General features: G+C 46.0%; 4 protein-coding genes and 1 pseudogene across 4 annotated transcripts in view; 1 reads left to right on the top strand and 4 right to left on the bottom strand.

Moving 5' to 3' along the window:
- The window catches only part of LOC125535411 (OVARIAN TUMOR DOMAIN-containing deubiquitinating enzyme 1), a 4284-nt gene extending 3678 nt beyond the window's left edge, over positions 1–606 (bottom strand). Inside the window, exon 1 of the mRNA XM_048698466.2 lies at positions 366–606. Coding sequence (XP_048554423.2) covers positions 366–572 — 207 coding nt within the window. The 5' untranslated portion in view covers positions 573–606. The remainder of the gene's footprint in view (positions 1–365) is intronic.
- An 18392-nt stretch (positions 607–18998) lies between these two features.
- On the bottom strand, positions 18999–20580 carry LOC147983516 (uncharacterized; annotated as a pseudogene).
- Positions 20581–28121: 7541 nt separating this feature from the next.
- On the top strand, positions 28122–29701 carry LOC147983515 (uncharacterized). Its single transcript, XM_087539526.1, has 3 exons — positions 28122–28208; positions 28343–28492; positions 28778–29701. The coding sequence occupies exons 1-3, from the start codon at positions 28122–28124 to the stop codon at positions 29327–29329; spliced, it is 789 nt and encodes a 262-aa protein (XP_087395652.1). The 3' UTR covers positions 29330–29701.
- A 3825-nt stretch (positions 29702–33526) lies between these two features.
- LOC147983514 (uncharacterized) lies at positions 33527–34559 on the bottom strand. Its single transcript, XM_087539525.1, has 2 exons — positions 34163–34559; positions 33527–34088 (listed from the first exon to the last, which is right to left on the bottom strand). Exons 1-2 carry the CDS (start codon positions 34557–34559, stop codon positions 33865–33867), a joined length of 621 nt encoding a protein of 206 aa, XP_087395651.1. The 3' UTR covers positions 33527–33864.
- Positions 34560–51814: 17255 nt separating this feature from the next.
- LOC125540844 (uncharacterized) lies at positions 51815–53747 on the bottom strand. The gene is made up of 2 exons (XM_087542999.1): positions 52819–53747; positions 51815–52737 (listed from the first exon to the last, which is right to left on the bottom strand). The coding sequence occupies exons 1-2, from the start codon at positions 53580–53582 to the stop codon at positions 52065–52067; spliced, it is 1437 nt and encodes a 478-aa protein (XP_087399125.1). The 5' UTR covers positions 53583–53747; the 3' UTR covers positions 51815–52064.
- Positions 53748–71851: the final 18104 nt, after the last annotated feature.

Raw genomic sequence — 71851 nt, 5'->3', positions numbered from 1 at the left:
ATCAGAAGTTCAGAACACAATTTTGGGTCAAATTAGAAAATCCCACCCGTCTCCCCACGAACTGCAAGAACTTGCAGAAGGGTCCGCGATAATCAAACCAATCCATTGGAGGAACCTATGACCGCGGCCGATGCTACAACCAAGAACTCATCCCCCCATGAACTGGCCGCCGCGCCCGATGCCCCGATCCGACAGCCAGCCAAGAACTAATATCCCCCACAAACACAAACTGGGGGCAAGAAACAGGCCAAGAACGACAAAAAGAACACCCAGACGCACCAAATTTCACCGACCGGAAGATGATTCTTGCGAAAATATCTCCGAGCAATCGCCATCGAAGATGCTACAGGACGCTGAGAACTCACCGGATCCTTGTCGGCGGGAGGCGGCGGGGGCGCTGAAGTGGGAAGCGCCGTCTGGTCGCGAGAGTGCGACTGCGCGGGCGGTGGGGGCAAGCGTGGGGCCTTCGTCGGTCTAGCATCGCCATCGCCGCCGCCGCCGCCGCCGCGGTCTCCGCTGCTTCCCGCGCTGGATGGCTGGGCCAGGTCATCGTATTCTCTCTTCGGGCCCATTTCTTTCCCCTCCGAGATTTTCTCGCTTTTCCCCTCGTCTCGTATGGAAATTTTGTATCGCTCCTCTCAGGGACCCAACTGCTGCGCCATATTTAGGGCATCTCCAGCCGCGCCCCCAGTAAGGCCTCCCCAGGCGATTTTTTCGCGCCGGCGCCAAAAAAACAGCCCATCGCGTCCCCAGGAGCCCGATTTCCACCGGCCTGGGCCGAAAACAGTGCCAGCGGACCCAGGCCGAACCTGGCGCGCTGGGGAGCGCCCGGGGGCGCCGGGGCGAACTGTTTTGGCGCGAAACAGCCGCGGGCCCGCCGCGTCAGCGACACGGCGCCTCGTCTTCCCCCAACGGCCTCGGTTCCCGCGGGGAATCAATGCTAAGGCTGCCGCCAGTCAGCCTTGCCATTGATTCCTCAGGGGCGGCGCGTCACGGGACGGCGCGCCGACGCCTCCCCTCCCTCGCACGCGTACACACGGGTGCGGCGCGGCTATATAGCCGGTGGCCTGCACTCGCCTGTGCCCACACCAGCCCCGCCCCTCGCCGCCACCCAGCTCCTCCCTCTCCCTACCTCTCCCGAGCGCCGCCGCCCAGCCCCTACCTCTATCTCTCTACCTCTCCCGAGCCCGTCGCCATGGCGGAACGCTACCCCGGAGACGAAGCGGCGGCCAACGGCTTCGGCCGCCGTTCGCTCCGCGAACAGGAGTCCTGGCTCCTGTTCCAGGTGAACATCCCGGCGCCGCCGAACATGCGTGTCGGGCCGACGGGGTAGAGGCTCAGCGCCGGGGGAGTGCCCATTCCCCCGTTGCCCGACGCCGTGGCGAAGCCACAGTACTTCGCCGAGGAAGTCGAGGTCGTGCATGCCTCCCTCACCGACGCCCAACTCTCCCTTCCCCAGTACACCGCCGACAACCACGCGGCTTGGGCGGCGTATTTCGAGCGCCGCCAGCAGCAGCGCTTGGCGTCCATCAACGGCGCGCCGGTGGTTGGCGGCCGGCAGAACAGTGAGGGGCGCCATCTGTGGTGGGGCGTTCCCGGCCGCACACTCGAGGGCGTGCTGACGTACCTCGAGGGCGGCAACGACCCGCCGTTGGCATACCCGGCGAGGTCGGCCGCCCCGGCGCAACACCGACGCGCCGGGCCATGGGCGCCAAGGAGGTTCGGGTCCTCCTCCTCTTCTTCCTCCTCCCGGTCTTCATTGCACTCCTCCGGCACTCCGGCCCTGCTCGGCGTCAAGGCCGAGCCCGCGGCGGAGACGCCGCTCGGCCGGCGCACTCGCAGCGCCGGCATCGTCATCAACGAGGGCGGCCGGCGCGCCTGCTCGTCGGCTCCTCCTCCGTGCTTCGTCGAGCCAAAGAGGGAGCCGGGGCTCGCGCCGGTGAAGACGGAGCCGGGGCTCGCGCCGGTGAAGAAGGAGCCGGCCGCGCCGGTGACGACGGAGCTCGACGACGACGACGTGGCCCTGGAATGTGCGCGCAGGGACTCCATAGCGATGGAGAAGGAGCGCCTGAAGAAGGCGAAGGAGCGCCAGCGCGTCGCCCTGCTTCGCTTCGCCGAGCGTCGACGCGGCCGCGGCGAAGGCGGAGTCGTCGTCATCTGCGACAGCGACGACGACGACGACGATGCGCCGCCACCAGTCCGCCATGGCGACGCCGGGCAGGGGTCCAGCAGGGGCGCCCGCATCAAGGAGGAGAAGGCCGACAACGACGATGGTGGCAACGGCGGCGACTTCAGCCAGCTTTTCCTTTAGATTAGTTTATGTATATGAGCTATGTAATGAAAATTCGCAAACTTCGCCGAAATGTGCCGAAATTTATCGTGTTTGGCCCAAATTTATCGTGTTTGGCCGAATTTTATCGTGCTTAAGCCGAACTTCGCCGAACTTCTTCTATTTTAAAACGTGCCTGGGGCGGCCCTGGGGCCGGCGGCTGGGGACCAACTCGCCCCAGGCCTAATTTTTGCGTCGGCTCACCCCCAGGCGGTGATTTTAGGCGCCCTCTGAAGGGCCAACGGCTGGAGATGCCTTTATACCCGGGCGTATAATGCATCCCAAAGGGTTCCGTTGCAAGTCATACAAAGGCTGAAACATTATTTACTTTGAAAACCAGAACGTTTGCTTGCAGATATGCAACATAGAGAATCGCCTACTGCAGCTTTTGCATTAATTAATGTACAGAGGCGCATGGACATGTTCATGACTTTTTTCCATGAGATCTTTTCTGACCTAAAGAGAAAATCAGAGTGCAAACCCGCAAAACGGTAAGATTGCCATGTTACAAAATCACCACAAACATAACATGTGTTATGTTTTGGATCGAGACCAACCAATGGCATTGCACAAACTCAAACAATGGCCACGTAAAAGAAATCACCGCCGCCGCCACCGTGCACATGGCCACACCATCACCACCACCACCGTGCACATGGCCACCACCACCATCCTCTCGCCCATCACCACCGCCGCCGCCGCCACCACCACCACCACCATTCCAAAGAAAGACTTCCGTTTGGGTCGAGATCTTCACACGAGTGAGCTCTCGATACTTTCTTGCGGTCTCATCCATTGTGGTTGGATTCATGAACATGATTGTCGGGGATGTGTAGCGACATATGCCAAGGGGTGTTTAATCATGGAGAGGGACAAGAGTACGTCGCCGGGCTCTAGAAGCGGGAGTGAGCGAGACCGCATGCGACTGCGAATCTTACCCAGGTTCGGGGCTCTTCGTTGAGATAACAGCACTAGTAGAAAACAAGCCTTTGGTCCAGGCAGGGCAAGCCCATTAATGCTAGTTCATACACGGACCGTGACCAATGGAGGCATAGGTCCCGATTCATGAGGCCAAGGCGCGGGCCGGGCCTCGGGGGCCATTGGTCCCGGTTCGTCTGAGACCATTGGTCCCGGTTCCACAAACAAACCGGGACCAATGGACCTTGCTCCTGGCCCACCACCATTAGTCCCGGTTCGTGTCTGGAACCGGGACCAAAGGTGTTTTTTCCAAACAAAACTATAATATACTACAATAGTAAAAAGAATCAACTAAAAAGCTTTAATAAAACTCTAATAGGAAAAGGAATCAACTAAAAAGAATCAATAAAAAAATTTATGCAACTTAAATTAGATAAAATTTATGCAACTAAAATGAAAACCTTTGTAATAGATGAGTTTTCGTCCGAAGCCCTGATACTTCGAAAGAGATTGTCCGTTTTGTACACGAAGTGCATCCAGTTTTCGCCGTAACCCTCTCAACTTTTTAGCACATGCTACGTTGCTCCTCTCTAGGGACCCAACTGCTGAAAATATACTTATACCCGTATCATGCATCCGACCCAAAGGCAGGGTGCCATTGCAAACAGGCTGAAACATTCTTTACTTCAAAAACTATAAAAAAAAATTTGCGGGTGAAAAAAAACTATAAACATTTTGCTTGAACGTATGCAACATACTTAGAAAATTACCTACTGCAGCTTTTGTATTAACTAATGTACAAAGGAGCATGGTTTTCCCATGATTTTCATAATTTACTGAGCAGTGACCGTATGGGTGGCCGGAGATGATGAATGATGCGCCGGACGTGGATGGGGACACTAGTAGAAAACAGGGCTTTGGTCCAGGCCGGGTCAGCCCATTAGTCCCGGTTCAGTCCAGAACCGGGACCAATGTGGGCATTGGTCCCGATTCGTGAGCCCAGGTGGCCGGCCGGGCCACGTGGGCCATTGGTCCCGGTTCATCTGGACCTTTTGGTCCCGGTTGGTGGGATGAACCGGGACCAATGGGCCTCGCTCCTGGCCCACCACCATTGGTCCCGGTTCGTGGCTTAAACCGGGACCAAAGGCTCTCCTTTAGTCCCGGCTCATGTCACCAACCGGGACCAATGAGGTGCCTATATATACCCCTCGCTCGCGAGCAGAGCACCCCAGTGCTCTGTTTTTCTCTGGCCGAGGGGAAGAGGGCTTGGTGGTGCTCTAGCTCACCTCCTATGCACACAAGGTGTTCGATGGAATGCCCGAGCCACACTACTTAAGCTTTCTCCTCTCCAAGGTCGACCTCCAAACTCCATTTTCCATAATATTTGTCTAGGTTTAGCGGTCCATCACGCCCCGTCCCCGTCTTCACCGCCGTCGATCACCCGCGCCGAGCTCATCGCCGGCACCACCGTGGTGAGCCTCTTGTTCTTATCTTCTTTCTGAAAGGAAAAATATTCTTACTTGTATGTTTTCATAGACACTTGTATTATTTTCTTACTTTTATTATTGCATCTTATATAGTGCGATGGTTTTGGTATCCGCCCCCGTCGGGCCTCGTCCTGTCTATGATTCGGATGTGGTATATATATTATCTTTATAACTATTGGTTCATTTATTGTTTATGAAAATTATGCCGACCAACGTGACATAGATTTTATTTATGTAGGATGTATGTGAATCGGAAATGCCAACCGACCCTATTGTCGAGAGGTTAAATTTAGTTGAAGAAGAAAACAATCTGTTGAAGGAAAAAATAAAAAAATTGAGGACGAGAAGATGATATTGGAGTTGCATGTTGCGGATGTCGTCGATGATCACAAGATCAAGATGGATGCAATGCGCTTGAAGATTAGAAAGATTAGAAAATATGCCATTCATACCGAGGCTTGGTATCATTATGTCGTTGGATCAATTGTTACCTTGGTTGCGATTATGACCGCATTTGTTTTCGCATTGAAATGTTTTACATAGTTTCAATGTATGGTCTAATTAATTAGATGCTCTGGAGAGCTATATGTTGTTAGATGAGAACTATGTATGCACTTTGGTTTTAATGTGATGATGAACTTCTATTAATTTGGACACTTAATTATATATAATGCACGCAGATGAACCGGCAATGGATGTACGGTGGCAGACACACCCGCGAGTACATTAAGGGCGTGCATGAGTTTCTCGATGCGGCTGAGGCAAACAAGCAGAATGGTTTTATGTGTTGTCCATGCACTGAATGTGGGAATACGAGGTCTTACTCTAACTGGAAAATCCTTCACTCCCACCTGCTTTACAAGGGTTTCATGCCACACTATAATGTTTGGACGAGGCACGGAGAAATAGGGGTTATGATGGAAGACGGCAAGAAGAAGAGTACGATGACAACTATGTGCCCCCTGAATACGGTGATGCTGCAACGGGGGGAGCTGGTGAAGATCAAGAGGAACCAGACGATGTGCCCAATGATGCTGCAACGGGTGAAGCTGATGAAGATCAAGAAGAACCAGACGATATGCCCGATGATGATGATCTCCGCCGGGTCATTGTCGATGCAAGGACGCAATGCGGAAGTCAAAAGGAGAAGCTGAAGTTCGATCGCATGTTAGAGGATCACAAAAAAAGGGTTATACCCCAATTGCGAAGATGGCAACACAAAGCTCGGTACCGTACTGGAATTGCTGCAGTGGAAGGCAGAGAATGCTATGGCTGACAAAGGATTTGAGAAGCTACTGAAAATATTGAAGAAGAAGCTTCCAAAGGATAACGAATTGCCCGACAGTACATACGCAACAAAGAAGGTCATATGCCCTCTAGGATTGGAGGTGGAGAAGATACATGCATGCCCTAATGACTGCATCCTCTACCGCGGTGCATACAAGGATCTGAACGCATGCCCGGTATGCGGTGCATTGCGGTATAAGATCAGACGAGATGACCCTGGTGATGTTGACGGCGAGCCCCCCAGGAAGAGGGTTCCTGCGAAGGTGATGTGGTATGCTCCTATAATGCCACGGTTGAAACGTCTGTTCAGAAACGAAGAGCATGCCAAGTTGATGCGATGGCACAGTGAGAACCGAAAGAAAGATGGGAAGTTGAGAGCACCCGCTGACGGGTCGCAGTGGAGAAAAATCGAGAGAAAGTACTGGGATGAGTTTGCAAAGGACCCAAGGAATGTATGGTTTTCTTTAAGCGCGGATGGCATTAATCCTTTCGGGGAGCAGAGCAGCAATCACAGCACCTGGCCCGTGACTCTATGTATGTATAACCTTCCTCCTTGGATGTGCATTAAGCGGAAGTTCATTATGATGCCAGTTCTCATCCAAGGCCCTAAGCAACCCGGCAACGAAATTGATGTGTACCTAAGGCCATTAGTTGAAGAACTTTTACAACTGTGGAATGGAAACGGTGTACGTACGTGGGATGAGCACAGGCAGGAGGAATTTAACCTTAAGGCATTGCTGTTCGTGACCATCAACGATTGGCCCGCTCTCAGTAACCTTTCAGGACAGACAAACAAAGGATACCACGCATGCACGCACTGTTTAGATGACACTGAAAGTATATACCTGGACAAATGTAGGAAGAATGTGTACCTGGGCCATCGTCGATTTCTTCCGACCAACCATCAATGTTGAAAGAAAGGCAAGCATTTCAAAGGCAAGGTAGATCACCGGAAGAAACCCGCCATGCGTACCGGTGATCACGTACTTGCTATGGTCAATGATTTACACTACGTAATCTTTGGAAAGGGTCCCGGTGGACTAGCTGTTCCGAATGACGCTGAGGGACACGCACCCATGTGGAAGAAGAAATCTATATTTTGGGACCTACCCTACTGGAAAGACCTAGAGGTCCGCTCCTCAATCGACGTGATGCACGTGACGAAGAACCTTTGCGTGAACCTGCTAAGCTTCTTGGGCGTGTATGGGAAGACAAAAGATACACCTGAGGCACGGGAGAACCTGCAACGTTTGCATGAAAAAGACGGCAAGCCTCAGAAGCAGTATAAAGGTCCTGCCAGCTACGCTCTTACGAAAGAAGAGAAAGAAATCTTCTTTGAATGCCTGCTCAGTATGAAGGTCATGACTGGATTCTCGTCGAATATAAAGGGAATAATAAATATGCCAGAGAAAAAGTTTCAGAACCTAAAGTCTCATGACTGCCATGTGATTATGACGCAACTGCTTGCGGTTGCATTGAGGGGGCTTCTACCGGAAAACGTCCGATTAGCCATTGTGAAGCTATGTGCATTCCTCAATGCAATCTCTCAGAAGGTGATCGATCCAGAAATCGTACCAAGGCTAAGGAGTGATGTGGCGCAATGTCTTGTCAGTTTCGAGCTGGTGTTCGCACCATCCTTCTTCAATATCATGACACACGTCCTAGTTCATCTAGTCGACGAGATTGTCATCCTGGGGCCCATATTTCTACACAATATGTTCCCCTTTGAGAGGTTCATGGGAGTCCTAAAGAAATATGTCCGTAACCGCGCTAGGCCAGAAGGAAGCATCTCCATGGGCCATCAAACAGAGGATGTTATCGGGTTTTGTGTTGACTTCATTCCTGGCCTTAAGAAGATAGGTCTTCCTAAATCGCGGTATGAGGGGAGACTGACTGGAAAAGGCACTCTTGGAAGAGACTCAATAATATGCAGGGACGGATATCCTTGGTCTCAAGCACACTACACAGTTCTACAGAACTCTACCTTGGTGACCCCGTATGTCGATGAACACAAGAACAGTCTGCGCTCCAAACACCCGGAGCAGTGCGACGACTGGATTACATGTGAACACATCAGGACTTTCAGCAGTTGGTTGGAAACACGTCTCAAAGGTGAAAACACTGTCTGTGATGAGTTGTACTTGTTGTCCAGGGGACCATCTTTGACTGTATTGACTTACAAAGGATACGAGATAAATGGGAATACATTTTACACGATCGCCCAAGATTAAAAGAGCACCAACCAAAACAGCGGTGTCCGCTTTGATGCAGCAATCGAGAGTGGAAAGGACACATATTATGGTTACATAGTGTACATATGGGAACTTGACTACGGACCTGATTTTAAGGTCCCTTTGTTTAAGTGCAAATGAGTCAATCTGTTAGGCGGCGGGGTACAGGTAGACCCACAGTACGGAATGACAACAGTGGATCTGAAAAATCTTGGGTACACTGACGAACCGTTCGTCCTAGCCAATGATGTGGCACAGGTTATCTATGTGAAGGACATGTCTACCAAACCGAGAAAAAGAAAAGATAAGGAAGCGAATACATCATACGATGAGCCAAAGCGCCACATAGTTCTTTCAGGAAAAAGGGACATCTTGGGAGTGGACGGCAAGACAGACATGTCTGAAGATTATGAAAAGATTCATGAAATTCCTCCCTTCAATGTCAAGGCTGACCCAAGCATCCTGATAAATAATGAAGATTATCCATGGTTACGACGCAATAAGCAAATGACACAAGCGAAGAAAAAGTGAAGACTTTCTCCCGCAACTATTATGATGATACCATGCCAACTTTGTAACACACGAACATGCTACCATTGTCCGTTTTGTACATACACATGCTATGTGGGTGAAATTATGATACCATGCCAACTTTCAACTTTTTCAGAGTTCATTTGAAATGCTTTCATGTCTTATGGTTCGGCCCTCGTAATACCATGACCATTAGTCCCTGGCCCATGCCAACTTTCAACTTTTAACTTTCTAAAACTAATGGCACTAATAGAAAGTTTATAATTTTGCTCCTCGCCCCTGGCCCATGACCATTAGTCCCGATTTGTGCCACAAACCGGGACTAAAGGGTTGGTCCTCGTTGCGTGTAGAGTTTAGTCCCACCTCGCCAAACGAAGGGGGCTCACACCGGTTTATAAGCCCTTCCTTCTCTGCCTTGTTGAGCTCCTCTCAAAGTGAAAATAGATGCCCTAATAGAGAAAAGTTTAACCTAAATTCATAGTTAATTTCTCTGAAATTCATACAAATTTACTAGGAATTTAGGTTGAATTTTCTCTATAAGCACATCTATTCTCATTTTTTAGTAAGTTAATCACAAACTTGTGATTCAAACAATTTTCAAAGAATTCAAATTTTAACTATTCAAATTTAAAAACTAATGGCACTAACAGAAAGTTTATAAGTTTTCTAAAACCAATGGCACTAACAGAAAGTTTATAATTTTGCTAACCTAAAAGCAAACAGAATTAAAAATTAAAGCAAAAAACTAAAAAAGTGTTTTCAAATTTGAAAACTAATGGCACTAACAGAAAGTTTATAATTTTTCTAAAACTAAAAGCAAAAAGAATAAAAAAATAAAGCAAAAAACAAAAGAAAATAAATAATGCAGAAAACAAAACAAAAAAACTGGAAAAAATAGCAACAATAAGTATTTGGTTGTAAGTAGAAACAAAATAAAATAAATAAAGCAACAAAAAGTTTATAATTTTGCTGACCTAAAAGCAAAAAGAATTAAAAAATAAAGCAAAAAACAAAAAAAATACAGAAAACAAAACAAAAAAACTGGGAAAAAATAAAAATAGCAACAATAAGTATTTTGTTGTAAGTAGAAACAAAATAAAATAAATAAAGCAACAAAGAAAACAAAAAAAAACAAAAAAAGTGTTTTAAAATTTGAAAACTAATGGCACTAACAGAAAGTTTATAATTTTTCTAAAACTAAAAGCAAAAAGAATGAAAAAAATAAAGCAAAAAACAAAAGAAAATAAATAATGCAGAAAACAAAACAAAAAAACTAGAAAAAAAATTAAATATAGCAACAATAAGTATTTTGTTGTAAGTAGAAACAAAAAAAACAAAAAAAGTGCTACCTACTGGGCACCCACGGCCTGAATACGACTAGAAACCCTACCATGGGCCAGTATTCAGGCCCACGGGAGGCCCAATAGGCCCACAGGCACATATTGCACGGTTAGGCCCGAAAGCCTGCTTTAGAGAGGAGCTCGAGAGGGAAGGCGCACCGCACCTTATAAACAGGTGCGGCTCCCTCTCAACTAGCGAGGTGGGACTAAACATTTGGGCGCGGGGCAGCACAAGGCCTTTGGTCCCAGTTGGTGGCACCAACCGGGACTAAAGGGGGCATTGGTCACGGTTGGTGCCACGAACCGTGACTAATGCCCCTCTGTAGTCCCGGTTGGTGCCACCAACCGGGACCAAAGGCCGCCGCTTCCCGCCCTTTGGGCTGCTGAAAATTGGCCTTTGGTCCCGGTTGGTGGCACGAACCGGGACCATAGGTAGGCATTCGTCCCGGTTCGTGCCACGAACCGGGACCAATGCTCTGGCTATATATACAACACTTGGGAAATTTCCGCCAACTGCTCCCATTCCTCATCATCGATGCCGCCAGGCTGCCCCTCTCGCATCATCGCCGCTGCCGAGCCCTGCCCCTCGTCGTCGCCTCCGCCACTGCCGAGCCCTGCCCCGACGCCGTCAGGCTGCTCCACTTCGCCGTCCTCGCCGCTGCCGCCGAGCCCTACCCCGACGCCTTCCCGGCCCGCTCCCACTGTGAGCCGCCGTGTCGTTCCCCTCCTCTCCTCCTCTCTCCTCGCCGTGCCCTGCCGCCGCCGCCAGCCGTGCTCTCTTGACGTGCCCCGACGCCGCCGCCCGCTGTGCTCTGCCCCGACGACGCCGCCTGACCGTGCTCCGCTTGCCGCGCCGCCACCGGTTCGCCACCGCCGCCCGCCGTGCTCTGCCTCGACGCCGCCGCCTGGCCGCGCTCCGCTTGCCGCGCCGCCGCCGGTTTGCCGCCGCACCCCGCCTCTGCCGCCCACCTCTGTTAGTTTTTTTTGAGATATGTATGCATGCGTGTAGTGTATATGTGTATGTATGTGTATGTGTGTGCAGTGTATATGTGTGTGCATGCAGATATGTATTAGTTTTTTTATTTAGGTTGTTAATTAGTAGATATTAATTTTGTTCATATATGTATGGATGCATGTGGCTATGTATGTATGTATCGGGTATGTCGTTGTCGATATACCCCCTACCAGATAACTTCGACATGAGGGGGGTCGATATACCCCTTCCCCGATAACTTCGACATGATCGGGGGAGGGGGTCTCCGAGGGTTCGAGGGTCACCGAGTGTTCGAGGGTTCATGGGGGCGAGGGTCGGGAACTAACTAGGGTAGAGGGTCGAGGGTTGCCGAGTGTTCGAGGGATCGAGGGGGCGAGGGTCGGGAACTAGCTAGGGTAGAGGGTCGAGGGTCGCCAAGTGTTCGAGGGGGCGAGGGTCGGGAACTAGCTAGGGTAGAGGGTCGAGGGTCGCCAAGTGTTCGAGGGGGCGAGGGTCGGGAAGAAGAGGAGAAAAAAAGAGGAGAAGAAGAAGGAATAGAGGAGAAGAAAACTTCTTCTCCTCTATTCCTTCTTCTTCTCCTCTTTTTTTTCTTCTTCTCTTCTCAAGGGGTCAAGGGTCGAGGGTTTCAGGGTCGAGGGTTCGAGGGTTCTATAGGGTCGAGGGATCGAGGGTCGAGGGTTCCAGGGTCGTCTAGGGGTCGAGGGTTCCAGGGTCGTCGAGGGTTCGAGGGGTCGAGATCGCCGAGGGGTCGAGAGAGGTTTCCTAGTGTCAAAGTATTGAAGAAATCCATGGCTTCATCATTAGCCGGAAGTAACCAGGGCATGACGAAGTCCTCCAAAGTTATTTTGCAATGGTGTCCCGGATAGGATAATTTGCCTTTTTGTATGAATTTCAGCAAAGGCCTTCCAAATAACGATATTTGGAAGGTTCTTGCTGAACTTTATACCAAAAAGCGAATTATCCTATCTGGGACTCCGTTCCAAAATAACTTTGGAGAGCTTCGTACCATCATGCACCTGTTACTTTCGCCTAATGATGAAGACATGGTTTTGTTGAATCCTTTGACACTAGGCAACCTCCCGACCCCTCGGCGATCCTCTCGAACATGAGAGGAAGAAGAGGATAAAAAAAGAAGAGGAAGAAGAAAAAAAAAGAGGAGAAGAAGAAGGAATAGAGGAGAAGAAAACTTCTTCTCCTCTATTCTTTCTTCTCCTCTTTTTTTTCTTCTTCTCCTCTATTCTTTCTTCTCCTCTTTTTTTTTTCTTCTTCTTCCTCTTTATTTTATCGGGAACGAGGGTCGTCGAGGGTCGCCGAGCAGTAGAGGAGAAACCCTAAATAGAAAGTATCGTCGGTGTGAGATACATGTACCGTCGGTGTCGGAGACTACATCCACGTCCCACAAGTGGCGCGGGCTTCGACGCCCACGTCACTTGTGGGACGTGGATGTAGTGTCCGACACCGATGGCCACATGTATCTCACACCCACGATACTTGCTATTTAGGGTTTCCTCTACCGTTCGGCGACCCTGACCCTCGACGACCCTCGTTTCTGATAAAATAAAGAGGAGGAAGAAGAAAGATTTCTTCTTCTCTTTTTTTATTCTTCTTCCTCTTCTTCTCTTTTTTTTTCTTCTTCCTCTTTATTTTATCGGGAACGAGGGTTGTCGAGGGTCGCCGAGCGGTAGAGGAGAAACCCTAAATAGAAAGTATCGTCGGTATGAGATACATGTACCGTCGGTGTCGGACACTACATCCATGTCCCACAAGTGGCGCGGGCTTCGACGCCCACGTCACTTGTGGGACGTGGATGTAGTGTCCGACACCGACGGCCACATGTATCTCACACCCACGATACTTGCTATTTAGGGTTTCCTCTACCGCTCGGTGACCCTCGACGACCCTCGTTCCCGATAAAAAAAAAGAGGAAGAAGAAGAAAAAAAGAGGAGAAGAAAGAATAGAGGAGTAGAACGGAGTTGTTCTACTCCTCTATTCTTTCTTCTCCTCTTTTTTTCTTCTTCTTCCTCTTTTTTTTTATCCTTGAAGCGTTGTCGAGGCCACCCCAAACCCTAGAGAAGAAGCGTCGAGGCCACCCCAAACCCTAGAGAAGCAGCGTCGAGGCCACTAATTAATATTAGTTCTACGTTTGCCACTAATATATCCATCTGTCATGTTTGAATAATAATTGCCATGTTGTCAATATTTGTATAAACCATGGACACCGCTCGAGACGAAGTACAAGAAGAGTTGTTGGGGGACATAATCGCACGAGGAAGTGATGCCATCTGCTTGTTGTTTCTCAACGACACCGATGGTCTAGAAGCAGCTGGCTATGATTATGATGGCTCCGGTGACCTAATGCCGGTGCAAGAAGGAGACCGTGAGGACGGCTCCGGTGACCCAATGCCGGTGCAAGAAGGAGACCGTGATGACGACTCCGGTGACCGAACCGAGTCCGGCCAGGTATATATATTAGTTAAGCTTCTGCTGACTAGCTAATTGATGCATTCATTGTTTTGGTATGTACACATATTAATTAAGTCTTTGTTCTTTTTTCTAGCCCTCCGGATCGAGCACAACTTCGGTAAATAGACGAGGCCCGAAGAAAAAGTTGAGCTCGGATGAAAAGTTTGAGATCATAGCAATCGCGCCCGACGGCCAACCGATTGAACCCCTCCGGACAAAGAGCGCATTTGTTGCTCAGTGCGGGGTTTTAGTTAGGGACAAGATCCCGATCAGCATCCAGCAATGGTTTAAGCCGGCTACAGAAGACCCTGAGGTGTCTTATGTCAATGATATGCAGAAAAATGATCTTTGGACTGAGCTGAAGTAAAATTTCACCCTACCGCCAGAGGATAATCCAGAGAAGCCAGTTAAAGAGCAATTAATCAAGTCTTTTGCTCTTAAGAGGATGGCAGAACTATTCAGGAGGTGGAAGAAAGAGCTGAATAAGTTTGTCGAAAATAATGAGACACCAGAATTCAAGGGCAGATATGAGAAGATCAGAGATCACTGGCCCGCATTTGTGGCCCACAAAACATCGGAAAAGAGTAAGAAGATGTCGGTGACAAACAAGCAAAATGCTGCGAAGAAGAAGCATCACCATCGCACGGGGTCAGGTGGCTACCTCGTAGCCCGGCCTAAGTGGGCCAAGACTGAGAATGATCTCGTTGATAAAGGGATCGAACCAGAGACAATTAACTGGCCATACCGTTGCCGGACTTGGTTCTTCGGGGCTGGCGGAACCTTGGACCCTGTAACAGGGAAGTGCATTTGGACGAACGATCAAATGGACATACCAGTCAGGAAGCTTCAACACTATATCGAAGCAGCGCAGCAAGGGACGTTCTTTCCAGACAGAGAGAACGACGAGCTCACAATGGCCCTCGGGAATCCTGAGCACCCTGGACGGACACGAGGCACGCCAGGCTCCATTCCGTGGAAGGTTGGGTTTCCGGACGCAGGCGGTTACAGATCCCATGAGAGGAGGAAAAAAGTGCAGCAGACCCAAATGCAGGCGCTGCAAACAAGGGTACAAGCGATAGAGGAACGAGAAGCAAATCGCAGCAAACGTACCGCCGAAGCTTCCCCTGAAGCTACCCCGCCATCTCAGCGGAGAAGCAGCGTGGCTTCCACCGAGCTGCTTCAGCCGGAGCATGCCTTGACGGCTCCTGCCAGCTATCCCGTGGATGATATCACGGAGTCTCAAAATTGCCACCTTATGACGCAATGGATGAATTTGAAGGTCAAGGCGGCTATTGGCTCTGTTTATCCTACTGAACCCGGCGCAACTTTTCACTGTCGGCCGATTCCAGAAGGATATGCTAGGGTGATGGTGGATGAAATAACGGAGGGATTTGAGGACCTCCAGCTTGACCACCCTACCGGTGAAGGGGATACTAGGCCGGGGTCTGCTCTGAAGACTCCATGCCTATGGCGAAAGGAGCTCATCAACCTTCCGAACTGGACGCCTCCGCCTCCTCCTCCTCCTCCGGCAAGTCAGGGCACTCCGCCTCCTCCACCGCCTCCTCCTCCGGCGAGTCAGGGCACTCCGCCTCCTCCACCGCCTCCTCCTCCGGCGAGTGACGATCAGGGCACTCGACCGGCTCCTTCTCCAGCGCGTGGCGGCACTCCGCCTCCTTCTCCGCCTGCGCCGACGCGCCCGAGCAGCCAGCCTCCTCCTTCTCCGCCTCGTCAGCAAGGGCGGAAGAGACCTGCCGCCGCTCCGGCTGCTCCGGCGTGTCGTAGTCCTTCTCCTCCGCCTCGTAAGCAAGTAAAGAAGACAACCGCTCCGTCTGCTCGGCCGGCGTCTAGCAGTACAGCCAGAGGCGGGAGGACATACAGATTCGGTCCTTCTCTGAAGACTCTAGAGAAGTTACCATACGAGAGGACCCCGGAGGAGAACGCCGAGATCGCACGAATCGAAGTGGATGACTGGTTTCAAGGGTTGAAAGCAAAGAGACATCCACTTCCGGAGGAGAAGGTAGATCCGGTGGAAGCGAAGCGCACTCTGGCTGCCCAGACAAAACCACCCAAGTCTCCGCCGAAAGGAAACTATGAGCGCATTATTGGAAAGGAATTTGCCGAAGCGGAGCGGTCGGGAAGTACTGTTAGTGATCAAAGGCTGAAAGAACGACGAGCTGGGAAACACATTGCCCAGCTCGGCGAACAAGCGAAGCAATCGTGCCCCCCGCTCAAGGTGCCTAGTGACAATGTCGCTAATGATCCGAGGATGGTGCCCGGTTATAGCAATCTTGCCGATTACCTGCCCGACGATGTACATTATGAACCCATGGAGGTGCAGATAGAAAGATACGAGTACGGGAAGCCTCTCGTCAAAGATGATAGATCTCTATCAACGATGATGTGAAGATTGCATGATTGGTACTTGAAAATCTGCAGAGACTCTGGGGGGAGGAGTACTTTGTATGTGAAAGTTAAAAAGGAGCATGACCTCGTTGGAATTGAACTGTTGCCTGTTCCATTTGAGGAGTTCTTTCAGTTTTTCAATCAATTGGCCCTCGATAAAACAACGGTCGCCTGCTACTGTCTGTAAGTAGTACTACTTCTATCATTAAGTCTCTCTATATAGCTCAGCTCTTTCATTGCATGTATTTATAATCATCCTCACTATATTATGCAGATTGAAGATCGCCGAATTGAAGAAAAGACAAGTCGGTGATATTGGGTTCATTAACACATATCTCATAGATGCAACTCAGGTTAAATTTCATGCCGCAGCTACCGAGGCCAACTTGCTACGATCGTTGGTAATAAATGAAAACAAAGATATAATACTCTTTCCTTACAACTTCAAGTGAGTGTTACTGTCTTGTGCGTATTCGGTTTCCCTTATATATTAGTCAAGATTATAGTAATGTAATTGATGAGTTATGCATGCGTGTGCAGTTTCCACTATATTCTCCTAGAGATTAAGCTTGAGCAGGGACTAGTAACCGTCTTAGACTCAAGACGAAAAGATCCCCAGGACTATGCATACATGACTCAAATACTCGAGAAGTAAATTAAATCGATCATTATCCACCATATCAGCAACTTTGTTCATTTCCTGATATATCAAGTAATTGTTTTCTTTGTCCGGCAGGGTTTGGAGAAAATTCACCAGAAAAGCTCCGGGACTGCCGAAGGAGCTGCAATTTAGACACCCGAAAGTAAGTACTATAGTAGCATGTTCCGCGCATCTACTAGTGATTCAAGCGCTAGTTTCATCAATACCATTTGGCATTCTTGCTTATAAGTTTGATTGACCTCTATTTCTTGTAAAGTGGTTATGGCAGGAACAAAGGAATGATTTCTGTGGATACTACATTTGCGAGTCCATCCGCCACACGACCTGTGAGCGGGGCTACACTGACGAACAATATGAAGTACGTAAATAACAACATTCACAATTTTATTTTATTACCATCATTTGTGTTGAGTTTCATTCATTCACATATATATGTATTGACCCCCTTGTTTAAATTAGATGTTTCGGAAGCGGGATGAACTCCTAGCACCAGCTCGCATGCGAGCAATTCAAGAGGAATTGGCGGCATTCTTTCTTGACCACGTGATCGCTGAAGACGGAGAATACTATGTGGACCCTGAGTCTGTATGATTATATTTGTAAGAGATAATTATTGTATATATGTAGCCGGTAGTGTTGGATAGATATACGAGAACTTGTTGTTCGACCAATCTCTCGAAGGAGAGGTGGTCGATATCACTTCTCTCTGTATGCATATATGTTCATGACGATCTTCTGTTTCCTTCGTTTGCTTACTAGCTAGCTAGCGTGTCTAGTCCTTTCTATACGTATGTATAGTACGTAGCGTCGACCAAGCACGGACATAAGAGAGGATACTTCTCTCTATTAATTATAGCTAGCTAACACAATATATGAAACACCTAAATTAACCCCCCAAAACCTCTGAACCCCCCCCCTTTCAAAAAAAAACAAAAACCCCAGCCACAGAAATGCTGGTGCGTGGATGCCTATTGGTCCCGGTTGGTGCCACCAACCGGGACCGAAGGGTCTCCTGCCTGGGCTCCGCGCACAGGCCACGTGGAGGCCCATCTGTCCCGGTTCTGGATTGAACCGGGACTAAAGGGACTTGGCATTAGTACCGACCCTTTAGTCCCGGTTCCAGAACCGGGACAAAAGGCCCTTACGAACCGGGACAACAGGCTCTTTTTCTACCAGTGGGAACAGAGTGGCCTTGCTTTTCTTCATCTTCGCGGCCACCTTGGCAATGGCGGCGCCGCGGCCGGTGGTTTCCTATCTCTCTTGCCGTCGCCGGAAGTTGCGGGAGGGCGGCCGACCGTTGCCGAAGAGGCAGTGGCCACCCCGACGGACTTGCCCGGGGTTGGAGCCAGTGCTTTCGGTCGGTGAACATTTTTCATCCCCAACCTATTCTTCCGTGCGGGCGGCGGTGCGGGGGTGGTTTTCGATGGGGACAAGCCAGCAGCGGTGGACGAGTTGTGGCGGAAGGCTCTTAGCATCCCATTCTGGCAACAGAGGCGGCCATCGGTGGCAACGGCGGCGCATGGAGCGGCATTGGCGGGAAGGAGGCAGCCGCGAGGGTAGGAAAAATAGGCAGGCAAGATTTTGATCGGCCACATGGGCGCCGAGTATATTTAGGCATCATGGGGGTTCTTTTCGGCGGAGGAGTAAAAATTTTACTTTATAGATTATAGGAGTTTGGCTAGGTGCTGGTTAGAGGAGTATACTGAAAATTTTACTCCATTGTAGACTTTTAGGGGATCGGCTAGAATTGCTATTAGGAATTATTCTGCTATGTCAATCTAAATGATCCTGGGTCCTTCAGGAATCACTGTTAGAGTTGTCAAACAAACCAATGATGGACATATCATGATGTAAATGGTTCTATAAGATATATTTTTTCGTTTTCTAACGACGCAATCTTAGATCTCATGTTCTTAAAACGACAACGGAAAACATAGAAATTTTATTCAAATGGATAAATTCAGTGCTAATTAAAAAAGAACAAAGCCTTTGACATGAGCATGGCATTTATGATGATATTCAATTGGTCCAACCAACATACGAGTCTTTGAGATGACTTTCTACATTCTTGTTGCTTCCGGGTGCCCTGTCCAACAAGGTGTGTATGTAAATGACTCAGTTATGGACTGCTCGAACACTGAAAATACATGATAAATTGTTGGGTACAAGTAGCCTAGATTCTGAACCTTTGAATCCTCCAAATGTTAGGCCAATCCTCTGTATGGGGCCACTCCTCTGTATGATGATACATTCAGAAAGACAACTTCTTTATATGGATGAAATCCAAGGATAGTCCGTCGTGACAACCACCAACCATATATTCATTGTCAAGAATATCATCATTTTCAGAGTCTCATTCAACCTTTGCTTCCACTAGCGTTTCCTTGACGGAGTTTATCAACTTCAATTTCTTTTCTAATAGTTGTTCCACGTCATCGTCAGGTGTTATATTGCACTTCTTGTACTCTTTGAGATACTCATTGCAGCTACTATCCTGTAAGACCCATGAACCAAGAACCGGACCATCATAGGGCATTATAGGTCTAAGGCAATTGTTATGCTTCAAGACCCAATTCATCTGGCCACTCGATTCCTCAAGGACCCAAACCTGAAGACGATATGTAATACTCTCTCCGTTCTTAAATATAGGGTGTATAGTTTTTGGCACGGAAATTAAAGAACGCATGTGAAGAGAAAATTTCACAAGTTTTGGGCTAGATTACACCTGACTAATTGACATGAGAAAATAGAGGAGCTTGCATAATATAAGGAAATGTAATCAAATCCCTAAAAGAATTCCAGACGAGTGGTGCAACGTAATATACCTTATATTTTGATTTTTTTCTCAAAAATCTATGCACCTAATATCAAGGAACCGAGGGAGTAGAAGTATATGGAAACCACGCAAAACGACAAATAGATGCAAGGTACACCCCTTTTTCTGATCGTCCAAGACGAAACTTTCGGCATTCAATTAGTTCACCATCCATAGGTGGTTTAATTACTTCATATGTATCATTTGCCAAATATATCCTGCAAAATATACTGTTAATAAACATGTGAATAAACCATGTAAGTAGAAAATACTATACGTTACTCATGAAGAAATTGGTAGGAAAAAAAAATGAGTTTAAAGAGTTTTAGGTACCTCATTATGAAATCAGTTTTGCAGTGCACGTAAAGTGTGCCCCCGTGATAGACGGCATAACGTCTCTCGTACAAGTCAGAAGATCGCATATCAGCGATGGTGCCAGCAGCCTTTCCCTGTCGAACAAAAGACCTTTCCTCCCAACAGCCTGACCTTGAGGAGAAACACATGCAAAACACACATAGACGGTGGTCATTCAGATTCCTCCATAGCAGGGTCTACTTCATCCTCTGAGTCTGATATGTTGTAATTATATTCTACGGTATTTCTTTTGTAGCGAGGATGTGGGATCAGAAACACCTCGTAGTGGGGCGACAACGTGGTATCAAACACAAGGTATTGTTGGTATGCGAAGTCTGGATCTGCCTCCTTAAACATAGACGGGCGCGTCGGTAAAGGACCCCAATGCTGCGTGGCCGGGTCAACCACGTAGTAATGGTCCTTGTGAACATCGAGCAAGAGGAGGCCGTTGCAGTGGTCCACAATGCTGCAGCAATCTAGGCTCTCAGGGTACTCATCAGGACGGGGCAAGTAGCTAGTCGAACCTGCCGGAGATCGCAGGGCTGGCCGAGGGGCGGGCAAAGAACTCCGACGGAAGCGTGGCCCGGAAGTTGATGAATATGCCGCCGACCGCCAGCGGGAGGAGGTCCGGGCGCAGCTGGCCACTGGCATTGATGGTGGCACGCAGGGCCTTGCAAGTGCAGCGGCATACGACAAGGGCGCGCGGCGCAACACGGCGGAGGATGTCAGCGAGCACGTCCTCGGGCAGCAGCTGCAGAAGATCCATGGTTCTCTCTACCGTCCTCTGTTTGCTTCTTCCCTGTACGTGGTGCATGGTTTTGGCGAGGGACAAAATTCGGGAGTCACGCTATGGACGGAGGGTAGTGTTGAGTATATTATGTACGTATATATTGTGTATTGAGCCCATCTTCTGTTTCTTTTCTATAATCGAGGTTGTGGTCTTTCTCTATACTCATATATATGTGTCTGGTGCAGCGATCAATGCATTGTGTTTACACAACCTATACTTCATATTCTATATGGTATCTATCGCAGGTCGGTCGACCTAACCCTAACCGTCGCAACCCGCCGCCGCCGCCGTCGCGCGCCTTTCGCGCCGCCGCCACCGCCGCCGGTCGCCGCTGCACTCTGCTCCTCGCTTCCGCAACCTCCTCCTTCCAACCCTAACCCTTGCCGCCGTGGCAGCTCTTCGTAGCCGCCCTTCCCCACCCCCGCTCCTGCCCTCTCTCCATCTAGCCGCCGCAGCCCCTTATCCGCGCCGCCGCAGCTCCTCTTACCGTCGCCACCCTGGCCGCCGCGGCGCCCCCTCCAGCCGCAGCCACCACGCCTCCTTCCCCAGCCACCGTCGTCGCCGCTGCAATGTCTTCTGCTGCGTCGTCTTCCTTCAGCCCCATGTACGCGGGCGCGCCGTCTCCCTTCACCAACATGCGGCCGGCGCCGCCAATGGCCGGCGGCCACGCTCCGCCTGCCCTGGTTCAGCCCCTCGGCGGCTACACCACGCCGCGGGCTTTCCTGGCGGGCCATCTGGTCAACTTCGACGTGCTGCAGCAGCCGACCGATGCCGGCTCCGCGGCTCTGGCCACCCCGCCGATGGCCGGCGGCCATGCTCCGCCCGCCCCGGTTCAGCCCTACGCCGGCTTCGCCTCGCTGCCGGTCTCCCCGCCATGGGGCCCTACTCCTTTGGCTGCCCTGCCCTCGACCTCATCACCGAGCCCCTTCGGCACCAGCGGCGCTTGGTACATGGACTCGGGCGCCACCGCCAAATGACATCTCATCCCGGTACCTTAAACTCATTCACTCCAGTTCGTACTCCTACTCGCATCACTGTTGGTAACGGTTCCTCTCTACCTATCACACATGTTGGTCGTATTTCGTTTCCTTCCACATCTACGCCTGTTACCATGTCTAATGTTCTTGTTTCTCCTGATTTAGTTACGAACCTTGTCTCTGTTCGTCGTCTTGCTCGTGAGAATCCGATTATCGTTAAATTTGATGATGTCGGTTTTTCTGTGAAGGACGCCCGTACTCGAATGGTCCTTCACCGTTGTGATAGTCCCGACGAGCTCTATCCGGTGCACTCCTCCGCCACCGCCTCCACCACCCCAGTCGCCCTCGCTGCAGGTGTCGACCTTTGGCATGCTCGTTTGGGACACACAAACCCCACCACTTTGCGTCAAATTCTTCAGAGTTTTTCATTCTCATGCAATAAGATCGACGACCATACTTGTGAGGCGTGTCCTCTTGGCAAGCACGTTCGTCTTCCCTATAGCGCTTCTACCACTATTTCCACTTTTCCGTTTCAGTTATTGCATAGTGATGTTTGGACATCCCCGGTTGCGAGCAACACGGGCTACCTATATTATTTGGTGATCTTAGATGATTTCTCTCATTATGTGTGGACATTTCCTCTTCGTCGCAAGTCCGACGCCCTTGCCACACTCACCGCCTTTTATTCCTATGTCACCACACAGTTCGGTCATCCTATCCTTGCATTACAAACTGACAACGGAAAAGAGTTTGACAACATCGCTGTTTGTAACCTTCTAGTCTCTCACAGCACTATCTTCCGCCTCACTTGTCCCTACACGTCCCAACAAAATGGTCGTGCCGAGCATATCCTTCGCACTCTTAACGACTGCGTTCGCATGTTGCTCTTTCACTCTAACGTGCATCCCTGATTTTGGCCGGACGCTCTCGCCACCGCCACCCTCCTCATCAACATCCGTCCGTGTTGCCCACGCTGGAACTATGCCCCTCACCATCTCCTTTTTGGTGCGCCCCCATCTTATGATGGCTTTCGCATCTTTGGTTGTCTCTGATATCCTAGCATCGCCGCCACTGCGCCTCATAAGCTTGCACCTCGCTCCGTCGCTTGCATCTTCCTCGGCTACCCACCTAACACCAAATGATACCGCTGCTACGATCCCGTCTCACATCGTGTATTCACCTCCCGGCATGTTCACTTTGATGAGAAGGTGTTTCCATTTCAGCAGATACCTCCCGCCGCCCCATCGCCGCCGGCCACCGGCGGCCCTCTAGCGATCCCGTCAGGTGGACGGCCCCGCTCGGTTCTTGGACCGCCTCCGGGCTTCGGCGGTCCTCGCGTCGTGGGACAAGCTGCGCCTCGCGCCCCCACGTCGCCCTTGCCGACTCCGTCAGGGGCCTCGGCATCGCCCGTCTTGCCGGCCGCCGCTTTGCCGGCATCTTCGCCGGCCTCTTCGCCGGCCGCCGCATCGCTGGTATCTTCATCGGCCTCTTCGCCGGCATCTTCGTCGGCCGCCGCGTCGCCGGTATCTTCACCGGCCACCTCGGGAGCCGCCCCTTCACCGGCCCCATCGTCAACTGCCATGATGGGTGCCTCGCCGGCGGCTTCGCCGGCCGTCTTGCCGCCCGCCTCGCCGGACGTTCCGGCGCTGCCGTCTCGCCCCGTCACACGGGCCCGAGCTGGCGTTCACCGTCCGAGTCTGTGATACTCGAGCGACGAGTACCTCCTCGCTGCCTCCACCGCAGAGCCGTCCCCTATTCCTGCGTCCGCTCGCGCAGCCCTTCGTGATCCTCACTGGCTTGGCGCGATGCAGGAAGAGTTTGACGCTCTCCAGCGGAACCGCACCTGGACACCGGTTCCCCGGCCTCCTCGCGCCAATGTCATCAGCGGCAAGTGGGTCTTTCGCCACAAGACCCGCTCGGATGGTACACTTGAGCGCTGCAAGGCTCGCTGGGGGATTCGTGGTTTTCGTCAACGCGCTAGAGTTGACTTCACTAAGACGTTTGCACCGGTTGTCAAACCGGGCACGATCCGCACCGTCCTCCAGCTTGCGGTGTCCCGAGGCTGGCTAGTTCATCAGATGGATGTCTCCAACGCCTTTCTCCACGGCCATCTTGAGGAGCAGGTTTATTGTGAGCAGCCCATCGGTTTCGTCGACGCATCTCTTCCTGGCCATGTGTGTTTGCTGTCCCGGTCTCTATATGGGCTCAAGCAAGCACCTCGCGCTTGGTACCAGCAGATCGCCGGGTTTCTTCAGACACTGGGCTTCAGCGTCACTCGCTCGGACGCCTCACTGTTTGTCTATCGCCATGGTGACGTGACTGCATATTTGCTCCTCTTGGTCGACGACATCATCCTGATGGCCTCCTCCGCAGCTCTTCTTCAGCAGATTACTCTCCGGCTGCGTGACGAGTTCGCCATCAAGGACTTGGATGCTCTACATTTTTTCTTGGCATTGAGGTCGTTCGGCGACCGGATGGCTTCTTTCTTCATCAGCAGAAGTATGCGCACGAGCTCCTTGAGCATGCTGGCATGCTCAACTGTCACCCTGTTGCTACTCCTGTTGACACGAAGGCCAAGGTTTCTGCTCTTGAGGGCTCGCCAGCGTCGGATGCTCCCTTCTACCGGTCCATTGTCGGTACTCTTCAGTATCTGACTCTCACCCAACTGGATCTACAGTATGCAGTTCAGCAGGTGTGTATCCACATGCACGCCCCTCGTGACTCCCATTGGACTCTCGTGAAGTGGATCGTCCGTTACATTCGCGGCACGATGACTCTTGGGCTCACCCTCACGGGGTCCGCTTCTCTAGAGATGGTGGCCTACTCCGACGCAGACTGGGCTGGCTGCCCCGACACTCGTCGGTCCACCTCCGGCTATTGCGTTTACCTCGGTCCTTCACTCGTCTCGTTGTCGTCCAAGCGACAACCCACAATATCGTGCTCCAGCGCGGAGGCTGAGTACCGAGTTGTGGCTAACGCTGTTGCCGAGTGCACCTGGCTATGACAGTTATTTCAGGAGCTGCATCACGATATCTCCCAGGCTACGGTTGTCTACTGCGACAACATCTCTGCGGTGTACCTCTCCGCCAACCCCGTTCATCATCGCCGGACTAAGCACATTGAGCTGGACATTCACTTTGTGTGCAAGCAAGTGACCCTTGGACGTATTCGGGTCCTTCATGTTCCGAATGCACAACAGTTCGCCGATGTGATGACGAAGGGCCTGCCGACTTCCACCTTCGAGGAGTTTCGTTCCAGTCTCTGCGTCACTGGCGCCGCTTTGACTAACGGGGGGGGGGGGGGGGGGTGTTTAGTATATTATGTACGTGTATATTGTGTATTGAGCCCACCTCTTGTTTCCTTTGTATAGTCGAGGTTGTGGCCCCTCTCTGTACTCATATATGCATGCCTGGCGCACCGATCAATGCATTGTGTTTGCACAGCCTATACTTCATATTCTACAGGTAGGCTATATATGTGGACAGTTTGGGACGGGCTGGTGTCCTGTCCGATCTCGGACACGTGGTGTCGTATCGGTATGAAACTACTGCTAATTATAATTCAGTGCGTGGCCGGAGCAAGACGAACAATTTTCAGTTTTTTAGACTAACCCTGAGACAAAATAGTTCTCATCAAGAACATCATCCACGAAGGCTGATTTATCTTAGCTCCTAATCTCCTACTAGTAGGACCTTTGATTTATCTTTTTCGGTGGAAAACCATACAGCTAGAAGCCGTTCGCCGTCACTCCTAGGACACCACGAGCTGGTCCTCATTCCTCAACCATGGAGCGATGACGATCCACATCACTTAATTTGGTCGGTACGACTCGGTAGCATGGTCCTCACTAAGGCGCAGCTGCTCCTTGGGAGAGTATTGCCGATTCTGGGAGCACGGCAATGCACAATTCTGCAAGGTTGCTTTTCAATCTAGACAGTAGTTGGCGGTTGGCGTCACGTCTAAAGTGGACACTGAAGCAACCGGGGATGCGACGCAGGGTTTTTACACGCCGAGGCGAAAGCCTTGATTTTGGTCTAACGTTGCTGGATCTGATAACATCATTGGCACGGCATTCCCCTCCTAGATGCATTGTCTTGGAGTTTTGAATTCCATGGTGAACATGTGTTCTTTGTTGAATAATGCAGCATTGTCATATGAGTGTTGCATCTTTCTTGAAGGGGTGTGCATGTGCTTGTGGGCTGGCAGGTGCTTGTAAGTGTTGCACTCAGTCCATGATACGCGGTGACAAGATTTCACACACTAGTAAAAGCGTAACATATTATTATTATTATTATTATTATTATTTTCTAAATGAGAAAAGTTTACATTTCAACCCCGAACTAACCACTCGGTTTAATTTATAATCCTCAACTTTGAAACCGGCCAAAACCAGTAGGTTCAGATCTCAACCCCAGTCTCGGTTTCGAGTCGGTCAAGCGGTTTTGATTGCAATCAACACTGACTGGGCATGCCAACTTAGCAGGCACTGCCAAGTAAGCATAGGCTTGGAGGAATTAAGAAAAACAGCATCGATCTTTTCTATCTCCCGTGACAGAGTCGCCTCACCGCCGTGCCCGCCACCACGCTTCGGGCGACCAGCGCCGCTGCATCTTCACCGCCCCACCCCACCACAACCCACCAGAGCCACCTCCACCACCTCCTCTGCTTTGGCGAGCTCCTCCCGCGCCTCCAGCTCATCGCGACAGTGAAGCTGGCCGCCGGCATCCAGGCTGTGAAGGAGGTCCCGTGAGACCGCCTCCCTCCTGTCGACCGACCAGAAGAACCGCGCCTCCATCTCCTGGATGAGCTCGTCGATCGGGTTGGTCCGGCCATCGCCGTTGCCCTGGTACGGCAGCCAGATGGAGATGGAGACTATGGTGCTCGTCTTGGCGCCCGCGAAGTAGTCTAGGACACGACCAGTGTCTCGCCTGGATCAATTGGAGAAGAAGCCATCCTCGCCATGCACGCCTGGGATCGAAGCCATCTTTCTCGCTGGACCGAAGTAGGAGCCCTGGACGATGCTCGGGTCGAAATTGCAGGAAATCAAATCGCAGCACATTGGGTGGCTCAAGATCGAAGAGAGGACTAGCTCGAGGTGATGAGTCGTAGCGCTCCGGTGGTGCTTGCTGTCGGCGCTCGCCTCGGTGATGGGTGCAGAAGGGGAGTGGCATCTCCCCATCAGATTGGGTTGGGGAGGACGCAACTCGTGGTGGGGGTGGATTTGGCGCCTGTCCATTGGTGCAGATCATGGGAATCTCCTGCCCCTGTTCGTCGGGGGCGGCTACAGCTCTGTGGAGGGAAACTCGAGCATGGGCGGAGAGAGTTTTTTTCTAGGTGGGTCCCACAATTATGGAGGGTCAAGGTGGTGTGGCCATGATGAGGTTAGTTCGAAACCGATTCGAATTCAAATTAAAAATCAGGCAAACAACGGAAGTTTTTTCAAACAATGAAACTAAAATGTTCGGGTCATGCCAGATAATGCATAGGTGATTATGGTGGTGAAACCAAACTTTTATGAAATGCTTAACTGCACTAAAAAGATTTAAATAGTAGCAAACCTAATTATTTAAATGCCTTTATTAATTAATAAAATATCAAACTAAATTATTTGGGGACTAAATTGAAATACTAAATTAGATGCCAAGTATATATTTTACAAAAACTAAAACAATAGGAAACAAAGATACAACAGAATAAAAGAAAATAAAATAAAACAAAACGGAATCTGAATCTGAATCTCCGGCGGCCGGCGCCAACCAAACGGCCTAGGCAGCATGCATGTGTTGTTGCAAGGGCTGGGCCTCTCGTACCGTGCCGTGCCGTCCTTCGGAGCTGCGGTGATTAGCAAAGGGTGGAAACAATTTGGAATTAAGATCAGAAAAAAAGTAGCACAGACGAAAACGAAGAACCAAATACTGTAGGTAGGTGACAATATACAAACTGTATAATACAAACGCTTGAGACTACCAAATGCCATAATTGGAACTACTCATTTACTAATAGTTTTCCACCGTAACCTGACAAGCCATCATAGAAATGGGAAGAATTGATCGAACTATTCATTTCTAAGAATTAAACAACTAAGTCCCCGCAAAAAACATTTAAGAGACAACTAAGTAAATCAATAATGTGTAGTAGCACCGCAATTAGGAGTGTTTGACAAAAAACTACCAGAATTGAGGCTTCCGTCCCACAAAACTAGCACTTTTTTAAAAGTGGCTGATAACTACCAAAAAATTGGAAGCGCGTGACTAAAAACTACCAAGTTGACGAATTGACCGTTTTAGAGCGTTTAAACCCGTTTCTGACAGCAGTGGCCCACATGTCAGGTGGACGCCAGCGGTAATGGCTAACGGCACTCCGTCGCAGCCGTTAGACCCGGCCGTCGCGGTCGCACCTGGTCGGACCGGGCCGCATCGGACCAGGTATAAGCTGGCCGACCGGGCTCGTCCCCACCTGCTCCCTCACTCTCCCCCGAGCTCACTGCCCACTTTGCTCTGCTCTGCTTCTTCTCGCTCTCCGGTGACGCCACGACCGACCATGCCGTCCTGGCCCAATAGTAACGAGACCTCGGACGACGATGACAAGTTCATGAGCGAGTTCAGCAGCATGCAGATGGAGTATTTCGTAAGTCAGCTAACTGTATCCTCTCCTCTCCTTCCTGTGTTCTAGGGTTAGGGTTTGAAGATAATCGAGATTTCTTCCATTTAAGTTCATATATGTGAGTTGTAGTTGATACATATATGTTTTTGCTGCTGCAGCAAACTCCTGACACTGTGATAGACCCAAGCTTCTGTGGGCTTGTGACTGAATCTGACAGAAGGTGCATCTTGCACAGGCAGAGGGCAGGCAAGTTTGTGGCATTTGAAGGCACTGACACTGGCAGGAGATTCATCGGATGTGCTACTGAGGTAATGGACCAACTTGGTGTGGATTTGATTACCTTGTTTTTCTGCTATGTAGTGGAAACAGAGTAGCGTTTAGTTGTTGTTTCTCTGAATTTTCCTTAAGTGTGAAAACTTATGTATGTCTGAATATTGTACTTGTAGCAGGGAGCACTGGAAACATATTGATGTGTTGTATTTTGAGTATAGAGCTAGCTAGTGTACCTATGTATAGCACATGTGTTTATGATTTGTTATTCTGAATTTGCTTGTTATCTGTGGTGTTCACTGGAAATATAATTTGATTTTCAGGATGGTGTGAACTCTGGTGTTCTGGAGTGGGTAGATGCCCCCTGGCCTGTAATTCTGCAAAGGTGCTTAACCAAGCTCTGGGATATGTATCATGAGCAGAACCTTGGTAGAGCCCAGGATAATGAGGCTCATGGGATAGAGGTTGCAAAACTGCATAAGGAGCTTGATTCTCTGGCCAATCAGTATAGCCAGCTGGTGGATGATGTGTCCAAGTTGTTTGATTATCAGGATGGAATCAAATCTCATGACATGGATTGCACAAGCCAGGCAATCAATGAACTGAAGGAGAAGAAGAGGAAACTTGAGGAGCAGGCAAAGATTGAGCTTCAAATGGAGAAGTTTAAGCTCAAAAAAGAACAGAGGTGCATCCTTCAGAGTCAAGCTGCTATAATCCAAAACACTAGGAAGGCCATGAAGGAGATAGAGGTGGACAGAGACCACCTTAAAGAAGAGAAGAAGAAGCTGGAGAATGTCATTGCTGAGCTCCTGAAGGTTGGTCATGGGTGCAAGGAAAAGCTGGACAAGATCAAGGAAGTTGTGATGGAGGAGTGAAGTGGCAGCTCTGGATGGTAAGTATATATGAGGCCTATATATATAACTGGCCTTGCTATGTTATCTGATGCAAATATGCATCTTAGCTAGCTATAATACTATATATGAACTGCCTATGAACTGTCCTGGTTTCAGATCATTTTGGGGATTTGTTTTGTGGTGCCCATGGCACTGCATGTGATCTGTAATGCTTTAAGATATTAACTGCCTATGAACTCCAAGTTGTAATGCCAAGTATGGATAGTAAGTTAGCTTATGAACTATAGTCCATGATGATGTTAAATTTCTATATTTGTTTTCATAATCTGTTGCATCCAGTGCTGACCTATATATAGCACATAGATAGCACATAGAATTATCTGATCTTGGATACACCAGAGATAGCACATATTCTCTGTAACATAGATAACACATAGTCTCTCTAACATAGATAGCACATACATGCACATCAAGTTTCAGATAAACATAACTGACGATACTGAACTTGTGAACACTGACAAAACTGAAATAGCTAACATTAACTTCAGAGCAGGTTTCAGAGATAGCTTCACTTAGCCAACTTGAATAACATTGGATCTACTGCTCATCTTTAGGATTTGCTAAGCGTGCAGAGCGACGCATGATTTGCTTGATCTGCCTTAGATCTGTCTACTTCTGCACTTCCTCCTCTTCATCGTCTTCGTCGATGACGATGATGGGAGGGGGACGACGGCGAGCCTGCTCTGCAGGTGGCACAACTATCTGCAAGTCGTCGTCGTCCTCTTCCTGCACTGCTACATCAGTTGCAGCTTGTGTCGGAGCAACATAGCGGCGTGCTTCCCATCGCTTACGCTGGCCGTCATCGGAGGACTCTGCCTCTCTCATTGCCAATAGTAGAGTGTCGATGGGCAGGATACCCTTACCTTTAGTTCCATAGCTCTGCTGCATGCACTTCTTCTCTTGAGGCGTCGCCTTCTTCTGGACTAGGTCAGTAGCATCTACTAGTCCATCCGCGCTGTTGTATCTCGTAGCTATCTTCATGTAGTCCAGGAATAGATCTTGGTCACCGCGCGCCGAACCAAATAGCATGGCAACCCAGCCCTTGCCAGTGGGGAATGGGTTGAGCCATGGGTCTGGTGTGGAGGAGGAACCAACCATGGATGAAGAGAGGATGTGGTTGTGAGAGAAGTGGCGAGTGAGGTGAAGTTGTGGATCCAGTGAGGCTGATGTTAAGTAGTTGAAGAAAGAGGAGATGTAGTAAAGAGAGGTGGAGTGATGCAATAAAGAAGTTGAATTCAGTGAGACTTGGTGGTAGTTGTGCTGTAGTTATTGCGTGGTGAAACTTGTGCTGTTTAAAGTTGACAGAAACTTGTGCAGATTTAGAGGCAGTGCACAATAATTCAGATTCAGAGGTAGTTCAGAGCAGGTTTCATTCACATAGATCAACCATGCTAACTTAAAACATAGTACTTCGCAGGATCACATACAATTGATCTAAGTTGCTAAACTTAAAACAGTTAGATCATACACTGCAGCAGCATCATCTACATTGCAGCATCCTAAGTACTAACGCAGCAGACGAAGACGCTCTGAACGACGAACAGGACCTTGGAAGCTCTGTTTTTTGGCCTTGTTTTTCTTGCTAGATGAGCATGCTTCCTCCTCCTGCATTGGTGGCCGCTCCAGCTCCGGCAGCGCTTGCTCTGGCTGCATCTCCATCATCCTCATGAGGGGCAGCACTGGCACTATGCGTTCAGCTAGGTGATCCACCGGACGCAGATTCAGGCGGTCTTGGTACATATACCAACGGGCTCGCTGAAAAGGGTCCGACGAATCCCTAGCTTCACCCATTGCCCAGATGAGGTTTTCAATCAAGGGGCGATGGAGGTCAGGCAGGCGCTCCCTCTCCTCGTCTGTGGCGGCTGCCCTGACGGCGAGCGCTTGGTTCTGCAGCATGGTAGGGCTGCTGAACCAAGAACTCACCTCACGCGCATACTGCAGCTTCTTGGCATCGCCGGCACATAGCTCCCGTAGGGCCCTATGCCAACCCTCTCCAAATGCCATCGCCGGCGTGAAGGTGGTTTTTTGGATGGGAAGTTGGATAGGCTAATGGTCGAGTAGAAAGAAAGAGAGGAGAAGTGGAGATTACACGTTTTGGGTGTTGGCTTTAAAGACATGGCTGGCCACTACTACTTGTGTATGGATGCTTCTAGACCTACATTAACTACCATGAACCACCACGCACAAACAATTACAGAGCACAAATTAAGAAAATTCAGTTAACTTCGCATACATTCAGAGAAATTGATAAGAATTCATACAAGCTGACATTTATTCAAGAGAGAAATCCATAGCAAGCATTAGTGAGAATAGATTCACCACGCCGAATCAAGAATTCTACTCCACCTCGCCCTGGTGACTTGATATCGATGGAAGTTTGCCCTCTCTCTAGCCCACCAAATGATCAGCTCATCAGTGATGTTGGTTCCAGCTGGGAACACCTCGTTGAACTGCCTCACGTCATTGGAGTTGCGTTCTGCCATGATTCTAGCAGCCAGCCGTCGCCGTCGCTCATGTCGATGGGCCCTCCTTTCTTCTCTTGCAACCCTTCTTGCTGCCCTACCCAACTCCTCCTGGTCATCAACAACCTCTCCATGGCTGGGATCCATCTCTTTGGCTGGCGGCTGGGTTGTAGTGGTGCTGGCGGCTAGGTTTTGGGTAGGGGGGAGAGAGGGTTCGCCTTCTTATAGACAACACGGAAGGCTTCGGGAGTTTGATCCAATAACAAAGCCCAATCAAAGGCCCATTTTCACAGGCTCAGGCAAATTCAGAAATAGCCAAACATGTTTCAGAGCACAGAACAGGTTCAGACAAATTCAGAAATAGCCAAACATGTTTCAGAGCACGGAGCAGGTTCAGACAAATTCAGAAATAGCCAAACATGTTTCAGAGCACAGAATAGGTTCAGACAAATTCAGAAAGTGCCAAATAGGGTTCAGACCACATAATAGGTTCAAACAAATAAAGAAAGTACCAAACAGGTTTCAGACCACAGAATAGGTTCAGACAACTTGACCACATAACAGGTTTCATCTCAGCTTACCTGTCACTTCAGTAGTTAGCACTGCAATAGAAATAACCTTTTAATTTGGAGCTTGTCATTCTCTTCCTCTTGGTCCCAACTTGATTATCTGAAGTGCTTGCAAGTCTTGGAGCAGTAAATCCATGAGTCCTCCCTCTACCTTTAGGCCTACCTCTTTTAGCTCTTGGTGCAGGGTCTGGTGCAGATGCAGAAGGGCCTGGGCCAGATGCAGAAGGGGCTGGTGCAGATGCAGATGGAGTTGCAGCAGGTACTGTTGTGGTTCTTGCAGTTGCAAGAGGAACTGCTCTAGATGAACCAGCTATGTCTTCATAAACTGCCCTGTTTTCCTGCTTGTAACACATAACATTTCTTTTAAAAATTATTTTTGGATGAAAAAGTATGTCTAGAGGAATTGAAATTTTTATAAGAGGTTCAGAAAAATTACCTAATGTCCTGTCTTCCTCATCTGAAGCCTATGCCTTAGAGTCTTGTTGCAATTTGTATACCTATGTCCCTCCAAACCACAATTTCCACAGGTGATAGTACCCATCCTACTAGTGTCTCTAGGAGCTGGAACCTCAAACTCACCCTTCCTCCTTGCTGTCTGTTTTTTCCCTGCCTTTTCTTTGAACACAGGAGGCTGGATATCTGGAGTGTTTGTATCAGGCCAGCAATCTGGACCAGGGACAGGGAAAATTATTGCTTTGTATGCCTCCAGGTACAGTGGCTTCTTGAAGAATTCATTAACATAGTCTTCAGGATGGAGCTTTTGCTTTGTCAATGCAGATATGGCATGACTGCAAGGACAACCTGTCATGTCCCATCTCTTGCAGTCACATGTACATGTTTCCATGTCCACACAATATTGGTTTTCTTTGCTTGTTACTTGCCAAATTGTCTCACCAGCTCTGTCAGCCTGGCAGTGCTTGGCATACTTTTTGTTCTCTTCTAAAATCTCTGAGTAATTTGGTGTGATTGTCCACCTGCATGTCTACAACTTCTCCCTAGTCTTCTACCTCTTTATCATCTGCTTGGTTCTAATCCCTTCAAATATTGTCCTTATTGGTTTTGCTCTAACATCAAGTATCATCTTGTTGAAGACTTCACTAAGGTTGTTCACAACTAGATCTGTTTTGCAAGTATGATCCATAGCATACCTAGCCCAAGCAGAGACCTCTATAGTTTTAAGCCATTTCCAAGCATCCTCAGACTGTGCTTTCAGAGCTGCCATCCCTAATTCATGCCCATGCCTAGTGTAAGAGTAGCTAGCCTGGTCAACACACTGCTTTAGTTCTTTGCTTCTATACCCAGCTGCTTGAAAGTTTCCATATATGTGCCTAAGACAGAATCTTTGAGGTGAATCAGGGAACACCTCATTTATTGCCTTAAGTAACCCCTATACATTCAGAAAACAGGGTCACACATGAACACACTGAAATAATTCCATGAAGTACTATACTATAGCATCAATGATTTACTTGCTAACCTTTTGCCTGTCAGATATTATTGTGTATGTTCCAAATTTGTTACCACTACCAATGCAGCATCTCAGCTGAGTTAAAAACCAAGTCCAACTTTCTCCATCTTCCTTGTCAACCACACCAAAAGCTATGGGGTAGATGTTGTTGTTGCCATCCCTTCCTGTGGCAGCAAGAATTTGCTGTCCAGTGGTTAACTTGATGAAACACCCATCAAGCCCTGGATGCAGTAAAACATTAGCTACAGGCAAAATATGACCCAAAATTCAGAACAGTAAATTCAACAACAATTACCTATAAATGGTCTGCAACCATTCAGAAACCCTTCCTTTGATGCTGCCAGACAATAGAACATGTACTTGAATCTAGGAGTGGGTGCAGGATTTTCTGGGTCAACAAACGTTGTTACAATACATCTGCTCCCAGGGTTTGTGTTAAGAACAGCTTGAAGATAATCCCTCAGTCTCAAGTATTGTTGCTTGTGGGCACCTTGCACCACATCAACAGCCATCCTCCTTGCCCTATATGCCACACTTCTTGAAACATCAACTGAAAACTTAGTCTTAGTCTTTTTTATTAATGCATCCACAGGAGCTCTAATGTCATCTCTCAATGCTGGTTGTACTGATTTGGACAACCACTTTTTAGTAACCTTTGTGTTCTCTGCACATGCTCCACAAGTGTGCAGCATATCACACTTCTTGATGCAGAAAGTTTGCTCATGAGCTATCTTAGAGGCACAGATATAAAAATCACATCCATGTGCTCTCTCTGAGCACCAAACAATAATCCTATCAGGGGCATTTCTGTGATACTGGAAATTCCTCAAAGTCCTGATGTGAAAATCCCTAAGTGCATCTCTGAACACATAAACATTGGTGAAGCACAATCCCTTACAAAACTGTTCTTGTGGATCTGGAAGCTTTTCATTGAACCATACCCTTTCCTTCATCTTCTTCAACCTTCTCTTCCTACCACTTGGTAGTTTGAAAGCTCCTTCAATCTCATCTTCTTCATCACTAATTACAGGATCACTAGGAAAACAAAATTCATCTGCTTCAGGAAACCAGTCTGGTTTTTCCTTCTTCTCAACCTCATGGTGTGATCTACTTGTTGGACCAGGATTTCTCACTGCCTTCAGCTTCTGGACCATTGATCTATTTTGTTTTGCAGCTTCTTCTTCAGAGGAGGAGCCTGTATGTAATTCCACATTGTTGCCATCTTCATCAGAAAGAAATTCAGACACATCAGTGTCACCTTCAAAATGGTTAAGGTCAGCTTCTCTCTGAAGATTGTTCTTCTTAAGCTCATCCTTTCTGTCTTTGGTTGCATCCACCAGCTTCGTGCAATTTTGTTGTGTGTTAATACAATGTTCAGCAAAATAACTATCTCTATTTTCATCTGCATTAGAAGGCTCATCTGCTCTGACAACTCGTATGTTCACAATCTTTTCCTTATCTAATTGGATCAACATCTGCTGCACATCATCTTCACAACCAACATGATCTAGACCTTCTATTCCTTTCTCCTCATCAACAACATAGTACATATAATCATCAGCTCCACATCCCTCAGACGCAATAAGAGAAACCAGAGTAATATATGATATGTCTGACTGGTAAATTCTTCTAACCACAGATTCTCTGGCTAGAAAATGAAACCAAATTTCCCACTTTGGGTCATCAATACTGCAACATAGATTAAGATAGTTATAATTAAACGGCCTGGACAATATTAAGATTTCTCACAGTTAACTGTTTTTCAGTTCTCTGACAGCTTGGATTCACTGAAAACACAACGCAATGTTAAGGTTGCTAACAGATTTCAATTTATGCACAAACAGGGTTGTAATCTGAATCTAAGTGTGCAACTAGCCTATATATCATGCTTCTAAAATTATCCTAAAATTACATAAACATTATGAGAAATCAGATGCCATACCTCGCTCCGCCAGCAGGACGAGGAACCTTGCGCCGGCCTCGACCTACGCTTCTTCTCGTCGACGGTACTACAACCGAAGGCGGCCTCACCGACATCTGGGACGACTGAGATTGCGGTTGGGAAGGCTGTGGAACCACGAAGCTTGTGCTGCCTAGCCAGTTATCAACCTCCGAGAAGCCGGCAACATCGCCTCCCACCACGTTGGGGGGATGCCTCCAAGCGATTCGGCGCCGGAGTTTGCATCCACCGCCACCGTGAACGCCGCCGGCTAGGGTTAGGAGAAGAGCTCGGGGGAGAGTGAGGGAGCGTGGGGACGAGCGGCCCGGTCGGCCAGCTTAGTCCTGGTCTGACCAGGTGCGACCGCGACGGCCGGGTCTAACGGCTGCGAGGGAGCGCCGTTAGCCGTTACCGCTGGCGTCCACCTGACATGTGGGCCACTGCTGTCAGAAACGGGTTTAAACGCTCTAAAACGGTCAATTCGTCAACTTGGTAGTTTTTAGTCACGCGCTTCCAATTTTTTGGTAATTATCAGCCACTTTTAAAAAAGTGGTAGTTCTGTGGGACGGAAGCCTCAATTCTGATAGTTTTTTGTCAAACACTCCCGCAATTAGCTAGCATTTCCAACAGTGAATACTAATATAATGCCATCATCAATTCATTAATTTCCTACCATGATTTTTAACGATAAATTTGTACATGTACAGTATGCAAAGACTTCATGGTTCAAACTATTGAGGTGGTCGCAATATGTGTGACTAACAAAATATTCAAGCGTGTGACATACACTTGCTGATCTGAAAGTCTAAGCATTTCATCACATCTAGAGTAAGAGAAATTAGAAGCATCCACTTTATCTCAAAAGAGTAAGCACTTCTGAAAAAACTCGCACTTTCAGATGATTATATCAATCAATGCTCTAGAACCAATAACATTAGTGGCAGCTTATTTCAAAAACGCAAATATATCTGATACTCCCTCCATCCAAAAAAGTTTGTCCTAAGCTTGTTCTAGATACATCCATTTGAGGGACAACCTTTTTCGGACGGAGGGAGTATATAGTAAGAGTAGTTACAATATATCTCAATGCAGAATTAGCTTTAAAATGTTTCACTAATTCAGAGAAATAATAAAGAATAGAATGTAAACATATATAGGGCAGGCTTCAGGCCCACTTAATTTGTTAGCTGAAGAGTTTCTACATGCTCGAAGTCGCAAGCTACTCCCGAGCAGTTTCCCAAACTTCTCGGAGAGGCTAATAGAAATGCTCTCCGACTAGGAACGGTAATTTCAAACAAATGATACTGCTTACCCTCCAAGGCCCAAGCGCCTTACATTTCTCTTCCCTCCCATTCCAGTAAGCCTTGCTCAGAGTGTTTCCACCACGGCAAAGCTGAAGTTCACGGGCATTACAGACTCAACACAGGACAGAAAATAATCCAAAATTACATGGATGGAAGTAATAGGAAAAACAGTTTGTTAGAGCTGCTCTCACCCCCACTGTAGCTTAATTGCACCGCAATCTAAGCATATTTCTGGGGAAGCTTAAGATCAAAAGAAATAACGTAATATAGGCAGAGCAGGAGCCCAAAGTAGATGAAACAGAATAAAAAATACATAGACATTGTTCAATAGTTTAATAGACAACGAAATGGATAACGTAACAGAACAAGTAAACAACTATATATGTTTTTTCAATGATACAGTTTGAGGTTCCATGTTCTCACAACCGCAATCAAAAACATGAAAACTTTACTTAAAAGGATAAATATAAATTCAATGTTGCTAATAAGATTGAACCAGGCCATAAACATGAGTAGATCATTTATTCCGATGGTCAATTAGGTCCCAACCATCGTACAAGTCTCCGGGATGGCCTTCTACATTCTTGTTGCTTTCTGCAGTTCTATCAAACAAGGTGTGTATGGGAATGAATCAGTTATGAAACGCTCGGCCCCCAATGCTAGATGACAAGTTGTTGGGTATAAGTAGCCAAGGTCCTGAACCTTTGAATCTTTCAAATGATAGGCCAACCCTCTGCATATTGATTGATGCAGAAAGACAACCTCTTTATATGGATGAAATCCAAGGATATCAAAGTATCCAGATCCACGACCGTCACCCATATGTTCCTTGCGAAGAATGTTGTCATTTTCAGAGTCCCATTCAAACTTTTCTTCCACTAGCTCGTTCTTGCTGGAGTTCAACTCCAATTTCATTTCCATTAGGCATTCCAAGTTGTGGCCATGTTCATTACGTTCCTTGCATTCTTTTGAGATACTCAGTGAAGTTGATATCTTGTAAGACCCATGCTCCAAGAACAGGACGAAGATCATCTTGTACAATGGGTGTAAGGCAATTGTTATGCTTCAAGACCCAATTCGTGTGGCCACACGATTGCTCAAGGACCCAAACCATAAGACGAGACGTTTCAAAAGTAGTAATTGCAAGGTACACCCCTTTCTCTGATCGTCCGAGATGAAACTTTCGGTACTCGCCCGGTTCACGATCCATGGGTGGTTTAATTACTTGGTACTTATCATTTGACAAACAGATCCTGCAAAACATATCATTGATGAACATGCTAAGAAAGCATGTAGACATGGAAGGAAATTAATCAATAAGCAACTGATAAAAAACTGATTTCTAAAGAGCAATTAGGTACCTCATTACGAAATCAGTTTTGCAGTGGATGTAAAGTGCGCCCCTGCAGTAGACGGCGTGACGTTTGTCGTCAGACCAGTCGAAATGCCGCCTCATTCCAGAAACAGTGCCGGCAGCCTCCCCTTCTCGAATAAAAGACCTCTCCTTCCAACCGCCCGACTTTGAGGAGAAAACATGCAAGTCGAACATTGCTGATGGTTTGCTTTGGAATACAAAGCGGGGGGAAACCCTTTTTCGATAAAGAGGAATTTGAGAAACTAACACCACCAAATGAGTGCGATCAGAGATACATTCCAATTATTGGTTTGAGAAAACCAAGGATCAGAGACACATTGAGGATATATAATACCATTATTCTAAATTTGAAGATGACTCTTGGTCTTTGAATTTAAATCTCATATGGCCATGCCACACTACATGGAACTAGACTAGAATTTAGATCGTATACCACTACTTTAATAGGAAACAGAGGTATGAATGGCTGAAAAATCAGTCGGAAGTGTTGTGGGAATTTACCGAAAAAGGGTTGCCCCCCGCTTTATATTATAAAGCAAACATCACCACATACATCCGAGCGAACTGATACAAACACACCCACCACGACACACAACACACACCCAAGGCAAGATACAAAGGTGCCGGGCACCGACACACCACTCGGACGACAACCAAGCAAACTAGCTACTTGGAGCCATCGAGGAGGGGTGAGACGGACAATGATGAAGCAAGGACTCCAGGACGGTGCCTCCCAAAAGGGTACGACCACAGATAGCCGCCACCGTCCGATCCGAAGATCAAGTTTTCACCCAGAGCCACACGGAGGAGTGGGAGCACGGCGACGGAGCCTTCAAGAAGGATACGACGTCCGTGGACGCCGCCGTCGCCGGCCAGTTCGAGGACTGGGCAAGTGATGGACCCCGGCGATCACACCCCTCCGACACCCCCGCTCCGCCCACCACCCGCAGCCAAGCCCCCCACGAAGCCATGGCTACCCGCCCGCACCTGAGACGCAGGTTCCGCCCTCGAACTCCACGCCTCCCTCCACTAGGGCCGCCGCCCAACATCCAAGCACCCCCAAGACCATCCAAAGAGGCCAGCTTTGTACCAGAGGGACACCCCCGACCAATGTCCCGCGACAGACGACCCGCCTTGAGCATCGCCGGAGTTGCGACAACCTGCACGTGGATGGGGAAAGGGGGAGGTGGGGGAGCGGACGCATCCGGACTGACACACCCCTATGCCAGTGACGGGTGACCCGAGCACGTCGGCGCTGCCCATCCCTCCAGCCAACCTCCCCACCGGACACACCCCTGTGCCGCCCCATCACAGCAGCCGTCACAGAACAGCGCAAAGCCACCGTCGCAGACCCGGCCATCGGCGAGGATGACCCCCAAGGACCGCCACTGACCACCAAGAAAAATCACCGGGGAGCCCATCTGCGCTGCCGCCGTCGTCCAACCGGCGGGACGCCTGGATCCCGACCAGCACGCCCACCAGCCACCGCTGCTGCGCCTCCACCACCACCAGCCTCGGCCCGCGCCTCCTGGGCCCAGATCTGGCCGTCCGTCGCCGCCGGAGCCCACCGCGCACCACCGCTGCTGCGCCCCTTCACGCCGCCGTCTGCTGCCGCCACGCCCTGAGCCAATGTCGCGACGCCGCCCGACCCTGAGGGCCGCGCCCGCTGGGCCGAGCAGGGGAAGGAAAGTGCCCCGCCGCCGCCAGTGCGTCGAGGCGGCGGCGAGGGGAGGGGGGTAGGAGGAGAGGGGAGCTGGAGGCGGCGGTAGGGTCCCCCCCCCCCCCCCCCCCCCCCGGCGCTCGCGGGAGGGAGGGGACCAACTGTGGGAACTTAGGGGAACTGGAAAGATGTAGGCACCTCATTAAATGAATAAAAATGCAGCATAGAATTTCTGAAATCAGACGCTCTTCAGAAAAATCGGACGCTCTTTAGAAAAAAATTATACTTGGTAAGCCAATCCGCAAATAAATGGAAATCATATTCAGATAATATCCAGGATTATATATAACTGTATATCTCAGACATATATAGGGAGAAGGGATTGGGGGCACAGAGATTGTCATATTCTAGTTATTTATTTAGCTGTGTTTTATTGCGTGCAGTGTAAATCAATCGATAGGACCAGTCGTAGTTTCCTTATAAAAAGCCTATCAAAGATTCATGCAAACAACTAATCTTGAAAAATTCAAACCTGAAATTAGCAAAGGGTGGAAACAATTTGGAATCCATATCAGAAAAAGGCAGAACAAACGAAAAGGAAGAACCAAATACCAGTGTCTACACTTCAACATTCTCAATTGTGGAACATGCTGTCCCGTATCAAAGTGCAGACTTATATAGTATAGTTAACTCAATGAGCCTATCCACCAGTCTAATAACGTCTCGTTCGACGTGAGGGGGACCAACCATCAAAGACATGAGAAGTATTAACAAATGTCTAGCCTTTTCAATGACAGCAAGGAACAGCCAAGTCCTGCAAACAAAACGACTAAGGACAACTAAGTAAATAAATCAATAATGGGTAGCAGCAACTAAACTAGCATTTACCATCAGTAAATACCAATATTACTCCATCAAAACCAAACATTTTGCTACCAAGATTCTTACTGTTTTATTTGTATGTGTGGTAAGCAAACACTCCACGGTTCAAACTATTCACACTACTAGGGAAAAGCTTATAGATAAACGCTTATTATAGTAGCGCGGGTTTATACCCCTCGCTACTGCTACTTACTAGCAGCGCGGGTTTTATCCCTCGCTGCTACTAAGTTGATAGTAGTAGCGCGGGTTTTTACCTCTCGCTACTACTAAGCGGTCTCTACCATACCTCCCTGAGACATGCCATAGTGGTAGCGAGGGGTACAAACCCGCACTACTACTAAGTGAATAGCTATAGCGCAGGTAAGATACACACGCTACTACTGAGCGTATCCCTCCCTTGCCGCACCACTCCCACCCCGATCCTAAAGAAAAAAATCCGCTCCCACCCCACCAAACTCTCTCTCTCCAACCTCACCCCCACCCCTCAGTTGACTCATCTCCCCATGACCTCCTTGCTGCCGCCAGCTCCCACGCCGGCCAGTTCCGGCGAGCTCCGGCCGCGCGGAATACGCCCCCAAGCACCCCAAGCTCCGCCCCTCCCTCCCCTCCTCCCAGATCCGTGCCTCAAGGCCTGCACCCTTGCCTTGAGGCGGCGAGGGGGAAGGCGGCGGCGGAGAGGCAAACCGCGAGGGGGAGCAGCACGCGACTCCGCCACCCAACGGCCGCGGCACTACTAGGAAAAGGGCTATAGATGGAATTGACACTAATAGCGCACCAGACATGTGGTGCGCCATTACTAAATACTAATGGCGCACCATGTGTTGGTGCGCCATTAGTGTGCAAATACTAATGGCGCACCACATCCACGGTGCGCCATTAGTAAACATAATTTTCTTTTTTATTTTTTCAAAACTACTAATGGCGCACCGTGGGATGGTGCGCCATTACTAGTTGGTGCGCCATTAGTAATTATGTTTCAAAATGTTTTTCAATTTTTTTATTTTTTAAACTACTAATGGCGCACCGTGGGAGTGGTGCGCCATTACTAGTTGAACTAGTAATGGCGCATTATCCCACGGTGTGCCATTAGTAATTTGGCCCAAACATTCCCCAGAATGCACCCCCCCCCCCCCCGACCGCCTTTTCAGTTTCAAAAAAAATAAAAGACACTGATAGGAATGTCAAAAAAATAAAAGAAAATAAGATTCCCATGTGATATGTGGTCTAGTTGTTAGCAAAATTTACAAACATGAATTTTCGACTTTTTGCAAAATCTCTTGAGAATTTGTAAAAATGGGCATAACTTTTGCATACGAACTCGGATGAAAAAGTTTTTTATATGGAAAATCATCTACTCGAAAAGTTACATCCGAATTTAACTGGGGGAACCCCGTTAAACATTTTTAAAATCCTCAAAAACCTAACAGAAAAAAAGATATGTGGCTTTTAAGATCCGGAGAGGCAAAAAAAATTCAAACTTACTAATGGCGCACCTGCTCATGGTGCGCCATTACTATCTTCCCGCCTTCTAAATTAAAAATAAGTCAAAAAATAAAAAAAAGTTACTAATGGCGCACCTGCCCATGGTGCGCCATTAGTATCTTCCCGCCTTCAAAATTCAAAATAAATAAATAAATTAAAAAAAATTAGTAATGGCGCACCTGCCCGTGGTGCGCCATTACTATGCCGTATATATGGCTGGGCGTGGTCCTCTCCTCCTTACCTCTTCATTCTTCTCCTCCACTCCACCTCTCCTCCACTCCATCTCCTCCTCTCCTTCACTCCATCTTCCCTTCTCTCCTCCACCATACTACCCTCCTCCTCTCCGGCGACCTCCTCCTCCCTCCTCTCCTCCCCTCCCCTCCCCTCACGGTTTCTCCTCCCTCCTCTCCGGTGAGCTCCTCCTCCCTCCTCTCCTCCCATCCCCTCATGATTTCTCCTTCCTCCTCTCCGATGCTCCGGTGAACTCCTCTCCGGCGACCTCCTCCTCCTCTCCGGCGATGTAGGCGAGCGCCTCTCCGGTGACCTCCTCCTCCTCTCCGGCGAACTCCTCTCCGGCAAAAGAACACGGCAAAAGAACGTACAAGCGCTGAGAGGAGGAGGCGCTGTCGGGGCGGAAGGCGTTTCTGATGACGAAGAAAGTGGTGAGATTAATCCTGAGCTGTTCCCTAGTAGCGGAGAGAATCCTGAGCCATTTAATAAATTTAGATCTCCAATCATCTCATTATCCCTCAGTTTAATATATTCTTTTTCAATCGAGGATATGCAATTTTTCTTGAGTTGCTGAAGACATTGGGGTATGCCTCCGGTTAATTAACCCGAGCATAAGGGAAAATGTTTAGCCTGCGAACTTAACATATGTACAGTATGCATGTGCCCTCCATGGCAGAAACTGCCATTTTTTGTTAAACAAGAGTCCATGCTGGCTGAGTCATGGATCATTTAGAACCGTCTAGTTCAGTCCCTGCCTGTTTATGAGCTTCACATGGCCTCCCATGGTAGTTTCTGAAGGCAGGACAAACCATGTGAAAATGAGAACAGATGTACGGGCATGGTTCTGTACAGGTGTTAGGTAGTGTTTTTGCTGATTGTGTGAAATTTTGCAGGTACTGGTAGCATGCTATATTAATGCTTTGGACGAAATTACATTATTCGTCACCCCTGCTCAGCTCAGAGAGGTACCTCATCCTATCGTCCCCTGATCTCTGAATCTCAATGCTTTGGACGAAATTACATTATGAAACTTATATGCAGTAAGGCCTAGATTGGCAGTGTAATTTTTAAAATACCGCAGTATTCGAAAAATTCGGCATCATGTTGAACTAGTGTGGAGCATGCTATGCAGAGGCCTAGTTTGCCATGTTGATAATTGTGAGTTACAAACCAAGCTTTCAGTTTGAGAAAAAAGAGGTCTGGACCTCTTTGTCTAGAAGTTAGAAAAAAACATTGTATCAGGAATACAAGTGAATATGAAACTACTGTTGTTGGTTTAGCCAAACACCTCACAGTTTTCAAAACTACAGTTTTATAGAAACCATAGTATTCTGATTGAGCTAAGCTAGCAGTGTATCTTCACCTGTGGGAATCAAGGTGCATATGCTCCTTGTCTTTTTTCACATTCTAGACTAGATTGAATAACAGGAATTGCCAATCAACTGTAAAAAATAAATTTAATTACCAATCTGCACGCACAAGACATATATCTTTCTCATCATTTTAAACAGTAACCATTGATACTCCACGTATACATTTTCTAAGAATTACTTCATATATGTAGGCCGGCAGCGGTGTTCACAAATCACCGCGGAGAAAGTAAAGATCTCGAGGGGATTCCATTTGTTTGCTCTATGTATTGTCTTTCGAAGCGCGCGCAGGAAAAAACACACACAAAAATGCTAGTTCATTTTACGGCCTTTTGTAGCAAAAGAAAATGAAAAACACAAAAAATGTTTGTTTCTCTGCCTTTTGTAGTAATGGAGAATGAAAGTCACAAAAAATGTTTGAAGGAGTGGTCTCTGTGATTTGGGGGTAGTGGCCCCACTACTAGGAAAAGGCCTACTAATGGCGCATCTAATTTGGCCATTAATGGCGCATTAGTGGTGCACCATTAGTGCCACGCCATTAGTATATTTTACTAATGGCGCACCACTGGTGCGCCATTAGTATCTGGTATACTAATGGCGCACCTCAGATGCGTCATTAGTATATACAACAGTGCGCCATTAGTATGCCTCCCAGGGGGCCATGTATACCCAGGTGCTTTGGCATGCTAATGGCGCACAACAACAAGATGCGCCATTAGTAACTTTGGCATACTAATGGCGCACTGTTTAATGATGCGCCATTAGTATCCTTTGGCATACTAATGGCGCACTGTGATGTGATGCGCCATTAGTATGAATATTAGGTTTTTTTATTTTTTTTATTTTCTATTTTTTGCACAGGTTACAAAATGTATAATTGGACAAAATATAGACAGCACACATCAACAACAGATTCATCGAATACAATAGAAGATTAGTCTCTGAATACAATTCATCATATTAGTCTCCGAATACAATTCATCATATTAGTCTCCGAATTGAAAAGACCGAACAAAAATAGAACATTATATTACAAGTCTCGAGACCGCGAGTAGCGAGTTTGTCTTCACATTACAAGTCGATATCGATCATCTAAACTACCATCACATAGAAGAGAGCTGCGGTCATCACGATGAGCATCATCACGATGAAACTCGTCTTCATCCGGTTCCTCCAACGCTCCCTCCCCTCTCCCGCTAGATAGCGGGCGTATCTAGATTCGGCCTCGGCCCTAGTGGCATTTCAATATTTCTACTTAACACAAGAGAATTACCCCAACCATGTATGTTAAATTAAGAGATGCACATATGGAGGCAATTGGATCACCTACAGTAGCTGTCCATGAGCAAAGTTGAGGACGCACGGGGCAGGGGCAGCAGGATGCAGCTTGGGGACATGGTCGGGGAAAACAACCAGCAGCAGCAACTTGGGGACTCGGTCGGGGAACACAACCAGCAGCAACAGCAGGTCTATGGAACACAACCTGAAATCACATGGGAAGTTATTTATGCTGTAATTTTACTAACATGAGATCATACAAACCTACTTCAGTACTGATTTGTGTATATATAAGTCCCAAAGCCGGTCCAGTTTGAGAACTTAAGATCTGAATTTGAACATTCTAAATTTCACAGTTAGTTGAGGCTAACTGTTTTAGATGTAATGTAACAATTGAGACATCAATGGGGCACAACTTAGTTAGCTACTAATGTTCAGGAGATTCAAAGAGTGTATGTTCTAGCTAACAAAAATATAATACCATGCTTAGGAACTCGGAGCGAGAAAAAGTATGTGTCGCTTAAGAGCTACCACAATTGATACTGGTCAAGGATAAAAACAGGTAGATATCATATAATTCTCATCAGGATCATACATTGAATTCATTAAAGTCTATAGATTCATTTCTTAGATATTGAATTGGGAAATCACAAGAAAAGTAGATTAACCAATGTGTCCAGATAACACAAGAAGGCAAGCACTAGTAAATATTGACTCTCGTGCCACTACATGTACATAACAAGTATTTGACACATTCCTGCAAGCATGCAAATATAGGCAGTATTATTTTTCTAATGAAATACATGACATATTCTCCTCGTGTATTCTCCAATCAACCACTTGACGGTGGCCAGAGCGAAACGAACAAAGGGAGAGACAAGTCGTCACCTTGCAACAAGGGGACTCATACCCAGCCAAATCGAAACAAATTGAACCCGTGGCGGCAACTTCTATATAAAACATTTGCTCAAAATGATGCTCAAGAGGAAGACACACTTTCTCAATATTGCATTCAATCATATAGACCAAATTGCAAAAGTAAGAACACTGGATAATCATAGTCTAGATCACGCTGCAAAAAAACATCAAAATCATAGAACATATAGGTTGCATCATGATTCTAAGAAACAATGTGCTAGAGAAGTAGGCTTGCAATGCAAACTTTTTGCAAAGGGTTGCAAAACAAACTACCAACAGCCGCAAAAGCATGTGAACTAAATAAATCCTAATAACAAAGAGAGGGCACCAAGAAAGAAATACAATAAACGTGTGAAGTAAATCCTACTAGCAACTTCATTTTAGCACCAACAATCAGAAGAATGAGCATGTTAATTAGATTGTACACGCCTACACACACAAAATTCAAAACAATAACTAAGGCGAGAGGGGAAAGATATGGGGCGGTAAGTGTCGACGAAGGACTCGTCCATCTCCCTCCGCTCCTCCTTAGTCTTCCTCATCCATGGCTTATTCTCCTGAACCTGCATGCAGCACTGCCCCATTCCTGCAGACAACCAGACAAGATGTGCACAAACTGCACAAATCAGATGCAGAGATAATAACAAAACAAACAAGAAGAAGGCAAGGGGAGGATGGTTTCAGGCACTAGGAGAGATGGAGAGAGGCGGCATCCACACAGTTCACTGAATATCTCAGACACTGCATCTTCAGGTCTAACAAGGCAGGGAGTGGGAGGGGGTTACCTGCAGCTGCAGGGTGGGAGTTGGGCGAGGTCCATGGTGACCTTCCTTGCTTCCTCCCTCCCTGCTCGGGTTTTTTCTTCTTCTCCTGCAGCAATGGAAAGGGAGGACCATGGCATCACCAACAGTACAGAACTGAGCAACAAACAAAAGCAGAAGAAAATCAAAATCAAAACGAATCAGGCACCTTGATGATGGAGCTCCATGGATGGCTTGGAGAAGGTCGGAGCAGAGGAGGCGCAGCGAGCACGGGGTCTTCGAGCGCCCCGAGGGAGGAAGGAAGGAGGCGGTAGCGGGGCAACGTAGCCGATCTCCGTCGCTTCGCGTGGGTCCTGGCCGCCGGGTCGATCTGGGACTGGGAGAGAAGGTGCACGCGACGGATGTAGGGGCTCGCCGGTGGGGAGGTCGCCGGGGTGGGGGTGCTGGGCGGCGGCGGCGCCGTGGGATGGGCATGAATCGGGAGGGGAATGGAAGAGACAGAGAGCTGCGCGGGCACGACACGGTCGAAGGGCGAGGAGAAGAAGGGGAGGGGTCGGAGGAGGTGACGGAAGCGGCGTGTCGATCTGGATCGGAGGAGGCAACCAGTCCGGCGGTGGCGACCAGTCCACGACGGCCAGTGAAGGGGTGGGCGGAGGCGAGGGGAGGGATCTGAGGTGGGAAGGGGAGAGGTGGGTGGCGGCAGCGAGGATCTGTGGTGGGGAGGGGAGGGGTGGGTGGCGGCGAGGGGAGGGATCTGGATCGGGAGCGCTAGGGTTCGCTGCGCGGGGAGAGAGAGGAGTGAGAGGGTGAGGTGCGGGCCGTTGGATCCAGGAGCTGCCCACTTACTAATGGCGCACCAACCCTAAATGCGCCATTAGTAATCCAGGTTACTAATGGCGCACCTTCTGGTGGTGCATCATTAGTAGTTTTGCAAAAAAAAAACATACTAATGGCGCACTGCTCAACAGTGCGCCATTACTAGTTTAAACTAGTAATGGCGCACGGTGGAACAATGCGCCATTAGTAGTTTTGCAAAAAAAATATAATAAAAAAACAACATTAGTGGTGCACTTTCCGACAGGTGCGTCATTACTAGTTACAACTAGTAATGGCGCACTGTGTCTGGATGCGCCATTAGTATGTTTGGACAGGCGCACTAGTTCAAAAAAAAATTTGATGCTAATGGCGCACCCTGGGCCAGGTGCGCCATTAGTAGTTTCAACTCTAATGGCGTATCAGAAGGTGGTGCGCCATTAGTATATACTAATGGCGCACCGCTTGTCTGGTGCGCCATTAGTGTCAATCCCATCTATAGCCCTTTTTCTAGTAGTGCCCGGGTGTGGTCGGGCTCGAGTTCTCTGCTATGGGTTTGGAGGAGTAATGTTTCTGGTTCTACAAATATCCAACCTCTGGCGGACAGAGTGTCTGTGCGTGAGCAGTGAGACGGCGGCTAAGGCTAGCGTGGAAGAGGTACTCTTCAGTTGCTTCATTCGGTTTTACTTAGTTTTGTGTCCTTGTTGGATGTACATGTACCCCAGTTAAACATGTGTGGTGCTCGCTTTGCCCAATTTTCTGTTTAAGGATTAGCTATTGTAGGGCAGATGCTATGTAGAGAATCAATTAATTTCCTCTAGAAATGCTCGAGTGGTGATTTGGCGAAATTTGGAAATACTAGTTCTGCATCATGGCATGGATACTGTTAAGGGAGATATCATCTATTTATCCGGCCAAAGCGCATATGCGAAGCCTTTGATTCGAGGTAAAAATGGTGCATCGCCTCTCCCTACAAGGTGTTAGTTTTAGCATCTAGTTCTGCATCATGGCTGTAAACTGAACTTGGTTCAGTTAAAAACTGCACTGTCCAATTTGGACAGCAAGCTTAGATCTGAAAAATGAGTTACCTAGGCTTAGAATTTTGAGTTGGCCCCTTTACATAAGTTTTAGATAAAGTTCCAAGGTTTCTTTAGAGTATTTATTTGTGTCGTTTGGATGTACGGTTTGAGAGCAGCCATCAATTTAGTTTGCTGTCCCGAAATATATGTTCCTGGGTACAGTATTTTGATATGGGAGATTAGGCCCTGTTAGAGGTGGTATTAAAATAAAGTTACAACATGAAAATTTTAGAGGCTGTTCTGTAGATACTTAAACACATATCACTTGTCAGGTTTCGTTCGTTATATTAAATACTATAAAATTATCAAAGTGGGCTGTACTATGTTGGACAGAATTTTATGTTTGGACTTGGGTGAATGTAACCAGACTTATACTCTCAGATTTTGTCATAGTTGATGGTGTGAGGACTTATAATGTGATAAAGTATATACGTTGTTGCAACACCAAAATCAGTGAAATATATTTCCTTTTTTTGCTGCCGATGACATCTCGATAAAGCAAGGATTTAGATAACATCATATGTTCAGAGTTCAGTTCTTTTCTTATCTGAAACTAACATATTTTACAATGGGCATGATGGATGTTGCAGGTTCATTGATGACAGCCAAGGGTTCATGCTCGGAAACGACTACATCTTGCTCCATGTTGTTGGCTCAGCTAGAGTCCTTAATCATGAGGAGATGGGACACGTCGATTGTTAGAGTACACTTGACAGGTGCATTTGTGAAATTCTAGCCAGAAGATTGATAGCATGCTTGCCTGCTTGTTCTTTTCAGTTCAAATAAATGTTCCTTTTCTTGTTGAATCCAATGTAGCTAGCGGAGATCAAGCGGAAAGGTTGTTGATTGTCCCAAAGTTCCTGGACCATTTAGTTTGAATAGCCAGTGAGGAATTAAGCATATATTTTCGGCATGAGCCCCTTTAAATTGCTAGATGAGAAAGAATCTTAACTTAATTAATGGGTCTTGTGAATTGGAATATACCATTTAGTTGAACTGATGCAATTTGCGTACTAACAAGTTTTCACTTTCTGGACATGGGCGCATGGGTGATCGACGCTGACTAGCGCAGCCAGTGGGCGCTGTGCTCTTCAACCACTCAGAGGCGGACTTCTCCATGAAGCTGGTGGCCATGTCGCGTAGATGATTGTCCAGGTGATTCGACGCCGGAGGTCGCCAAGGTGGTGAACCTCGACGCCACCGTCCGGGGGAGGGAAGATTCGGGTCCACCGGCGTCTAAGCTCCGAGCCTTGGTAGATACATCTAGGGAAGTTGTCTGTTTAGGTTGGTGATGGAACACCAGGGAAGGTACCCACCTTTCGATGATCATTGTGTGTGTCTGAAGTTAAATGGAATCTTGAGAATGTTATGTGACGTTGGTTTGGTTTGCACTGGACGTATTGCCATCCATGAATACTACATCTAACTTTTATTTTTTTAATTCCTAAATTATTAGTAGTAGCGTGGGAAACAAATGAGCGCTACTAGTAGTTAGGTTAGTAGTAGCGTGGGAAATAAGAAATGAGCGCTGCTAGTAGTTAGGTTAGTAGTAGCGTGGGATATAAATGAGCGCTACTAGTAGTTAGGTTAGTAGTAGCGCGGATGCACCCGCGCTGCTACTAACTTTTAGGTGTAGCGCGATACTAGTAGCGCGAGTACCCACGCTACTAGTAGCATTTTACCCGCGCTGCTAGTAGCCTTTTTCCTAGTAGGGTCAGGTGATCGCAAAATATGTACGAGTAACAAAATAATTGAGCTCGTGACCTAACATCTGCAGAACTGAAAGTCTAAGCACTTTATCAGATCTTGAGTAAGAGCAATTAGAATATATTATGATTCAAAGGCATCCACTTTATCTCAGAAAGAAAAATAAGGCAGCAAACCAAGAGAAAGAACCAAATAGTCTCTACACTATAACAAACTCAATTATGTAACAAGCTGCAGAATGATCTGCTCCTATATCAGAGTTCAGACCTGTGTTGTTAACATGTAGGTAGATGACAATATACAAATTGTTCTGATACAAATGCTTGAGTACCAAATGCAACAGTAACCTGACAAGCCATCATAGAAATGGGAAGAATTAATTGAACAATTCATTTACTAAGAATTAAACAACTAAGTTCCTGCAAAAAAATTTAAGTAACAAGTAAATCAATAATGTGTAGTACCAGCGCAATTAGAACCAATAAGATTAGTGACAGCCTATTTCAAAAACGCAAATATAACTGATATATAGTAAGACTAGTTACGATATATCTCAATGCAGAATTACCTTAAAAAGGTTTCACTAATTAAGAGGAATAATAAAGAATAGAATGAAAAACATATATAGGGCAGGCTTCAGGCCAACTAAATTTGCTAGGAGTTTCTACATGCTCAAAGTCGCAAGCTACTCCCGAGCAGTTTCCCAAACTTCTCGGAGAGGCTAATAGAAATGTTCTCCGACTAGGAACGGTGATTTCACACAAATAATACTGCTCACCCTCCAAGGCCCAAGCGCCTTACATTTCTCTTCCCAAGGTCCTGCTCAGAGTGTTTCCACCATGGCAAAGCTGAAGTTCAGGGGCATTACAGACTGAACTCAGGACAGAAAATAAGCCAGAATTACGTGGCCAGAAATAATAGGAAAAACAGTTTCTTATAGGGACAATCTATAAGCATATTTCTGGACAAGCATATTTCTGGGGAAGCTTAAGATCAAAGTAACACAATATAGGCGGAGCAGGAGCCCAAACTAAGGAAAAATCAAGATGAAACCAACCACCAAATTGATTGGGGAAACAACAACGGAACCACCGCTGAGTGAAATATTTGTCCCCAATGTAGATGAAAGAGAATAAGAAATGCATATAGGTTGTTCAATAGTTTAATAAATATAAAAACAGAACAAGTAAACAACTCTATATGTTGTTTTTAATGATACAGCTTGTGGTTTCATGTCCGTACAACAGCAATTGAAAACATGGAAACTTTATTTAAAAGGATAAGTATAAATTCAATGTTGCTAATAAGACTGAACCAGGCGATAAACATGAGTAGACCATTTAATCCGATGGTCAATTGGATCCCAACCATCGTACAAGTATCCAAGATGGCCTTCTTCTACATTCTTGTTGCTTTCTGCAGTTCTGTCCAACAAGGTGTGTATGGGAATGAATCAGTTATGAAACGGTCGGCCCCCGATGCTAGATGACAAGTTGTTGGGTATAAATAGCCAAGATCCTGAAACTTTGAATCTTTCAAATGATAGGCCAACCCTCTGCACATTGATACATGCAGAAAGACAACCTCTTTATACGGATGAAATCCAAGGATACCAAAGTATCCAGATCCACGTCCGTCAACCTCATCTTCCTTGTGAAGAACGTTGTCATTTTCAAAGTCCCATTCAAACTTTTCTTCCCCTAGATCTTTCTTGACGGAGTTCAACTCCAATTTCTTTTCTATTAGCCATTCCAAGTCGTCGCCGTGTTGATTACGTTCCTTGCATTCTTTGAGATACTCATTAAAATTGATATCTTGTAAGACCCATGGCCCAAGAACAGGACGAAGATCATCTTGTATAGGTGTAAGGCAATTGTTATGCTTCAAGACCCAATTTGCGTGCCCACACGATTCCTCAAGGACCCAAACCATAAGACGAGACGTTTTAAAAGTAGCAGTTGCAAGGTACACCCCTTTTTCTGATCGTCCAAGATGAAGCTTCTGGTAGTCGTCCGGTTCACGATCCATGGGTGGTTTAATTACTTGGTACTTATCATTTGACAAGCAGATCCTGCAAAACATATAGACATGGAAGAAAATTAATCAATAAGGAACTGATAAAAAAACTGATCTCTAAAGAGCAATCCGGTACCTCATTATGAAATCAGTTTTGCAGTGGACGTAAAGGTTGCCCCGGCAGTAGACGGCATGCCGTCTGTCATCAAACCAGTCGAGATGCCGCCGCATTCCAGAAACAGTGGCAGCAGCCTCCCCTTGTCGAAAAACAGACCTCTCCTTCCAACTGCCCGACTTTGAGGAGAAAACATGCAAATCAAACACTGGTGGTGGCCATTCAGAATCAGATTCAGGTTCCTCCAATATAACAGGGTCTACTTGGTCCTCATGTCCGTTGTAGCGAGGATTTAGGATCACAAACACCTCATAGTGGGGCGACACCATGGGATCAAACACGAGGTGATATTCGCATTTGAGGTCTTCATCTATCTCCTCGAACACGGACGGACGCGGTGGTAGAGAATCCCACTGCCACGTGGCCGGGTTAACCACGTAACAATCCTCCCAATCCCAATAATCAGCAAGCAAGAGGAGGCCATTGCAGTGGTCCTTGATTTTGCGCCAATCAGGACGGCTGGGATAGGGCACGTAGTCGAACCTGCCGGAGATGGTGGGGCCGGTGGAGGGACTGGCGAAGAACTCCGACACACGTTCGCAGTAGAAATTGATGAAGACGCCGCCGACCGAGAGCGGGAGGAGGTCCGCGCGCAGTAGGCGGCTGGCGTCGATGACGGCGAGAAGGGCCTTGCAGACGCAGCGGCATGCGGCGAGGCCGCGCGGCGCGACGCGGTGGAGCACGTCGGCGAGTATTTCCTCCGGCAGCACCTGTGTCAGATCCATGTCGCTGGAAGGCGCCGCCTGTGAAGACCTGGGCAGTTTTGGAAGTGGAGAGAGAGAGAGGGTGGGGGTGCGAACTGTCAACTGTGGAGAGGCAGGCGGCTAGGGTAAATTTTGGGTGCTACGATTAGACATCAGATGCGCTGTGTGGCCTGTGTCTGTGGACTATTTGAGAGTACGCCCTTTTGTGGTGCTGGTGTTGGACTGTTGGTAAGACAACCCAGTTTGCTTCGCAACAAGTTTACTTCACAAGTAAGTTGAACTTCACAACTAAGTTTACTTCACAACTAAGTTTTTTTTTTCGAAACGGAACTTCACAACTAAGTTTCAACTTCACAACCAAGTTTTCTTGTGACTTTATGAGGAAAGGATTTCCATGTCGGGCCACCGATCTCGTCTTTCGCCGGTCGCATGGTCACGTGCCATGTTGCCACCGTTTCCCTTTCTCCCTTTCCTTATCATCGACCGAGAAACCCGGTCCTCTCGTTCCCATCTCATTTTTCCCCTTCATCATTGTGTGGGGATCATCATGGACGCCCGTCCTAGCACGCTTCTTCTCTGCTCTCTCTTGCCACCAGAAAGGCCGACGCGCATCTGGACTACCGCAAATCGCAACGCTGCTACGGTTTCGCTTCCAACTTGTGACGAGAGTGACCATGCTGCTCCACGCGTACGCTGCCCACCGAAGGAGAGAAGAGCTGACGACGTAGGAGGAGGTAGAGGAAGATGATGCCGCGACAGGGGTGCCCCGCCTACAACCTCTTTATGACCAAAGCACATGGGCGTTGTAACAACCGCACGAGCCTCCGCGGAGAAGCTGCAACTGCCCGTCTGCGGCGCTGCGACCTACTAGCGAAAAGCTAACTTGAGAAAACATATAAGCACCCCCCATCAAATAAATGTAAAAAAAATGTTTTAATGTTTCTTACCTGGCTCAAGTCACTCCAACTTGAGAAAGCTAACTGAAGAGATAGTCACATTCTGCTCTCCTCCCCCACTCCTGTGCTCTCTTTCTATTTAACCAGTGTCTGGCACCTGATTGAAATGGAACAAGGGACTAGGTAGTTTCTACTTTCTACAGGATTTTGTTTGTTGTATATTTTCCGTGTAACTCAGGTCCTAAACAGTCTTTATATTTTGTAGTTGTCCGAGCTTTCTATATTTCTTTTGATAATTAATAAATTGGTTCAAACTGATCCAATGCCCGCCATAATTCACTGGAATAATATAATTGCAAAATCAAATATTGTTACAATATAAATCTCACTGAATATATTTCATACTTGTAATAGTAAGAAAGGGATGTAGTGTATTAGAATGAAAAGCTAGTTTGTCTATGAAGCATGATAGATATTTCCTATTCATGTGACAGACCATGAAGTATGATTTAAAACCTTGTGTCTACTAACCATTTTATTTAAAGGAGAAGTTCCCTCTGTTCGGTTTTCGAGGATGAAATAACTTTTACACGAAAAACATTGTGGATGTTGTTCATGCAGCTTCAGCTAGCGAGGGCATCGGGGAACTATAGTCATGAAAGAACTTCTACGTGAAAAACATGGGTCAGATAACTTCCTAGAAAGCTTTAGCGAGTGCATTGGGGACATCTTATTCTGGCAAGTACTGCCTATTATGCATAGTTCGTTTGCCTGCAAATAGCTGAACTTAGTATTATAAAAAGCAAATAATTTGGGTAAGAAGACCCTAAAATTCTTCTGTAAGCTGGGAAAATACATACATAAACAACACTTGAAAAAGTATTCTTACAAAACTTGAAAAGTATTCTTCAGATTTAAAAAGTACAGTAAGTTTTAACTTCACCTTGATTATGTTGCATATGTCCAAGATTTATATTTTTACAAGCCAAGTTGTATTTGATTTCTGTTCCCAAAAAAATCAAGGTCATAAAAATCAGGTTAATGGGATAGTTACCAAGGAGAAGAAAAATAAAGCTCCGAAGAAAGAGTGCCATCTCCACGAGTTCATCTGAAGGGCACATGCATAATGCTGATCAAGGATACAAATCAGAAAAAGAGAGGCAGGAAACCGAAAAAAGAATCAAGTAGTCCTTACAATACAACATACTCAACTGTGTAACATGCTGCAGAATGATCAGCTCCAATATTGAAGTGCAGACCTGTATAGTTAACATCGAGCTAGGTGACAAGTTACAAACTATTCTAATACAAATGCTTGAGTACAGTACCAAATGCCGTAATTAATTGAACTATTAATTTACCAATAGTTTTACTTATAAGATTAGTTAGCACCTATTTCAAATACATAAATTTATCTGATATATAGTCACAATATATCTCAGTGCCCAAGTATATCGAAACGCCCTCCACCTAGACCTAGGAACTGTAATTTGCAAAGATTACACCGCCTAACCTCCAAAGGTCCAAGAGGCCTGAGAGCCAAACTTTCTTTTCCCACCCGTTCCACTCGGCCTCGCTACCAGCTGGTAGGATTTCCACCAGCCACAAAGTTGAAGTTCTGTGGCATTACAGATTTAACACAGTGCAGAAAAATAAGCCAAAATTCGAAAAGATGAAAAGAATCGCAAAAAAGTTTCTTAGAGCTCCCCCACCCTCACCGGAGCATGTTTCTCTAGAGGATGAAGCTCAAAAGAAGTAACACAATATCGGCATAGCACGAACCAAAAGTAAGGAAAAATCAGGATGAAACCAACTATTAAATTGATCATGAAAACAAGGATGAAACCAAGAGGGGGGGAAAGATACCGCTGAGCGAAATATTTGTTCCCGATGTACATGAAACAGAAGAATGTTAGAGTTAACCACGATGTGGTATTCCAATCCGGCACGGTTTGGAAGCAGTCACTGGAAAGGTTTAGTATTAACTAGCCTATGTGCTATATATAGATATGTGCAAACCGGCCCCTGTAAATCAACTAAACCCAGATCAATACAGCTCGCATAGCTCGCGGACGGCCGGAGAGTACTCGACCAGATCGTGAGCTGCGACGAGTCAGGACCTGCGCCAACAAAGAAGACATACAAGCGTGTAGTTTGATAGTTTATTAAACAAAGAAGTGAAGGACATAACGTAACAGAACAAGTAAACGGCTCTATATGCTTTTTTAGTGATACATTGTTAGGTCTCATGTTTTTAGTACCACAACCGGAAACATGGTAACTTGATTCAAATGGATAAGTATATATAATGGGAAACAATGCTAGTAAGATTGAACAAGGCCATAAACTAGGCCATTTATTTATGAAGGTTGCAACAAATCGGTTGAACGGGGTGGCTGACCATGTGGTCAAACCCACTCAAACAAAAGCAAGGACGCAACATACTAGATGGAATGGTTGTGTTGCATGAAACTGGACATGAGCTTCACCGTAAATTGACTTCGAAATGGCCTATGATAATGTTGCCATGTCATTAGTGGTGTTATACTAGATGGAGTCAACGTTCTTGCTTTTCAAAGTCAATGATGATGTTGGCAACTATTTTCAGGCTAAGAAGGGTCTTCGCCAAGGGAACCCCATATCCCCTATTTTGTTCAACATCGCAGCCGATATGTTAGCTATCCTTGTTCAGAGGGCTAAGGTGGCTGATCAAATTAGTAGTGTTATTCCTCATTTAGTAGAAGAAGGTCTGTCTATTTTACAATACGCGGATGACACTATTCTTTTTATGGATAATGATCTAGATAAAGCAAGAAACCTCAAGCTGTTTTTATGCGCATTTGAGGAGCTCTCTGGTCTCAAAATTAATTTTCATAAGAGCGAGCTTTTCTGCTTCGACGACGCTGTAGAGTCCGCAGCTGAGTATGCTGACATTTTTGGCTACCAACTTGGGCAGTTCCCGATTAGGTATCTAGGTATTCTGATTCACTATCGGCCCTTAACTATCGTTGAGTGGAAACATGTGGAAGAGAGACTTGAGAAACGGCTAGCTAGTTGGAAAGCCAAACTCTTGTCATATGGGGGAGATTGATATTGATCAATTCCATCCTCAGCAATATGGTTCTATACATGTTGTCATTCTTCCACTTACGAAAGGGGTTCTTCAGTGTTTGGATTACTTTTGATCCAGATTTTTTTGGCAATGTGATAATGAATCTATGAAATATCGACTGGCTAGGTGGACTATATTATGCCGACCTAAAAGTCAAGGGGGCTTTGGAATTCAAGACCTTGAGATTAAAAACATAGCTCTTCTGAGTAAATGGGTTTACAAATTACTCACTGAGAATGGAGTATGGCAGGAAATCATTTATAACAAATACGTGGGGTCCAAAGCCATTTCTCAAGTTCATTGGAAACCCGGTGATTCACATTTTTGGTATGGTGTCATGAAGGCCAAGGAATTATTTTTTCAGTTTGGTACTTTCTTAGTTAGGGATGGTTCGCAGGTTCGATTCTGGAAAGATACCTAGCTAGGTGCGACCCCACTTATGGTGCAGCACCCTAGCTTGTACAGGGTTGTCAGACATAAACTTGTAAGGATCAAACAAGTTTTGGGACAAGAAAACCCCGATATTTCTTTTCGTAGGGACCTCTTTGGCCCTCGTCTGGCAGCATGGAATGAGTTACTCACTCGTCTGGAGGACATTCAACTGACAAGAGAACCGGACAAGTTTCGATGGAAACTGCATTAAAACGGCAGTTTCTCGGTCAAGTCCTTGTACGATGCGATGACTCATATTGATGTTCCCATTGATAACAAAAAATTGTGGAAGCTAAAAATTCCTCCAAGTGTGAAGATATTCCTCCGGTTTTTAAGCACAGGGGTCATCTTAACTAGAGATGATCTGGCACGACGTAACTTGCAAGGTAGCAAGACATGCCTCTTTTGCCAACATGACGAGTCTATTAAACACTTATTTTTTGAGTGTAAGTTTGCTCGTGCAGGCCATAGTTCAAGTAGTTTCAAATCTATACCCCCCCCCCCCCCCCACATAGTGCGTGTAACATGTTTGGCAATTGGTTGCGGGGTATTGATAAACAATTTTCTACGCATATTCTTGTTTGGGCGGCTGCCTTATGTTGGGCATTGTGGCTTACCAGGAATGATGTGGGTTTTAATAATAAATGTGGTTCTTCTCATGTGCAGGTTATTCATGCATGTACACGATGGCTCTGTACTTGGTCTATCCTGCAGAAGTTGGAAGACATAGACCTTTTTATGATGGCGTCTACACGGCTGGAGAGTACAATTAGGGAGGTTTTCTCCCTTCAAGGATGGCGGTGTAATCTCCGTATAGGATCTGCCCCATCCTAGGCTGGGTTGATTTATTTTTGCTGGAAAACTATGCTTATTTTTTGGTCGTTTGGACTTGTTGGCTGTGTGCATCATGTTATGCAGAGGTCGGGCATGCTTTAGATGCGGTTGTATCACCTTGATAAATTAATTCAATGAAATGTCCTTTATAAAAAAACTCAGTTATACTCAGCATAAGAGTGGATGTTATTTCCACTGCAATCCGTAAACCTTTTCCTGGAGTAGGTTAGGCATACAAGAGTACCGCACTATAAGCAGGACAAGAATTCAGACAACAGACAAGGATGAGACTATCCACCAACTGGACCCGGAAAACAACAACAAAACTAATAGGGGGAAATGATACTGCTGAGGGAAATATCGGTTTCCGATATAGATGATACATAAGAAAGAAACGCATTGGCGTTGTTGAACAAAGCAATGAAGTATATTTGATATACTTTCCCATTTTCTGATGATACACTATTACGTCACATGTTCTTAGAACCGACATGGAAAATATGGACACTTCATTGGATAAGTATAAATCCAGTGCTAAATAAAAATGAACAAGACCTTAAACATGATTAGGCCATTTATTGTGATGTTCAATTGGGTTCCAACCAGCATACCAGTCTCTAAGATGCCCTTGTACATTCTTGTTAATTGCTTACTGGTACCCTATCAAAGAAGGTGTGTATGGGAATAACACGGTTATAAAACACTCATTCTGCAATGCCAAATGACAAGTTGTTGGGTATAAGTAGCCAAGGTCCTGAACCTTCGAATCTTTCAAATGATAGGCAATTCCTCTGTACATTGATACACCCAGAAAGACAATTTCTTTATATGGATGGAATCCAAGGATATCAAAGTATCCATTGCCACGAGCATCAACCACATCTTCCTTATGAAGTATGTTGTCATTTTCAGAGTCCCATTCAAACTTTTCTTCCACTAGTTGTTCCTTGCCGGAGTTTAACTCTAATTTGTTTTCTTTTAGGTATTCCATGTATTCTGTATCTTCGCCACCTTCAATGAGCTCCTTTCTCTCTTTGAGATACCCCTTATAGTTAATATCTTGTAAGACCCATGGGCCAAGAACAGGACGATCATAATCCAGTATGGGTGGAAGGTATGCTTCAAGACCCAATTCATTTGGCCACACGATTCGTCAAGACCCATACCATAAGAAGAGATGCTTTACAAGATGCAAGGTAGACCCCTTTTTCTGATAGTCCAAGATGGAGCTTTTGGCACTCCACTACTAGGGAAAACCCTAGTAGTGGCGTGGGTTTAATGCCCACTAGTAGCACGGGACACCGTGCTACTAGTAAGGCGCTACAGCTATTCCTTAGCAGTAGCGTGTGCGACACGCGCTACTGCTAAGACATATAGCCGCATCGTTTGTTCACTCTCGCGCTACTGCTAATATAGCTAGTAGTAGCATGTTTACTCTCCATCGCTACTAGTATTCTTTTTCTCATTTTTTTTAATTTTTAGTGTATTTGTTGGCACGGATTTTGGTCAAAGGGAATATAGTGTGATTAAAACAAATGAATTATTTTAAATGGTGAAAATGATAAAATACACCATTGAGTGTAAATAAATTAATAAAAGAGTTGATATCTGGAAATTTTGCAAAGTGAATAAAGATCTCCATGAAAATTTTGTCCTGACTAAAATCACACATAACTTCCATCCATGCACACCATCACCTACGGCGGGTGTCAAATACCTACATAAAATCATAATGTTTTCGAAATATCGACCGTAGGGTAAATGCGAGGCCTATTCCATCAATAATGTGAAATATCAATGCGGTGGATAAAATAAGACATGCTTCGGTATATATATCTAAGGAAATAAGAAGAAAATGCCAGGCCATCATATAATTGTCCATGAAAGAATATTTGCATATATCTTTTTTTATGGCACGACAAAGAAATTGGAATGAATTTTCCAAAAAAACCATTTTAATTAGTCATTATCAGCTCATTTATACAAATGTCTACGTACATGCATGCATAGTGGGTGAGACTAATTTACAAGGTGGCAATGGATCAGTTAATCACCACAAGCAAAATGATGGGCTAGTGTCCAAGCCCACACGTTAATAAAAAAACTACATGGGCTAATTAGACTAGTGGCCGGTTCAAAGCTTGGTCAAAGAGCAATTAATTAAAGAAAGGAAATATAAGAAAAGAAGCATGCAGGGACTCCCACGACCCATGCACTCCCACGATTACACGAATGCATGCCACGATCAGAGAACGTGGGCGCGCGCCAGAGAGCCTTCGCTGCTCTCCCCACGCCTATAAATATAGGCGTTCCTGGGCGTACAAGGCTGGTCCCTTTTCCCCTAGATTGGACTGGTTATTCTCTCTTGTTCTGCTGCTGCTACACACATATACTGCTAAAAAAAATTTCCACACACACATACGTGAGGAGAGGGAGATTTGGAGGAGTTTCGCAAGAAGGTGAGATTCATTGTTCTCTCCTAATCCCTTTGCTTCTCTGATTGGTGATCTTCCCTATGCTTGCTCAATCTTTGCTATTGGTTTGGTCATATTGACATGAGCCAAGTAGCTTCTCCCCATATGATGATTCTTGATTTGGTCACATTGACACAGATCATGAATTCTTTTCCATGTTGCCCAAATTTTGCTCTTGGCTTGGTCATATTGACATGAGTCAAGTAGCTTTTTTCCTCATATAATGGTTCTTGATTTGGTCATATTGACACAGATCTAGGACTTTTCTTCAATTAGCATGATCCTTGCTTTTTCCTCCATATGATGGTTCTTGATTTGGTCATATTGACACAGATCTTGAAATTTTTTTCTCCAATTGACATGATTCTTGCTCTTGGCTTGGTCATATTGACACATCCCAAGTGGCCTTCATCCTCCACAAATTTGGCATTCTACTCTTGGCATGGTCATATTGACACATGTCTAGTATTTTCACCATATTCGAGAGCTCACTCTTGGCATGGTTATGTTGACACATGTCAAGTAGTATTCTCACAAGTTTAATATCTTACTCTTGGCACAGTCATATTGACACATGTCAAGACATGTCAAGAGGTATTCTCACAAATTTGATAGTTTTTTCTTGCCATGGTCATGTTGACACATGTCAAGAAATACAAGTTGCATGATGAGTTCCTCTGGTTTGGTCATATTGACACAAATCAAGGTATTTCTTCCCTTATGTAGAGTGAAGGCTTTGTTCTCAACAAAATCACGACAAAGGTATGACTCGGGGAAAATCAACATAAAAAAATGAGGAACAAACTATATACTATAAGATGCATATAAAAAATATTGCAAAACAATAGGTGCTCGTCAAAAGACACCATACTTAGTCGCATGTTCGATGATCACATGTGTGCATGATATGCTAAAATTGAGTCATGTAGCAAAACTTAATTAACCATGTTCAAAGTTGGGTGCGTAGAAAATTGACATCCCACTTCATGGTGCATAAACAAAATGCCGCCCAAATCATAAATGCTATTATATTAACCAAATGTCTCTAAAATAGACTAAATGGGTGCACTTTATAAAAATGTGTTGGCCCTAAATAATGCTAGCCGTCATCATCGATAAATAACTAGATATTGGCCCTAAATAATGCTAGCCGTCATCATCGATAAATAACTAGATATTGGCGAATCTAGTGTAGGCGCATGCAAAGTAAAATGGACACGTCCTACCTAGCTAATTCTAGGTGAATTGGTGTACATCCACCCAACCAAAATAAATTGTATGGTCCCTTCATATGGACATACATTAAACAAAAACTAAAAGATGACCAGAGTCATAATATGAGTTTGACCTCACTCGAAATATTGTAGTGCACTTGCATATGCCACCAAAACAAATTAAATATCTTTTATCTGCTCCATATATGCTCAAAAAGGTCGCATCTAGCTTATCTTCGCATAAGATGAAAGTTAGATCATGCATCCCCCGTACGGCTTGCAAATATTAAGAAAACATAGATGTCATCTACTTATAAAACAAAGAGTACTACAATTGTTAGTACTAAAGTAGTTGCATTGCACAGAGCACGTGCATGACTGTATGTCCCATACGCATGCATCATGATGTTTGAAGACTCATTTAACAGATTGGTTAACCATTAAGATGACTTTCTCATACAAAGTAAAGAAAATAAATCAAAGTCTATATATTGGTTAATCAACAAGGAAAAGTAAGTGAAGTCATTCTAGCATGCACACACGTATTGTCAATACCAGTACGAGTCAAATGAAAGCAAATATGAATGAAAGTCATCGCATATGATAATATCAACAAAGTCCAAGGCTCCCCCGAGCATGCCGGCGTCGACGATCGCGAGGAGGAATTTCTTTTTTTGTAGCATGTTGTAATAGGAATGTGTTGCAATCTTATGTAATAACTATGTTGGAATTCTTAATCAGGGGTTTTCTCTTCGGAGATGTAATTAACAGATCTTTTATGTAAATGTAAGAGTTTTGGAAATAATGTACCTGCAATGTTTGATCTCCTTTTTATTGTATGCATTTACGCATTTAAATATATTCATTCTGTATCAATGACGTGGACGCGTATTCTCACGCCCGCCATTTTCCCGTCATCAGTATTTATACGCTGTTATACAAATTTTGGTACAATACCAATTATGAGGTTGCTATATCAATATGTCCATAACAGTGTGTCAAATGAAGGTGGATTAGGTTCAAGTGGAGGCAACATGTGGTGCATGTCAAAAGTATACTACTAATCCAAACTTGATCTAGTTTGGATTATTTGTACTTTCGATGTGCACCGCATGTTGCCTCCACTTGAATCTAATCCGCCAACACAAGCTATTTAATCATCATCATAGTCATTACCACCAACAGTAGCAATTTAATCATCATACTCATAGTGTAGCACACATCATCATCTTCAAACTCATTCTAGCTAGCTAATCACCACCAACACTAGCTGCGGTAGCTATCTAATCACCACCAATACTAGCTAATAATAATCATCATAGTCCCAACACTAGCTATTTAATCATCATAACTCATTTCTAGCTAGCCAATCACTCCTGCTACTCTCTATCAGGTAAAATAGCATAAAACATGTGTAGCACTCCTGCTTCATCATGTTGGAGCACGCAGATGAACCTGTCTCCTAATAGTGGGATGCACTTCTGATTGCTGCCCCCTAGTACTTCTCCGCGAGCGTTCACAATTTTTCTCCAGTCTTTCACTATTAAGCATTCCTCGCTTTTAGAAATCCTGAATGCACTAAAGTGCATTGTAGGATATCTTGGCCGTAAGCTAACCATTCTCATGCGACCTTTAGTCTCGATCCAATGAGGCACAACATTCATCGGGAGTCCCTATTGAAGAACATTGTATATTAACATACTTAGCAATGAAGTTTAGCTTAAAAAATAATGTATGCAAAAGATGTACCGAGGAGAAATAGTAAACATTTTACCATCTTTCCTAAATAGATGTGACCGTAGTTCAACACGAACACTATTGGTCACATGTTTTGAGTACTAAGATTTTTAAGTCCAGGAAAATAATTTGTCTTGATAGTATGAAGATCCTCAAGCCATGAAACATAATGACCTATCTCCTCACAGTTTAGTTCAGCCCCGGGACAGTGGACGGTCATGTCTACCAAGCGCCGGACATGTTTGCTTGAATGGAAATAAGCTGTCCATAGAAATTAGTTGTCAACTATTTTTGAATAAACAATATCGAAGACATAAATATGGTTGAGAAACTCACATAATGGTATAACTGGAGGCGTCTGCACATCGACCCAGATGTTAATATTACCTTCAATATTATCTTCCGGACGAATATCAAAGGTGATAACCATATCAGGCTCAAATGCATAAGTTTTGCATAGTGCTTGCCAAGTTTTGCATTCAAAATAGGCGTAGGTGTCTGCGTTGTATAATTTTGCGTGGAAAGTATAACCATGCTCACTCTTCAAGTAAACTCTCTTTACCTCCATAGTAGTTTTTATAGGACTGAAACCTATCTTAACCAAGACAAAAACTCTTGTATGGCAGGGGATACACTAGTACAATAGTAAAAATTTAAATTATAAGTTAAGTAAATGAAGCAGATGTCATTCTTAATTACGAAAAAAGACTTGTCGTTGTGACTTACTGTATCAACTTCGAAGCTCTCGTCCAGCTTGATGCTGAAGCGCCTATCATCATCTAGGAAGATTCTATCGCACAGGCCGCGCTCGTCCTTGCAGTATTCGCAAATACCAAAATCCTTTTTGTCGTCAGACATTTCCTATGTTCATAGTTGAAACATTAATTGAAAATCGATCGAAGGAAACTACCAGGATACTCAACACACAAATCCGGGGCACTCGATATTTCCTACATATTTTGGCACAAGTCATGCCAAAATTCACGGAAAAATCCGGCATGACCTTTGCTAAAATAGAACATATCGAGCGCCTGAAATTTGCCGGAACGGAAATGAATCAACACTCCGGCAAAACATAGGCCACTCGGAGGTGTAAGCTGCAAACATGACCGGCCACTTGGGCAAGCACATATCCTATTTGAGCAACACAAGATATACATTTCAAAATATCTTATAGGACTCATATTGACATGAGCATTCAATAAGAAAAATCAAATCGTAAAATAAATAAGTATTCAAATTAGCATGCATTCAATAAGCAAAAGTAAATCATCTCATGCGTCCGTACTTCATCGAATATTATCACTAATACATCCCGAATAGTATCATACATATAACATCACTAATACAACTAAAACCCTAGCGCACGACGGGTATCGACGTGGGCGGTGGACACCCAAAGAGAAGGAACCATCACAGGATCATAGCTCCAGTGAGATCCCTGGAGAACCTGCCAGGTATTGTAGAACCTGTGCTCTAACGCAGACAAGTAGCGACGGACGTGCACGTCCTCCTCACTGACACGGTGACATACCACCTCCACGCGGTCCTCAAGGCTCTGCACCGTCACTGGCCCACGCGGCCGCCACCAAAGAAGGTTCAGGTCAATGATGGGCTGGCTCCTCACCAAGTTGTGCCCCCGGTAGGTAGCACCTCCCAGTACCAGCCCGGCAGAGCCCAGTCCCGGACATGGCCCATCTGGTCAAGCAGGTGTCCTCCGCCGAGTCGACGACGAGGATGCGGGATAGGCATCATCGACGTCGATGCGGGAAAAATTGCTTTAACTAAAAAATAACAACAAATGTGAGAAGTTCAACTAGTTTTATTAATTCAACTAGTTCTTACTAAAAATAAACTTACTATAAATAAAAATAAACTAGTACCTAATTAGTACCTAGTTCTTACTAACTAATTAGTACCTAGGAACTACTGCCCTAATTACCATCTAATTTGATGAACCTAGGGGTGGAAAGTGGTAGCGGATATTCCAATTATCCAACTTAAAAGTGAAACAAGTGGTCAATTTTACTCGTTTTATTATGCATTACAATAGTGTTTATTCATCATCTAAGAAAGCATCATCTAAGAAAACATCCGAGCCGCATCCGTATGCGATAACATCCGCACCCGATTCGTTTCCACCCATAGATGAACCCTAACTAATTTGATACAACTAAAATTTGAAGAACCCTAGGCAGAGGTAGGGGAGGGGAGGAGCAGGCGTGCTCACCTTGGGTGCCTGCGGCAAGGGAGGGGCAGGCGGCGTTGAGGTCGGGGTTGGGGCTTGGGCGCGCGGCGGAGGGCGGCGTCGAGGTCGGGGTCGTGGGCGGCGTCGAGGTCGGGGTGGGGGGCGGCGTCGAATCCAGGGTCGGGGGCGGCGTCGAGGGTGTGCGGAGAGCGACGGGAGAGCGCGGCGGCCGACGGGCGACGACGGCGGCGACAGCGGAGGAGTTTGATTTGGGGGAAGTGGCTGTGGGGAAGAACGAACCGCGCGGTTAAGTCAAAAGTAGCAGTAGCACGTTTCAGGAAGTGCGCTACTGCTAAGCTAGCTACAGCGCGTTCCTCGATACGTGCTACTGCTATTCATTTCTCTTTTCCCCCCTTTTCAGTTATTTTTCCTTAGATTTTATTTTTTTTCCTTTCACCTTTTTCTATTTCTTTCATTTTCATTTACTTTTCTATTTGCTCTCCATTTAATTTTATTTCCTTTAGCAGTAGCGCCTTTCAGCGTAAACGCGCTGCTACAAAGCAAGTAGCGGTAGCGTGGTTCGACGTAGATCACTACTACTATTTGTAGATTATTGGCTAAGCCGTGGGAATTTTAGTAGTAGCGTTTTTATCTTCAGGCGCGCTACTGCTACAACTGTATCTGTAGCGCCGTTTACCTTAGCGCTCTACTGCTATTTAGCACCAGCGTGTTTTTTAACACGCATGATACGTCTCCCATGTATCTATAATTTTTGATTGCTCCATACTATATTATATTCTGTTTTGGACATTATTGGGCTTTATTATACACTTTTATACTATTTTTGGGACTAACCTATTAACCGGAGGCCCAGCCCAGAATTGATGTTTTTTTGCCTATTTCAGAGTTTCGCAGAAAAAGAATATCAGACGGAGTCCAAACGGAATGAAACCTTCGGGAACGTGATTTTCGGAACGAACGTGATCCAGAGGACTTGGACCCTACGTCAAGACATCAACCAGGACAGCACGAGGTAGGGGGCGCGCCTACCCCCGGGGCGCGCCCTCCACCCTCGTGGGCCCCCTGTTGCTCCACCGACGTACTCCTTCCTCCTATATATACCTACGTACCCCCAAACTACCAGATACGGAGTCAAAAACCTAATTCCACCACTGCAACCTTCTGTACCCATGAGATCCCATCATGGGGCCTGTTCCGGAGCTCCGCCGGAGGGGGCATCGATCACGGAGGGCTTCTACATCACCTCGTGTGTTGTTTGCTTGTTTTGATGAATCTATGGCTAGTAAAATAGTTTATAAACCATACAGAAGTTGGAATACAGTAGGTTTAACACCAATATAAATAAAGAATGATTTCATTACAGTACCTTGAAGTGGTCTTTTATTTCTTTCGCTAACGGAGCTCATGACATTTTCTGCTGAGTTTTGTGTTGTGAAGTTTTCAAGTTTTGGGTGAAAGATTTGATGGATTATGGAACAAGGAGTGGCAAGAGCCTAATCTTGGGGATGCCCATGGCACCCCCAAGATAATCTAAGGACACCTAAAATCCAAAGCTTGGGGATGCCCCGGAAGGCATCCCCTCTTTCGTCTACTTCCATCGGTAACTTTACTTGGAGCTATATTTTTATTCACCACATGATATGTGTTTTGCTTGGAGCATCGTGTATTATTTAAGTCTTTGCTTTTTAGTTCACCACAATCATCCTTGCTATACACACCTCTTGAGAGAGACACACTTGATTCGGAAATTATTAGAATACTCTATGTGCTTCACTTATATCTTTTGAGTTATATAGTTTTTGCTCTAGTACTTCACTTATATCTTTTAGAGCACGGTAGTGGATTTGTTTTATAGAAACTATTGTTCTCTCATGATTCACTTAGATTATTTTGAGAGTCCTACAAAACAGTATGGTAGTTTGCTTTAACAATAATAGGCATTCAAGATTAGTAAAAAAATTCTTATGAGTGTGTTGAATACTATGATAAGTTTGATGCTTGATAATTGTTTTGAGATATTAAGATGGTGATATTAGAGTCATACTAGTTGAGTAGTTTTGAATTTGAGAAATACTTGTGTTAAAGTTTTTGATTCTCTTAAGCATGCACGTATGGTGAACCGTTATGTGATGAAGTCGGAGCATGATTTATTTATTGATTGTCTTCCTTATGAGTGGCGGTCGGGGACGAGCGATGGTCTTTTCCTACCAATCTATCCCCCTACTTTGCTTCAATAACTTGTAGATTTTTGCAATAAGTATATGAGTTCTTTATGACTAATGTTGAGTCCATGGATTATACGCACTTTTTCTCCTTCCACCATTGCTAGCCTCTCTAATACCGCGCACTTTTCGCCGGTATCATACACCCACCATATACCTTCCTCAAAACAGCCACCATACCTACTTATCATGGCATTTCCATAGCCATTCCGAGATATATTTCCATGCAACTTACCATCGTTTCGTTTACTATGACACGCTCCATCATTGTCATATTGCTTCGCATGATCATGGAGTTGACATTGTATTTGTGGCAAAGCCACCGTTCATAATTCTTTCATACATGTCACTCTTGGTTCATTGCATATCCCGGTACACCGCCGGAGGCATTCACGTCGAGTCATATTTTGTTCTAAGTATTGAGTTGTAAGTAAATAAAAGTGTGATGATCATCATTTTTAGAGCATTGTCCCAAGTGAGGAAAGTATGATGGAGACTATGATTCCCCCACAAGTCGGGATGAGACTCCGGACGAAATAAATAAATAAAAAGAAAAAAGAGGCCATAAAAAAAGAAAAGGCCCAAAAAAATATTTGAGAGAAAAAGAGAGAAGGTACAATGTTACTATCCTTTTACCACACTTGTGCTTCAAAGTAGCACCATTATCTTCATGGTAGAGAGTCTCCTATGATATCACTTTCATATACTAGTGGGAATTTTTCATTATAGAACTTGGCTTGTATATTCCAATGATGGGCTTCCTCAAAATGCCCTAGGTCTTTGTGAGCAAGCGAGTTGGATGCACACCCACTTAGTTTCTTTTGTTGAGCTTTCATATACTTATAGCTCTAGTGCATTCGTTGCATGGCAATCCCTACTCACACACATTGATATCTATTGATGGGTGATACGTCTCCAATGTATCTATAATTTATGAAGTATTCATGCTATTATATTATCCATCTTGGATGTTTATTGGGATTTACTATGCACTTTTATATTACTTTTGGGACTAACCTATTGACCCAGAGCCCAGTGCCAGTTTCTGTTTTTTCCCTTGTTTCAGTGTTTCGCGGAAAAGGAATATCAAACGGAGTCCAAACAGAATGAAACCTTCGGAAAAGTTATTTTTGGAAAGAAAGCAATACAGGAGACTTGGAATGCACGTCAGGAAAGAAACGAGGGAGGCACGAGGCAGGGGGGCGTGCCCACCCCCTGGGCACGCCCTCCACCCTCGTGGTCCCCTCGTGGCTCTCCTTACCGACTTCTTTCGCCTATATATCTCCATATACCCTAAAACCATCGAGGAACAGAGTAGATCGGGAGTTCCGCCGCCGCAAACCTCCAGAGCCATGAAAAACCAATCGGGACCCTGTTCCGGCACCCTGCTGGAGGGGGGATCCCTCACCGGTGGCCATCTTCATCATCCCGGCGCTCTCCATGACGATGAGGGAGTAGTTCACCCTCGGGGCTGAGGGTATGTACCAGTAGCTATGTGTTTGATCTCTCTCTCGTGTTCTTGAGGTGATATGATCTTGATGTATCGCGAGCTTTGCTATTATAGTTGGATCTTATGATGTTTCTCCCCCTCTACTCTCTCTTGTAATGGATTGAGTTTTCCCTTTGAGGTTATCTTATCGGATTGAGTCTTTAAGGATTTGAGAACACTTGATGTATGCCTTGCCGTGCTTACCTGTGGTGACAGTGGGATATCACGTGATCCACTTGATGTATGTTTTGGTGATCAACTTGCGGGTTCCGCCCATGAACCTATGCATAGGGGTTGGCACGCGTTTTCGTCTTGACTCTCCGGTAGAAACTTTGGGGCACTCTTTGAAGCACTTTGTGTTGGTTGAATAGATGAATATGAGATTGTGTGATGCATATCGTATAATCATACCCACGGATACTTGAGGTGACATTGGAGTATCTAGGTGACATTAGGGTTTTGGTTGATTTGTGTATTAAGGTGTTATTCTAGTACGAACTCTATGATAGATCGAACGGAAAGAATAGCTTCATGTTATTTTACTACGGACTCTTGAATAGATCGATGCAAAAGAATAACTTTGAGGTGGTTTCGTACCCTACAATAATCACTTTGTTTGTTCTCCGTTATTAGTGACTCTGGAGTGACTCTTTGTTGCATGTTGAGGGATAGTTATATGATCCAATTATGTTATTATTGTTGAGAGAACTTGCACTAGTGAAACTATGAACCCTAGGCCTTGTTTCCTAGCATTGCAATACCATTTACGCTCGCTTTTATCATTAGTTACCTTGCTGTTTTTATATTTTTAGATTACAAAAACCTGTATCTACCATCCATATTGCACTTGTATCACCATCTCTTCGCCGAACTAGTGCACCTATACAATTTACCATTGTATTGGGTGTGTTGGGGACACAAGAGATTCTTCGTTATTTGGTTGCAGGGTTGCTTGAGAGAGACCATCTTCATCCTACGCCTCCCATAGATTGATAAACCTTAGGTCATCCACTTGAGGGAAATTTTCTACTGTCCTACAAACCTCTGCACTTGGAGGCCCAACAGCGTCTACAAGAAGAAGGTTGTGTAGTAGACATCAATGGGCATCTCCATAGCCCGTTGATATGCCTAGTTAATGTGAGACTATCTTCTCCTTTTTGTCTTCTTCACAACCACCATTCTATTCAACAAATAGTGCTATGTCCATGGCTCACGCTCATGTATTGCGTGAAGATTGGAAAAAGTTTGAGAACATCAAAAGTATGAAACAATTGCTTGGCTTGTCATCGGGGTTGTGCATGATTTAAATATTTTGTGTGGTGAAGATAGAGCATAGCCAGACTATATGATTTTGTAGGGATAACTTTCTTTGGCCATGTTATTTTGAGAAGACATAATTGCTTAGTTAGTATGCTTGAAGTATTATTATTTTTCATGTCAATATTAAACTTTTGTCTTGAATCTTTCGGATCTGAATAATCATACCACAATTATGAAGAATTACATTGAAATTATGCCAAGTAGCATTCCACATCAAAACTTCTATTTTTATCATTTACCTACTCGAGGACGAGCGGGAATTAAGCTTGGGGATGCTTGATACGTCTCCAAGGTATCTATAATTTTTTATCGCTCCATGCTATATTATATTCTGTTTTGGACATTATTGGG

Source organism: Triticum urartu, chromosome 2A (assembly GCF_056163025.1).
Source record: "Triticum urartu cultivar PI428250 chromosome 2A, HENAU_Tu73, whole genome shotgun sequence".
Classification (NCBI taxonomy): Eukaryota; Viridiplantae; Streptophyta; class Magnoliopsida; order Poales; family Poaceae; genus Triticum; species Triticum urartu.
The sequence above is the reverse complement of the archived record's forward strand: the minus strand, read 5'-3'. Positions and strand labels throughout refer to the sequence as shown.

Excerpts from the sequence above, each read along its gene's own strand:
- LOC147983514 (XM_087539525.1), bottom strand. The coding sequence starts at position 34,559 with ATGCTGCACACTTGTGGAGCATGTGCAGAGAACACAAAGGTTACTAAA. Across the intron at positions 34,089-34,162 it reads TGGTTGCAGACCATTTATAG|GGCTTGATGGGTGTTTCATC; the intron begins GTAATTGTTGTT and ends TACTGCATCCAG.
- LOC147983515 (XM_087539526.1), top strand. The coding sequence starts at position 28,122 with ATGCCGTCCTGGCCCAATAGTAACGAGACCTCGGACGACGATGACAAG. Across the intron at positions 28,209-28,342 it reads GCATGCAGATGGAGTATTTC|CAAACTCCTGACACTGTGAT; the intron begins GTAAGTCAGCTA and ends TTGCTGCTGCAG. Across the intron at positions 28,493-28,777 it reads TCATCGGATGTGCTACTGAG|GATGGTGTGAACTCTGGTGT; the intron begins GTAATGGACCAA and ends TTTGATTTTCAG.
- LOC125540844 (XM_087542999.1), bottom strand. The coding sequence starts at position 53,582 with ATGGATCTGACACAGGTGCTGCCGGAGGAAATACTCGCCGACGTGCTC. Across the intron at positions 52,738-52,818 it reads AAAACTGATTTCATAATGAG|GATCTGCTTGTCAAATGATA; the intron begins GTACCGGATTGC and ends TATGTTTTGCAG.